Source organism: Corapipo altera, unplaced genomic scaffold (genome assembly GCF_003945725.1).
Source record: "Corapipo altera isolate COAL_440 unplaced genomic scaffold, ASM394572v1 0, whole genome shotgun sequence".
NCBI lineage: Eukaryota > Metazoa > Chordata > Aves > Passeriformes > Pipridae > Corapipo > Corapipo altera.
Window position 1 is genome coordinate 22,219,368 of NW_020884872.1, and position 72,089 is coordinate 22,291,456.

The window sequence follows — 72,089 nt, forward strand, 5'->3', positions numbered from 1 at the left end:
CTGACAGCTATTTTGACACCTGAGAGATCTCCATCTACCTGAGAGATGTCAAGTCCTCCTTTATGATCAGCAGCATAAAGAAATATTATATTTATTGATGAGACATTTCTAAAAATCATGGGAAAATTTCTTCATTTTGGTAGTACTACTGAGGTCTGGCTGTCCCTCAGGAGGGAGTGAGGAGCAGAGCATGGCCATGGGGCCAGGTAGGCCATGCCCTCCTTTGAGCAGAACACTGTCCTGCAACACTCAGCAAAGGAGCAGGACTGGGATGGAGATGATGACCAGGGTTATGCCAGAGACCTGTAATTGCCTAGTAAAGCCCTAGTGGAGGGATGGTTGAGATCTGATGTGTCTGCAGGGTCAAAACACCCTCAGAGACTGACACATAGGGCTGAAGGAGACTTGGAGCAGTCATTCCTGGTGACAAAGCTCTAGCAGCCTTTTTTTTTATTACTGATGACTGATTTCTGTCTAACCTGCCCTCCAGGAGAAAATATGTTTTTGCAGGCAATTCGCTTTACACAGAAAAGAAACTATTACCTATCAGTATGAAGCAGCTGAAGCATATTAGAAGATGAGAGTCTCTTCAAAATAGATAAGCCCATGTATTTCACTGGTTTTTTAAGGCATGGTTAATGACATTGTTATCTTTTTTTTTCTTATTCTTGTTTTTGGTACCAAACACTAACCTCCATCAAAACCCGTGTAGGGTTGAGCAAAGTGAAAGAACCACTCGATACGTCTTGCAAACCTGACTGCAATTTTTATACATTAATGTAGTGTTGGGGTTTTTTTATTTATTTCTTTGACATTTCTACATATATATTCATCTTGACATCCAGTATGCAATTAATTACATAATTGCTTTGTACCTGCTCCACACCCTGTCTTGCACAGCAAGAATGAAATTACACAGTCAGATTGAGGTCTGATCTGATCAAACACCTTCCCACCTCCACAGAAGGTTATTGCATTTGATAGAATAAAACAAAAAAAAAATAGAAATATGTCAAAGATGTAAAAATGTACGCTTGTACAAGAATAAAATGTTTAAATGTTCCATAAAGAAAATAAATATCAATGGTTATTAGAAAAAGTGATGAAAAGTAGCAAAATTACAAGTGAGATTCAGAAACAAACAAAAAAACCAATATTTTTTTTAACTTGAACTGATGGAAAAGGAATTACCACAGTTTGGAAATAAATCCCTACGTTTGTTTGTTTGTTTGTTTATCATTTTACTTCAAGAAGTGAACTTTTTTTCAAACACATTTAAATATTAACTAATGAAATCTAATAAAATTTGAATCTCACTTTCCTGGTGACAAACACCTCATATTGCTTGTACCGAAGTTTTCTACTGAGAATTGGCTTTGATTTTCAATTATGGCAGAATATCTGAGATGAAAACATTACGTTTTATGTCAGTAATATTGTTTTTATTAAAATTTTAGGTCATAGATCAATAGGAGGTTTGGTAATGCAGATTTTTCCTAATAAAAGGAAATAAAACCTCTCATTAGCTATACTACTATTATGTAGAATAATTTTCCTAAATAATGTCAGTATTGTTCTTTGTGTTTTGTCAAATGCATATTTCACAATGCTAACTATATATCATACAGTTATCTATATGCATTTCAATTACTGTTCATATATGACTACTATATATTCTCATTTAAACAGAAGTTTATTTCTACTTCCATATATTACAGTATATTAATCTCACAATAGAAGAAAAAAATCCACTGAATTCTCCCTTTAAGTAACCCCCAACTAGTGCACATTTGGTACGATGAGATAGCATCCTGTGCACATATTCTGTATGGTCCAAGCAGTCTTCACAAATTATTTTGCTTTTTGTGGATTTCACTACTTTGGATTTTTTCTTACTTGTTTTATTGGCATTAAACTTCAAATTGGAGATCCAAATTATATTTCTTTGCTACTTTAAATTTCCAGATTGATTACATACAGAATGTTTATCCTTATTTACAGTAGAACTTCCAGAACATCGTGGAGAAGGAGAGTTGGCCAACATCTATGTGTGGTTAGGCAGAGGATGGAAAGTTGTTACTTCTGGCTAAATGAGAATGACTTTTTCACTGCAGATGTGCTCTTACATAAAGGGCAAAATGCCCTGGTGACAGCTGGGAAAGAACAGCATCCAAAAAGACATGATGATAGCGCTTAAATAACTGAAGCACTGCCATGGATGGATACAGGTAGCAGAAAAGCTGAGAAGTGGGAGTTATTTCTTACACAGGAAAGAAATCTGAATTCATGGATCTTTGTTCTAGGAAACAAAGGTTGTGAACTGATCAAAGGTTTATGGCTTGAAAACTAGAGAACGTACTACTATCAGTGAAATATTGGCAAGTCCCTCCAAAAAGAAGAGGAAGTTGTTTTTCAATAACCATTCTCATGGTTATGGGAAGTCTCTGTCCCTTGCATAACCATTATTATATTTACTGGGTACAAGTAAAGTGGTAAATATCTGGATTGTGCTTATCACAGTTTATTGATACACAAACTAAGTGAGATGGCTAAGAAGATACTTCTGTTAATTAGGAATAATCACTAGCAGCCTCAGCTACATCAATGTCTGCTACTGGAAGGTGGATAATTTAAGATCATAAGAGAAATGAGATGGGCAAGTAGAATTTCAATCCCTAATTTCAGAAGAGCTGAAGTTTTTCCAGGGAACCAGTTGTTGTAATTCCATGGGAGGCTACCTGAAAGGGTGAAAGGGCATAGAAAACCTGCCTGATCTTGCTGGGCATTCTCATCAGAGCACAGAAAGGGACCATTCTGCTACGTAGAAGTTGAGCAGGAGTAGCAGAAGGGTAGGTTGTACAGGTAAATACTGACAGGGTTGAGATGTGAAAAAGAAATTCATAGAAGGTGAATTCTGGGATTTGTCGCATAAGAGGAACACAGAGACTTTACTCAGGTTTGAGGGGATGGAGTTAGATTTGATATGGAACATGAGAGACTGCAAGAAAAGCACCTGTAAATACAGAAAAGGAAAACAAAAGAAAGTAGACCAAAGCTCAGGAGGATGAAGACTGCTATGATAAAAGATACAGGAAATTACTCTTTTCGTACAACCAGAGAAAAATTCAGGGAAGTCCTAATCTGGAAGGATCTATGGAAATCTTGCAATATAAGTCTTGAATGGACAGGACCTCGAGTACTCTGTTCTAACACTGAATTTGACTGTATATTGAACAAGGTTGGATAGGTGATCTGCAGAGATTCTTTCCAGTCTATATCTCCTTTCTACTTTTACTCCTTAAATTATGTTCTTTTGTTCTTTTTCCAGTAAAACGGACTTTTTGTTAAGCAAACAAAGTTTCTGAGGGTCCTGCATCTGTAGCTGGCCACCTCCTTGGTGTCTTTTCCAAACTTTTCTTTGTTAGAATCAGTGCTTTTCCACACTTGCTTTCTTTTTTATTTCTGGCTATAACATGTAAGTAACAGCAAGGTATCTTTTAACATTCCACTAAGACATTGTTTTCTTTTTACACAGTCTAAAGGAGTTGAATGAAAAGCTTGCTAGAGCCTAACAGACATTTATTTTGTGAAAAAATAAATTAGCCCATATGTTGTCTCACAATTATATAAAATTTTTTATCCTTGTTGTCCTTTCTCAGATTTTTAGTAACCTTAATGCCAGGTTCTCATCACAGCAAGGTCAAATCTTTCTAAATAAAGAGTGTGGGTGAAGGTAGCTGTATTCCCTAAGCTACTTGAATAGTCTCTCTTCTATGCGTGGTATTTTGAAAGCAAAAGCAATTTATAAATTAATGCCAAGGTTACTGAACCATTCAATGATCTAAGTGTCCCTGTGAATTCCAATTACTTCTCTTTCACAAACTTATTTCATAGTTGCTAGTATGAGGTCAGTACAGTGAAGTTCACTGCAATCAAGGTAGGACAAGGTTTACCTTTGTTTATCATTCATAGGTTGTGTAGATTCATTTGACTCTAATCCATTATGTTTGTTGGAAGGGAGTGCTGTAACATTACTTGAAATATGTGCCAACTCTCAGGTTAAGACAGATATATCTCAATAAGTGGAAGCAGAACCCTTATTTATACACCAAAGCCTACTAAGTCAAATGGATTTAGCAATGTTTTATTTCATAATAATTTTGGCAAATATTTTGCTGTAAATGACCTCAACCTCTTTTCAGCAACATGACCTCAGCTGTTGGGAGTAAGCATTCTGTTCTTTTCGTCTATACTCTGCGTTTCTATTGTAAGATCTCAGAAGCTGGAGGAAAAAAATAATTAACACCCCCCCCCCCCAAATCAAACAACTAACCAAACAACTCACCCACACTTAGTGGTTGATTTCTTCTAAGGAGTCCTATTTGGCGTAATTTCTCAGTGTAGATCCTCACATGAAACACTGTATCTAGATGCATGATTTAAGGGGTAGGTACATTGAACTGAATTTGTTCCATGTTTGGTTGGAATCAGACTTCTGAGAGCAGGTTTTTGAGAGATGAATTAGACTCTCCCTAGAAAAGCATAGAACTGTCAGGTAAAGAAGGAAGACACCATGTTTCACCCAAAGACTGGAATAATTCCTGAGTTCTCACAGTATATATCAAATATAAGAGAAGTTTGCTGTTCTACAAGATGAGAGAATATGTTTTGCCCTAAGCTATCCATATCTTCTGTTAATTTTTTTTTTCATAAACTAATAAGCATAATGAGAAGAGCAAGCCATTAAATTTAATGTTAACTTATTGGGCACTTCAAAATAAAACAGTTCTGTGCTGCTGAGAACAGTATAACATGCCATTCACAGTGCACAAGTCCCACAATTAAAATGCTAATTAACACTTCTATTTATAAGGAACAAGGTTATTTGATTATAATCCCATTTCCCTGCTCTCTTCAGTAATATGGATTGATCAGTCAATGCAACAACAAACCATCCCAGTTACCTGAGGAATGATTTTATTTTACTCTCTCCATACAGATGTGATATACATCATGAGGAAGATATTAGCCAAATTAGGCAGAAACAGCTTAGAAGTTTCTTTCTCTTTTCTTTTTTAATTTTTTTTTTAAATCTTTATAGAGAAACTGCAGTTGAATTTGGCTTTTGCTCATCATAGCTATGGAGAGCTTAGCTGGAGTCAGATCCCTTGGTTAGTTACTGAATCAGAGTATATCTTTCCAGACTAAGAGTCATGGCTAGGCTTCGCGAACGAAGATTTGGGAAGGTACTATCCACATATCTTTCCAGACTAAGAGTAAGTACATAGTAATTCAGAATGTTCAGTTATACAGCAATTAAACAGAACATGTGTATTTCCTTATCTGCCTAGAGACTTAAAAAAACAAGAAAATGAAAGAGTGAAAATGCATATGTATGTGCATGCATATAGAAATATATAAATTATAAATATCCATTATATACACAAATATGCATGTATAGTTGTATAAACGTGAGAGTGTAATGTATTCTAATATTTGTGTCTCAGATTCTTATAAGATGTGGAATTATTTCTAGATCAATTTATATCTGAAGTTAGCAAACTATGGGATGGGATTCCTCACAGAGTTTTCTCATTCTTGTTTCAAAACATAGCAAGAGAAAAAAAATATGTATATGCATATGCACAGTAACCACATCGGAGTATATATCTTTCATACAGAAACTCAGTAACATTCATGAGTTTCCAACAATCAGGGACTTGTTCTAACCATTAGAATACAAAGCATGTTTGTCCAGAGAAAAAAAGAAGCATCACAGACAGAAGAGGAAGAGCTGTCCACACAGCTAAGCTTGGGAGTGTTTGGAATAGTTGTGTTTGTAAACTACTGAACCTGAAAACACTGAAAAGACAGCTCTCTTTTTTTTCTAATCCAAGATGGCTTATGCACTACCAGCTCTTTTGTCATTATAGCATTTGATATTTAAAGCTTGATGTAAATGAATCCAACACCTGTGTGCCTGCACCAAGTATTTGATACACATTTATACAAACCTCTTTATACTGAGCCCCTGAGAACAAGGAAAGTATGATTTTCTCTACATTCTTATCTTTCATCATAGGTCCTTAGAATATCTAGTACAGCTTCATGATCTCTATATGCTACTTATATAATGGCATATTTTACACTCTTTCATACTCTTGATGTCTTGCAGAGATACCTTGTAAAAACAGAGTTTTCCCCTCTTCAGGACAGGACTACTCCTACATTTTAAAATGTTCGGGAAAATAGAATCTTTGTTTGATTGTTAATACAATGAATACAACAATAATGAAATAATCAACATTTACCATAATTTTCCTTTTACGTGACCATTTTTCTTAGCTTGATTATGGAGAAATGAGTACTGCGTCCATGGAACTTCAGATTGGGATCTCCTTCTTTATTTAGTTCCGTGTGAGAAGATGATAAATTTCCAATGAAAAAACAGAGAAATGAGAGAAATTGCAATGAAGCAGCTGAGTGAACTTCCTTCAGAATAATATACACATATGTGTATATCAAAAAGGATAAACCTGAAGTTGCAGAGTGTGCTGGCTGCCATCATTGAAAGTTTGGGTTTTTTAATGTCTTTGAAAGGTCACAGCTTTCAGGCTGTATTCCTAGTGACTTCAGGTAGACAAATGTTCTATTCATCTTCAGACAAGGGCAAGAAGGTCAGGCTGAGGAAATAGGAAATACAAACTGGTCATTCTCACTTCAGTCCCTGAGAAAATTATGGAGAAAATACTCTTGGAACACATTTCTGAACACATGAGGGAGTAGGTGACTGGAAGAGCTAGCGTGGAGGTACCAAGGTTAAATCACACCTAATCAATCTCACTGACTTCCACGATGAAATGACCTGAAATGACCGCATCTGGACATGAAGAGAGAGCCATGGATGTCATTTACCTTTACCTTATCAATACTTGAAAGTCTCTATTTCCAAGTGGAGTTCCTCAGAAATCTATTACGTGGTTTCTGTTATCTTTATAAGATATCCAGAGGAAGAATTGAGGAGGGATTAATTCCTTGTAGTGAAACAGACTGAAGAGTGACTGACTAGGAAGGAGCTCTGCTGAAAAGGGCCTTGGGGTTGAGATGGCAGCATCATGGCCTGGCAGTAAAGACAACAGCACTCCGGGTGTTATGAACAGGGAGACAGTACAATTTCTCTTTTACATTGTTACTCCCCTTTACATATCACATGTTAGACTGCACTGGAAATGCAATATCCAGTCCAGAGCCCACCAGTTCAAGATGGATGCTGATAAATTTTAATTAGCTCAGCTGGGAACCATCAAGCAACTCCAGCACATGACTCATAAAGAGAGGCTGAGGGAGCTGGACTGCTTCACCTGGAGAAAAGATGGCCTTGGGAGCACCAAACAGCAGCTCCTTATCATCTATAAAGTTATAATTAAGATGGATTTGTCTTTTTACTGAGGCTCATAGTGAAAGAATGAGAGGCAAGCAATGCATTAAAGAGATTACTTGCCTAGATATAAGGGTGAAAAAACACCACCATAAACATAATGGAGCACTGGAACATCCCAGCCCTCAAAAGGTTATGCGTTCTCCATCCTGTCCATCCATCATCATTCTCCATCTCTTGTCCCTGAAATCCGCCAATCTTGGAGGTTTTCAAGACTCAGATGGACAAAGCCCTGAGCAACTTGATCTGCCCCTACAGCTGGTCCTGCTTTAGGTGAAGTAGGGCTTTCTGAGGTCCCTTCCAAACTGAATTATCCTATGCTACTACATAAGAGAGAAAATGTAGCATGTTGTGAGAATTTTTCTCAGCACTTATGTTACAATAGGTTGTTTAGGAAAAAAAAATTTAATAGATTTTCTAGGAAAAAATAAAGTTTTCTATTAAACAATTTGTGCTACATGTTCATTATGAACAATAAGTCCATTATGACTTCCTTTGCAGTATTTAATCAATTTGACCTTTGAGTACTCATGCTGGCATCATAGTAAAGAACTTACACTACCATTAAAACATATTAACAAAAAATATGATGAAAGACTGCCTTTACTACCTTAGTCAAATTTTCAGAATTTTTAGTCCTTACTGCTTACAGGACTTGTAATCCTTCTTAGTTCTGGATTAATAGCCAACAGCTATGTGAAGTGAATGTTGAAAGACAATTCATCTTCTTGACACCTGGATGCAAAAACAAAGGGATTTCTCTTGACTGTAAAAGATGCAGATGGACAGTAAATGTAACAGCTACAAAGTATGTGCATAGATGGAAAAAGATTACTACTCCTTATTGGAGAAGCTCTCCTAACCAGAGAATCAGAATCTGGAGTCAGGAGCCATGTTAGTCCCCTGGAAGAATCTGCAGAACTTCTCTTCACCTTGCACTCAAATAGACCTCTTATAAGTATTTTTCACCTCATCAATCCCATAGGTTATCTGAAAAATACTGGGAAGAAGAATAACCAACAGGATACTTGGTAGCATATTTGACATCTAGGAAAATTTTGTTTTATGGTACCTAAAGGCTTTGTGTGCTTTTGTGAAGGGAAGTGGTAATTTATTAATAGGTTAATTTATGCTTTTTTGTCTTATGTACAATATCTGTGCAAAAGAGATGTCTTTGAATGTGATTTGTACTTTATTATTATCCTAGGTTTTTAGTTTTAACACAGAGAAAAAAAGGAAACACCTTTCCTTTCACATTCTTTTAAGTATAAAATGAACTTCAGCATATTCTTTACTATAAAATCTAAATACCTATGCTTTTAAAAGTCTTTAATAAGCATAAACTGATGTTAAATTGCTTATACTACATACAACTATAGCATTGCTAATATCCTAGTATCTCCCGTGCATTGCTGGATTTATTTTGTTTCCTTGAAGATATGAATCAGAAGAGGAGAGTCTTCCTGCCAGAAGTTTTCCTGCAAATATCTTTCCTCTTTTTGCAATTTTTTATCACTGTCATCTAGCATGGCTGAGGAATTTTGTTTCTACTGGGGAGAAAGACAGTTCATCTTTGCAGCTTCCCTCTGTAAAAACACATTTAAAATAACTTTGAAAGCACGCAGTTCCTTGCTTCAGGTTTAATGTCTCTGCCCCTACAGAAGATGCCATAAATCTAATGAGACACAAGTAGAGGTGAAAAACAATGAGGAAGAGTGAGATAACAAAAAAGAGGGGGAAAGAGGGAAGGAAAAAAAGAAAACATTATCTCAGTGAAAAGTAAGTAAATTACCAACTGCCGACAAAACCGTAAAATATTGATGATCAGATAAGATGAAAAGCTAAGCTGAATGATTTAAATCTCATAGGCTTTGGATTGATAGCAATTAGATTATGTTACTTCAAGCAGCAAAAGCAATATTTCTCAACATATGTATGAATTTCACCCAAATTAGTTGTTATGAGTGATTTAAAACTTCGGATGCAATTAAATTTTTTTTAGTAGGAAATTTAGGATAGAGATTGACTATCAAAAGGAGGTTTAAGAGACTGCTGACTCGTTTTATAGGAAAAGTGTGTGTGTTGACAGATAACATTGATTTTTCTCAGTATGAACTGATTATAAAACTGTGAGATACAGGTAATAACAGCAATAATAACATAACAACTTATAGTCTGAGCTTAGCTGAACATCTGTATCACTGCTAAAATTGCAGTGCGGAGTTATCCCTCCACTTCTTTCAAACATATGGTAGATTGGGAACACTTTCTTGAATAAATTTGCTAAATATTCTCCCTGAATCCTTCATTTGTTAGTTGCTTTATAATATATTTTTGAAAATGTTTTAGGACAAAACTTAGTAAATAGTGTAAGTAATATTTACCTAATATATTCAAACATATATCAATCGCATTTCATATTTACTACTCTTCTTTAGAAAAATGTTGGTATCTATTTTTAAAAATAAACCTCACTGTATTCCCTTAACCTGCCACTGCCAAGTGTTGTATATTCTTAGAGAATTCTGATTAAAAACAAAAAAAGAAAAAACACAAGACTTTTCCCTGCTGTGAATTATTGTACATCTCTTTAGTCAGTGGACCTCTAGTGAACTTTCTAAAGTTTTCTCCACAATCACAAGAATCTTTTAAAAGAAGCAATTTTCTTTTAAACAGACCATCTGCTTATGACCAGTTCCATAACAAAAATAAATAATTAATGAATAGGTAAATAGTAAGTTGCTGACCAAGAGAACATGATAATAACTGACAAGAATTTGAATCATCCTTTAAGGATGACTTCATTATCAGAATTTTGTTTTCTTTCCTTTTTTTTTTTGATCTAAAGACCAAACTGATTTTGCAATGTATGATTCAGCATCTTTGATATGTTTACTTTATTGTAGGCTACGAGTAATGTAATTGGAGATCTTTTTGGTATATTAAGTAATGGAAATCCAAGCTTTACTCTGCCTTAATGTCTGTTGGATAGCTACATCATGTGGATGACAAATCATAATTTTACTCTAGCAAGTTAAAACAGTGTGTCATTTAGACCAGAAAATTCAGTCTCCTGGTAGGGGTTAAATCCTCTACTCCTTCTTCAAAGCTTAAAAATATTTTTAGAAGAAGTATTACAGCTTATTACAGGAAACATGATAAAGCAACAGTAAAGTAATGAAAACAATGTGCGCGTTCAGCATTCGTTGACATAAGAATTAGTATTTTTACAGTGCTTTGAAAATTTGAGCATTTTACCAAGATTAGTAAATTACTTTGCTACCTTTGCTTTTTTCCTGACCTTGAGGTAATAATTATATTCTGGTTTGTTGTTTCAATTTACTTCTGTACAACATAAGAAAGTATTTCCCATATTTTTTTTCAGTTATTCCAAACTGATCCATGTGTAAAGTTCAAGAACAAACCATGTTTCTCGGAGTTTTCCACAAAGAGTGAACTCTGTATTTTAGCTGGGCTTCCAGATTTGACTAGATTTGACTTCTAGATCTTCCTAGATTTGACTAACCTGCCTGGATTTTACAGATTCTTATTTCATATGATTTGGATGCTAAATTGAGCCTGCATTCCTTAACCATATAGTGTAATCAGACTTATCTTTTTTGGTGATAAATGGAGATTGCTTACTGAAATTTATTGATGCATTTTAGAAGACAGACTGCCTAGTATTTCTTGGTGGCAATTATGTATGAGAACCTTCTTTGGTCCTTGTGCCACTTTCAGAATTTCAGTGAGAAAACTGAAGTTTGGTGGCCCTCTAAAAGCTATTAATAACCAAACAAAAATTGATCTGCATTAAAACAAAACAAATGCACAAAATTATTTATTCACTGCTACTAAACCCAGAATTAAGCTTTTATATAACTAGAAAATGTGTTTTCTGAGTGTTTATATAGTTGGAAGCAGCAAAAACAGTATAAAAGAGTTACTTTTATATTATTCTTGTTCTATTGTGAGACTTCATGGAAGAAAGATTGCTCAGAAGCACTGCTGAGACAAGTAAGACCTTGACTACCTAAGCCCAGGTATAACCTACAAGGTGATTCTGATATGTGTTGGGAAAAAAAACAAAACACAGATAATGATTATAGGTGAGATGTGGCTTACACCAATGGTTTAACTTACAAAGCAATATATAGTTAAAGCAACAGTCCCCTGGGGAAATATATCCACAAAAGTCTGCCACTGCTCTGTGTAAAGGTCAGGTGGGCACACAGGACACAGATACTTGGCCATGCTGGAATCCTCTGCCCCAACAGAGTTCCTGCACCTGGTCACAACTCGTTTGGATGTTGTGATCAGTGCCAACATGTTTTCTACAGGACAAGTGTGTGCATGTTTGTGTGTATGTTTATGGCAGAACAGAAATCACTATGTACCTACTATGCCCATCCTGTTTAGCAAGTGAATCTGAGATTTTATGTTATTGATTAGCATGTTTCTGTCCTTGTGGCTACCTCACCTCTATGTTCCTCTGTGACAGATGTTGAAAGAAACTGGCATCTTATTTCAGTTTTTGTATGTGAGTGGATTCTAGTGACTGAATCTGTGGTACCAGAATCTGCATCAATTCTTATTTATAGAAAGTTTATGTACCCATTCAATTCTGCATGCTCACCTGATGTCTCACATATATGCAAATCCACATATAATTAGTGAAGTTACGATCTATTGTATTCATCCTACTTAATACACCATATTTATAGGTATATCAGTGTAAAAATATATCTAGTGTTAATCTAGTGAGACTGTTAACTCTGTTAACTTACATTTAGCTTAGAGAGCAATAACTGCTGAGAGTAAGAATCCCTTGAAGAAACATATCCACACGTCTGCAACAGCTCTGTGTAAAAGCCAGATCAGAAGACAGGATATAAACACTTGGACCTGCTGGAGTCCTCTACCCGTACAGAGTTCTTGCAATTGGTCACACCAGCCTGGAAGCTGGTCAGTTGAATAGACCACCTATGTTTAAATAATAGTTTTTATTTAAATAAAAGGGGGAAAATATGGTAATAGAGTTAGAAATTATATCTATTTTTAGATAGTTTGTTATCAACATACAAGGTTATCCCTCTGATTATGTATATCAGATCTGCTCGTTCTTTCATTAAAGTAAAAATAGAAATACAGTTTATCATGAATTTATATTGGTAATCATCTCGTCTTCTAACTTACTTTATGAACTATGATTTTTGAATCAGTGAACACCTGTCAGAACCCAGCACAGACGCATTCTTGTTTTATTTTTCTTTAAAAGAAGGAAACATATGTAAAATGCAGCAATAGATTTATTAGTTATAAATATAAACTCCCTTATATATACTTATAAACTCTCTTTTCTCAATCACCTTTTGTAAACACCTTAGAAATATTGTGGAGGTACCTAGATGTCGCTAAATCCCTGGAAGAAAGAAACAGTAGGTATGCTATCCTATCGTCTTGTGAAACAAGGTACCCTCAGCTCTTCTACTAAAGGGATATGTAGATAGAAAATTTTAGGTTCTTAAGAAAAAAAATCAAGTGTGAATGTGACATTTCACCTCGTGTTTAAAGCACTCATTTATGAGAAAAACTAGGATTTCCATTAATTCTTTCATTTTGGGATGATTTATCTACAGAAAGTATCCTTTTATAGAATATAATCTGAATTACAAAATATTAAAATACAGAACTATTTTAGGACATGAAATAACTGAAATTAAGAGTCCTTTAGGCCCTAGTTGGTGCTCCCAACACTTACTACAGAGAACTGCCTGCTGTTTTATGACATGGTATAAAATAAAATAGCTCCACAAGGAAGCCGTGAATGTTTCCTTTGATGTTTTTGGAAGGTCAGAGTGTTTTGCACACACAGAAGTGTCTGAGCTACATTTCTGTTTGGGTATGCTGTCCTAACCTTGCTCTTAAAATTCATATGCTGAGGGATCGCTTGTGCCTATACAGATTTAGGAGAGTTTGATTCTGCAGGTATGTGATACTGAGTTGCAAAATGGACTTAAAGTATCTGGCATGAGACCTCCTGAGGATTAATGTATGGTCTCTTTCAGAATGTATTTTGGTTTACACCTTAGGATGACTCTACCTTCCATTCTTTCTCCCCCCCAATGAATGTCATTCATTTGGGACGAGAGGTCTGTATGCATTTGTCTCCATCCAGACAAGAAAACTGAGCCGAGACCTGAATAAACAGGGTACAGTATTAAATGAATGTAGCAGTACTCACAGCTGCAATTGACTTTGTCAGAAATTGATCTGCTAGTTTGGCTGGAAGCAGTTTGATCAACTTAAGGAAGATAAGCTGAATGATTCTGGCAAACACTGTAGGAACAAAGTAGTTGTTAGCATTCAGATGTTTATTATAAACTTTTGTTTGAAACTAAGGAGGTTTTTATGCGACATCTAGGGAAGGTTTTTGAGGTTTATGGTTCTAGAGATAGTAATTCTTTCCTTAGGTCCCACTTTTTGTAGACATGCCTTTCAGTCAATGGATGTAGCTGTCTTTTTCTTCCTGTTGAGTAGTGTTTTCTGTTTGATGCATATTGTTTAGCATCGTAAATAATAAGAACATTTTCTTTACATTTAAAATAGTTATTGCTGATTTATGAAAAATACTAAGTTGCCCTACAACCATGTAACTTGCTTTTTGACATCACTGTATCTTGTACTCCCTAACATCTCTCCCTTGTTTTCTCCGATACAACTTCAACTCCCCTTTCACTAGGATATATCCTTTGGATGAGACTGAATTAGATCAGTAGATGATCATTATTCATGTGCTTCTATTCCTTAGACTAGAAAGGAAGTGGCATTATGTTGATTCAATGAAGACATGTATTTATCACTCAGTGAAGATAATACTTTGGGTTTATCTAATGAGAAGCCATATCTAACTGGTTTGTTGGGACTTTTTGAGGAGTTTGGGTATTTTTTGTTTTGTTGTTTTGGTGGGGTCTGTTTTGTTTTTTGTTTTGTTTTTGTGTGTGTTTTTTTGTTGTTGTTGTTGTTGTTTGGTTGGTTTTTGTTTTGTTTTTTTTCTTTGTTTGGGGTTTTTTGGGGTTATTTTGGTTAAAGCTTTCTGAAATAGACCCTGTTATCGGCAAAAAAAATTGTTCTAGAAACATATGAGAAAAAAGTGAAAATTTTGCCAGAAATTTCACATTTCTTGTAGGAAAGAATAAATTTCCATTGTTGCTCATACACAAATAGCAATATAGTAGATGAAATATCTAGAACATACTGTGAATTTAGGTGCTGAAATCTACTGTTTTGAAGAAAAATCGGCCAGAAATATCCTGATAGTGAATTTTGAGGAACCTAATGCCTTGCACACAGAGTGAAATGTTATTGAAGTTTTCTGAAACAGATGCATCTGTAGTCTTTTTAAATCCACGAATTATTAAAACTTGAGTAGTCAGCCAGCACAAATGTCAGCAAATTTGCAGGTATAAACAAGGAAAGAAGAAATGTTGTCTTGCTTCTCTATTCCTGTAACTTTCAATTGCTTTAAAACGTGGATTTCAAATGAACAGGGCATGAATATAGGGCAGGCTTTTCATTGCCACTTCCAAGCCTACAACAAATTATGATGTGTTGCCTACAGGGTACTCTTTTTTTATTCACAGATGCATTAAAAATTGGTTGCTGTCTGTGTGACCTGTGAATAAATGATGTTTCTTAAAGAAGATTCACCACAGGTTTTGACATCATTATTTTCTCTGATAAAATGCAGGCAGATCAGAGTGTTTGCAGCCAGCCCATTCACTTCAAAAGCTGCTTTGTATGTTTTTTAGTTTGAGAATGATCTATTGGTTCAATTAGGAGTTCATTATAACCCCTATACAATGTGACAAAATCTTCAATTTGATAAGCTAGTCAGAACAGCACAGAAGTCACAGAGACTTCTATAATTTTCAGAACTCTCCAGAAGATAGTGGAAAAATGTATCAGAAAATTTTATTATCTCTCCTCATCTGCTGGAAAAAGCAGTTACTATATGGCTATAAAAACAACCTACAGAGTTTCCATGTACTTACTGAAGTGGGGTTTGTCTGGTTTTTTTAGCTGTAACAAATGTGGGACAGAACATGTGTAGGTACTTACAGATAGAGATCATGAAGTAATCTTACCTTACATTAATCTTACATTAAAAGTCTATAGTTGATTTCTACATCTTAGTTCATCACTGCTTTACAGTCAGTGAAGAAATACGCACCTCTGTGGAGTCTCATAAAGCAGATATCCAAAATAGTTCACATGACTCATGCCCTAAAATGCCCATTTTCTCTTTGTTTCCTCTAACGAAATACTCAGTTAACTTTCTCAGAGGTAAGTGTGGACTAACTACAGACTTCTGGGCATAAATAATTTATCAAAGTATAAGAATCCAAGGCCATTTTTGTAAAATTGTAAAAATTACAAAAATTTTTCTTTCTTTTGTTTCTTTTGTTTTCTTTTGTTTTCCAGTGGCTTGACACTTTTTCCATGTAGCAATTTGGGTGGTATTTATTCTTGACTTTTTTGTTCTTCCAGATTGTTATTTAAGCAAGGGCCGAGGGAGTTCAGTCACAGGATTGATATTTCTTTTTTTAACATCCCACTCCCATGCTTGTCTCTCTGTTTGTAGGGTTTGTTTGTTTATTTATTCACTTACCTACTTGTTTCTTTTTATTTTTTTCCCCTAAATCATGATTTCTGTTTGCAGTTGCCACTGGAAGCTCCTTAGGGTCTCTGTAACCCACATTTTTTGTCAGTTCTTCCCTCCTAGGAGAATGATTCTTGACTGAAAAGGGTAGGTACCCATACACTATAGCTGACTTTCACACTGAGCATATCAGGCCCCTGCCCATCTCTAGGGGTGACAGGGTTTCACCGGTATACAAGAGCGCATGTAACACAAGGTCTGGCAGCTGGTGGTGGCGGTGAAGGGGCCCAGAAGTTCCCTTCCAGGCAGCTGACAAGATCCCTGGCACATAAAAGGCCTTGACTCACATTGTGCTTGAGAGACAGATGATGTCCCCAGGTCAGGATGACAGAAGATGAGGTCTGGGTCAGGCACTGAGTTAAAAAGGAGTTGTAGGTGATCTTGTGACAGTGGGTGCAGATAAGGCTGAGGTGCTCATGGCGTTCTTTACCTCAGCCTTTATTAAAAGGTTTTCCAGGTGTTTGTGCCTCGAGATAGGGTTTGAGAAGGAGAACTTCCGTATGGTGGTAGATCAGTTAATCTTGAGCAATTTTGATCCTTACAAGTCCACAGAGCCTAATGGGATACATCTCATTCAAAAGGGTAAACTCTTCTCAGTCAAAATAGGGTCCTCTAAAGTGATAGGAAATGAAGAACTGGCCCCGAAATAAAAGGCTGGGGAAGCTGGGCTGGAGAAGAGGTGATTTGGGTGGGGAACCTGACAATCATCGCCCACTGATTTCAAGAGTAGAAGGCTGGATATTGCTTTTACTAAAATGTTTTAGGAGTAGTATCACTTAATGGGCATTTAGCTTTCCAATTAATAGCTTGTGTCATATAGTTCTCTCTGCAGAGTACCTGAAATTATAAAGTATTTATTGTGGAGTACCTGAAAATTACATATTATTATGTCTTCAAACTTATTTCTAGACCTTGTTAATTTGGATGTTCTCTGGGACTGGTAGGATCACATTGGTACAAAGGAGAACAAAGCTGATATGGTTCAAGATTCCTTTTACACATTCTTGTGAAAGCTGAAGGAAAAGAACTGAAATGTTATTTTCCAATCGTACTGTTTATTGGTTCTTTCCTAAACACTACTTCATCCTTTAGTAATAACAAATTGACGTGTCCTCACTGAATCCATTTCATCGTCTAAATTGCACACCAGACTTAATGAATGTGGTGTCTACATAAAAGTAAATCAGAACTGCTGTTTGTTCAACACAAAACATAATGATTTCTCCTGTTTCTTTCAACACAAAATATAATGATTCTAGGCTTGGCACAAGTGAGGAGAGACAGTAAATATCTCTTATGCATTTTATTTGATTGTTTGTTCTCTATTTTATTTTCTGTCCCACCCCAAATTAAGCTGCATCATAACTGTGGACTGGAGAAAACTCAAAACCACAGATTTCCAAGATGTCAAGGTTTTCTCAATCACAAATTTTGTAAGATTTCCCTATCCCTACTTCTTTATTCCAAGACCATTCCTGCAAGCATTTTTAAATCCAGGAATTATTTCTGTGTTTGGTATCACAAAATTTGGAGTTGTTAATAAATTGGACATTTTACACAGATGATTGCACCCTGATGCTGTCGCTTGTAGTGAAGAAATAGTTACTCATCCTATTATGCATTCATCTTGTTATTCTTCATTTTGTTTTTCTGAATTCATATGAAATATTAAACAATCTTTATTCCTAAACATTTTCCAGTTAAATTTAATGTTCTATTTATCTGTGCTTTGGAATAAAGAGATAGGTGGTGGAACTACAGAAAAATTTACTTCTGAAAACCATGTTAGGAATTTTTAAGTGCTATTAATTCTATAATACATACAAGAAAAATCTTTTTCTTCATATCTTTTTTACACTCTATTACTTTTCAGCACTGGTATTCATAATCATTGGTCATTGAGCCACATTCTAAAAAAAAACAAAACCTGTAAAAAGTCCTAATGAGAAAGTTGAAGTAGACAGGTACTATAGTAGAGACAGATATTTTTGTGTGGTTAGCTGATTTTAAAGATAGATGAAAAATAATGTACAAAATATATGATTGTATGTACTTTTTTATTTCCCAAGGATCCACTGTAGATTTTGGATGGCCAAGTGAATTAATAGAACATGTACTAGCAGGAAAATGTCTTGTAGACTAAACAATAATAGATTTAACTGGTTTTGTTCAATGAGATAGAGGTGTGACTGTGTAGACTGGAAGTCTTGAAAAAGGTTTGTTTCCTAAATTTTAATTCAATGTAGGTAGGAGTGGATTACTCTTCTTCAAACAACCAATGGATTCATATTCATTCAATGTTTGCCCAGTTATAAAAATATAGACCTGTGGTAAAAGGCAAATACAGAATTACTGGAAACAGCTGTTCCAGTCCACCTTGTTATTAGTAAAACTGGTGAAAATGTCTTACTGTTTAAAGAATTATATTTAGGATTATACAACCCAGAATTTTGATATGTAGCTTTTTTTCTTTTTTTTTGTAGAATTATCGAAGTGTATTTCTCAAATGATTTTGCAGATATATTTGCACTGAATTGTTAGGAGTGCTAAGTAGACTTCATATTTTACAGCACTGAGTATAATTAAAAAAGTAAAACCACAGAATTAATATGATCAGTATGAAATATTTCATAACATAACACTGATGTATTTATGTTTAAATGTTTTTTGTAATTTTATTCTAGAATACACTGACCTTCATGACAATAAAGCAATAAGGACAGCAAATGCATACTGAGAAAGAAACTCATTAATCTTTTTTTTAAAAACTTTTTTTGTTGTTATATTTCAGAGCTTAACTAGAAAATATAATATAGGTAAAAATGAAAAAAAAATACAAGTGATTTAGAATTAAAAAAGAAAAGATAACATAGAACACAGTGTTTCTTACTTTTAATGTACTTCTAATCTCTGATAGAAGCTCAAATGTCAGCATTTCAGAGAATTAAAAAAAATGAATATTTATTTGAGAACCAGATTTCAAATCCTTTCAAAAGAAATCAAAACTGACTGACTATCCATCATTTTGTGATAAATTGTGGAGGGAAGACTAAGAAGCATTCAGTTTAGCTAGAAATTAATATTATTAGAAGTACATGTTACTGTTGTATCCTCATCATACTTGCTACCAAACAATCTCCTCTGTGGAAGGATGGAATAGAAACCTATATGGGACAAATCTGGTGGTCCTCCTCAGAATATGAGAAAACAACCTCAGCTCTGAACTCAAGTGGGTTGCTGGTTGTCATTGGTATCACTGAACTCTGAATAAAGTCAGTTAAGATGTACCTGGGAAACACAATGAGAACTCAATAACTAGTGTTCTCATTCCCACAGCACACAGCAGTAATCCCTTTCTATGCCTGTATCTTGATGTTGGTGATAAGGAAGTATTTAAGCTTTCACCTATGAGATTTTCTGTCCCTGTCTTGCATTCAGTTTTGTTGGACAGCTAAATACTTGCATGAATATCACTTATTTGTTTTAGTACAGAGGGTAAAGCATCTAAGAACATTTTATAGTTTTTGATATTCAAATATACTAAACTGAAGTCCACAGAAAAAATGTACTGCATTTTATAAGGTTGCACCAAATTCAGAATCATTCTTTTCTTCTACTTTCCTTCTTACAAGCACAGAAAACCTGAATCGTACTAAAACAAGTATTTTCCTGCCTTCCTTTAAAACACTGAAAATTGACCATAGATCAATCAGGACAGAATCAGAATTTCACGGATTTTTTAAAATAAGTATTTCTTATAATTATTTTATATTTAGTAATATTAATATTAATAATAGTAATTCCCTATGTCAACCTGGTTTTTTTTAAAGGAACACATAATAAATGCAGCTTTTTATGTTTTACTTTGGTACCTATATTTCATATGAAGTGGGGAGAATTTTATTGTGTTCATAAATACTGTGTTTGTAAATACTGTATGGTTTCTTCCAATATATATTTATTTTTCATTGCCTGTTATTCAAGAAGGTAGGGAGTAGACTTAATAAGAGAATCCAACCCCTCACCAGTTGAGTCCCATGTGGTTTCATTGCTAAAAAATTGTCTAGTTGAAAAAGAAAAATGTATCTGGTACATGATAATGAATTCTCACAAAGGAATGTAAGAATAAAAAGTTTCTCATAATAATACTACAAAAACTAAAATTGCAAACAACATTTTCTTCATTTTTTCCTTCTGGATGCTTGAATTTTAGTGATTAAGACAATGATAGTAGATACTGTTTATAGTCCTTCTGCCTACCCAAGCTATATATCCTCAAAGACTTATTCAGGAAAAATAAAATCAAGATCTTTAAATCATGAGCGTTCTTACTGAGTAAACAACCAAAGAGAACCACAACAACTCTCAGTAGAAAAGGAAAGTGAAAAGAATAATGAGAATGAATCATAATCAAGCTTATTTACCACGAGCAGCAAGCATGATATCTATAAAAATGCAAAAGGTTTGAGCAAGCAATGGTGCAAATCAATATTTTGGCTACATGAACTCAGTGAGGTTTCTGAAGTGTTTCAAATATTTCTTGGCTCTCTAATATAAAGAAGTGTTGAGAGATAAAATAAATATATCTACTGTATTGTATTAAGTAGAAATGAAGTAACAGACATTTTGCTTTACTGATGCCTTAGTTTCCATGAAAAAGAACACTTGCTCTTGGAGATGATTTTATAGAAGGATACAGACTCTAAAGATAATGACAAACTATTGATGACACTCATACAGTTGTGTTACACAGATATATGCCTGAAACACTAATGGCAATACCTCTTACATTTTAATAAGTTAAGTGTCTAACACATAGCAGCAGGATGATGCTTTAAAAAAATATTGTGTAAACCAGCTCAGGAGTAGAAATATCTATGTAACTCGGAGCAACAGATAATGCAATGTCATGTCCTTGAAATAAGAGGAATTTTGAAATTGCTATGTCATATCTGTATTAGAAAACAAAACATGGTGTTTTCTTTTCATTCGTAGATACAACCTAACTTAGCCTACTCAGCACATGAAAGTTTTCTTCAAGTTTAATGGTAAATTAACCAGATGTCTCAAAAATTCAGTAGCTGGTCGTTGACACATTTGGAATCTATTTTAATATTCCTAATTCAATAGCTTCTTAAACAATTTAATCTTCTGTTTATTAACTGTGCTTTCACTGATATTTTCTGTAAAACTTATTTTCATTGTCTTTGCTTGAGTTTTTTTTCAAGTAAAATCAATAACACTGAAAGAGAAACCCAATATTTTTAGAATTTGAGTGAGATCAATTCTACCAAAATCATATTTCATTTGAATGATACTAAACCTTCTTCAAACATCTCAGAATATGCTGTAGTTGCTTTGAAAGTCTGTGAAAGAGAGTTATTTCTTGAGTATGTCTTCCTTCACAAACACTTTGCTTAATAAAGAACGTACTAAATATGTGTATTGTAGGGATTAATTTTTTATCCATAAAACTCCTTTAGTCAACTAAAAATAAAGAAGATTTATACTAAAATATGAATATTTTAGTATTCATATTTCTTAAAATAATACAGAGCATATAAGGGAGCAAATCATATTGTTTTAATACTGTGGAGTATCTTTCTTTCTGTATAGATAAACATAATTTCATCAGTTTATCTTTCTATGAGAATGGAAGTAATGCTTTAGAATGGGTTTTTGAAATCATAGGTGTAATACAATATGCATAGAATTATCATGATTCTCAATGTTTTCATTGTATTCATTCCTGTTTAGTATATTTTTTTCTATGCAATTTTTATTTTCATCAACAAAACACTCACACACATGTATTTGCATATGATCTTGTTCTTAGTTATTGCTGTAGCATGCAAATCCATGATGATTACAAATTTGTTCTACCTTATCATGATAGTCTCTTACAAACCTCCAAACACACACACACACACACACACCAGTGAATATGTTATTGAATATACTTCTTGAATATGCTTAATAAATTTGACTTGAATGCTGCAAGCCAAATGCATAGAACTCCGCAATTTACGAAACATAGGTCTTGGAATGCATTCAGGGCAGGATGGTAAAGCTGGTAAAAGGGCTGGAAGGAGTGTCGTATGAGGAGAGCTGAGGACTCTGTGTTTGTCTACTTCAGAGAGAAGGAGGTTGAGGGGTGACCTCATTGTTTCCTGAGGAGGAGAAGTGGTGAAAGGGATGTGATTTCTTCTCCCTAGAAGCCAGGGACAGGAAGAGTGGGAATGGCTCAAAGTTGAACTAGAGAAGGTTTAGACTGGACATGTGGAAGAATTTCTTTACAGAGATGGTGGCCAAACCCTGGAACAGGCCTCCTAGAGAGACAGTTGATGCCCTTCCCTTCCATTCCCTTCCCAAACCTTCCCAAACCTTCCTTTCCCTTTCCAAACCTTCCCTTCCCAAACCTTCCCTTTCCTCTCTTTTATCTTTTAGTTTTAAGATGTTATACTAATTTCTACTTTTTTTCTTTATTTATTCATCTTTTTTTCTTATTATTCCTCTTTTTTTCTTCTTATTCCTCTCTAAATGTCCATATCTTAAGATTTCTTAGGACAATAAATTGCTAGATATTGATCATTAGTCTCTATGATTCTTTGTTTCCTTTAAATGAATTAACTTCTCAGAAAATAATGAAGGATGGCATCACTAATTAACACAGGTAGGTTGTTTTCCTACCCACCCTCCCAAAATCTCTTCTATTTTCATTCTTCAATATCAGATTCAGGAATCGAAAACATTCACAGACAAAAAAGGTAGGATTCAACTGATATCTGCACTTAAATGTGTAATTCTACTCTACGAAATGGGGAAAACATGAAATTCAAAAGAGAATTAATTGTTTTACTTCATTAATTTGTTTCCAGATAAGAAGTACCAATATCTGAAAGACCAGTTATTTTTATTAACTCCAAATATAATTTAATATGGCCAACTGAGGTCTGGACACCATAACTGTCTCCACAGGGTGCATCCCAAGATAAATAAGATCTTTCAAAAGCCATGATTCTGTTACCCAACAGTTATTAAGAAGAATTTAAAAAATGTGATAGCTGTTCATCCTGTGAAAGCTGCATTCAGATGAACATCCAGCTAGATTCACTACAAGTTTTTGAACCTTCTGTCTAATATAGAAGACACACCTATAGGTCTACTATTTGTTATATATATGGTTACTGAGAAGAATAGTACACATGGTTTTAGTACCTTCTACTGACAGTTGAAGTATTTCTGTTGCACACTGGGTTTTGCAATGAACCATTTCTCAAAAGATTGATTTTTCACCACTAGCTATAGACAAGGTAGGCATCTTGCTCTGCATTATGTATTCCAATCCAGAACAAGGAATCTAGTTTTTAGTCAAGTGATATTGGGTATCACAGTGAGAAATGTTCTTTACAGAATCACAGAATATGTTGAGTTGGAAGGGACCCACAAAGATAATTGAGTCCAACTCCTGGCCCTGCACAGAACCATCTGCAAGAGTCTCACCGTGTACCCGAGAGCATCATCCAAATACTTCTTGAACTCTGACAGGTTTAGTTCTGTGACCACTTTCCTTGGGAGCCTATTCCAGTGCCCAACCACCCCCTGGGTGAATAATCTTTTTCTAATATCCAACCTAAGTCTCACCTGATACAACTTCAGTCCATTCCCTTGGGTCCTGTCACTGGTCACTAAAGAGAAGAGATCAGTGCCTGCCCCTTCTCTTCCCCTTATGAGGAAGCTGTAGACTGCAATAAGGTCTCTCCTTAGTCTCTTCTTCTCCAGGTTGAACAGACTAAGTGACCTCAGCCACTTCTCGCATGGTTTTCCCTGAAGGTCCTTCACCATCTTCCTTGCACTTTTTTGGACACTCTCTAATAGCTTGGTATCTTTCTCATATTGTGGTGCCAGGTCACCAGTTCAATTTTATCCCATTCACTATTACTCTCTGTCCTTGACCTGTGAAGCAATTGCTCACCCACCACATGATGTGTTTCTCCAGTTGTGTGCTGGACATTTTGTCCAGAAGGATCCTATGACAGATAGTATCAAAATCTTTACTGAAATCCAAAAAGATTATATCAACTGGCTTCTCTCGGTCAACTAAGGGAGTTACTTTGTCATAAAAGGAAACAGGTTTAATAAACAGGACTTTCCTCTCATGAGGTCGTGCTGACCGATGACTGCATTGTCATTCAGGTGTTTTTCAATACCTGCCAGAATAATCCTCTGCACAACTTTACCAAGCACTGAAGCGAGACAGACAGGTCTGTAGTTTCTGGGTCTTCCTTCTTGCCCTTCTTGAAAATCAGGACAACGTTCACCAACTTCCAGTCATCTGGGACCTCTTCAGATTCCCAAGACTGCTCAAAAATCACCAAGAGAGGTTTTACAATGACAACTGCCAGCTCTGAGGATTCTGGGGTGAACCCCATCAGGCTTCATAGGTTTGTAGGGATCCAGCTGCACCAACAGATCCTACACAATTTCAGGGTTGACTGGTAGCTGATCATTCTCGCAGTCATGGTCCTCCAGCTCAGGGCACTGACACCGCCTTGGTCTGTCATCTCTGTTGAAGGCAGAGGCAAAGAAAAAATTAACCACCTCTGCCTTGTCTCTGTGTCTGTTTGTGAGGTGACCATCCTCATTCTCTAACAGGTTAATGATATTTCTATACTGTCTATTTCCATTAATATATTTGAGAAAACACTTTTTTATTGTCCCACACATTTCTGGCCAACTTCAATTCCAGTTGAGCTTTGGCCTCATGAATTTTCTCTATACGGTACCAAGCAGAATCTCTGTATTCTTCCCATGTCACCTGACTTTGTTTCCATTGGGCATACCCCTTCTTTTTTTGCCTTATTTCCAAGAAAAGATCCCTGCTCAGTCAAGCCTGCCTTCTGCCTTGCCTGCTTGATTTCACCCTTGTGAGTTGCCTCCTTCTGTGCCCTTAGGAGGTGAGGTTTGAAAAGTGACCTGCACTGATGGACCCCAGCACCTGCAAAAACATTTTCCCAGGGGATCTTACATACTAATTCCCTGAGCAGCCTGAATTCTTCTCTTGTCATGTCCAGAGTCGAGGTTTTACTGGCACTTTTCCTCCTGTCAACTGAGATTTTAAATTCAATCACCAAGACGGTCACTGATCTCCACTTTGCTCATGAGATCTGCTCTGTTGACAAGTGGTAGATCAAGCATGGTATCGTTCCAAGTCAGTTTCCTTAGGACCTCTTCCATAAAGTTGTCATCCAGGTTTCCTAGGAATTTTCTGGCCCAGGCTGTACAAGCTGTGTTATGCTCCCAGTTAATTTCTGGCAAGCTGAAGTCCCCCATAAAGACAATGACATTTGATTTGGAAGTGTGCCTTAGTTCCTCAAAGAAAAATTTATCAGTATCATCATTCTGGCTGGGAGGTCTATAGTAGACTCCCATGATGACATCTGCATTATTTGTTTGCCCCTTGATTTTTACCCAGAGGGTCTCAACTTATTTTTATTTACCTCTAGGTAAATATAGTGCATTAGAATTACAGCAACTTTGTCACATGAACCATGTGTTAGCAAAGCAAGAGTGGTATTAGTATAACAGAAGCAAATCTCTCCAATTTTTACTTAAATAACTAGCAACTTTTAGGAGAAAAGGAAAAAAAAATATCAAGGAAATAAGAAGAAAAAAATTAAGGCAAAGGTATTCAATGAATGAAAAAAAAAAAAGAAAGTATTGAGTGGAAGGCATTTAACTTTAGAAGAAGGCATACTGGCAAAGCTAAGATTCTCTGAAACTATTCATGCCAAACTGACTTGTCAGTAGAAAGAGAACTATCTACAGGCACAAGAAATCTAAGCATAATGAGGCAAATGTTAATAGGAAGTGACTTTACCTGCCGGTATTGATCATACTAATGACTGAATATTGTTCTTCAGGCAGATGTACAATGTGTGAAAAGGGGATGGTAAGTCCTAATGCAGCCAGAAGATGAGACATCTCCCATTCCTTGAGGTGCTTTAGTATGTACTTTCTGATTCTACAATAAAATTCAGCTTTCACAGGGACTAAAATGAATAAGAAAATTTTAATATTTGTATCCACTTCTCTGTCATTGTCTCATAGATTAAATCAAACCTACTGCCTACTCAACAAGGTCATTTTTTGCCGGTTTAGTGCCACATTACATTAAATTCAACAGACATATTACAACAATTTTATGATGTAGTACTAGCTGTGTCAGAGGTTCACAGACAAACTTTCAGTTTTAACAGCAAGTTCAAAGGCTATTGGTCAAATATTGCTTCTAGTCATAACTTGGCACTAGAAAGACACCATCTGGCTGCATTGTTCCCAGGCATTAAAATAATAATTTATATAGGTATAGATACCGCTCCAAGGATGATTAAAATTTACTGCTTCCATGTTCCTTTTTCTTCTAAATTTATTTTTACTCACAGTAATTAGATTTTAATGTAAGTATCAGGTTTGGGGCAAACTATACATAGTGATGTATCAGGTTTTGAGGTACTGGTGCTTTCCAAACAAGGGCAACAAAGCTACCTAAAAGAAGGCAGTAGCAAGGTGGATGTGAGCCTCTTCTCCCAAGAGTGATGAGAAGACATAACCTCAAGTTGAACCAGGAGAGGTTTAGGTTGGACATTAGGAAAATTTTCTGTGTAGAAAGGGCTGTCAAGCATTGCAAAAGGCTGCCCAGAAACTGGTAGGTGTAGTCACCCTTTCTGGAGGTATTTAAAAGATGGATGAATGTGGCGCTTAGGGACATGGTTTAGTGGTGGCCTTGGCAGTGCTGGGTTAATGGTTGGACTTAATGACCTTAAACATTTTTTACAATCTAAATGATTCTGCAGTTCTATTTGAACACCAGTCATGGTCTTCACATGGAGAAAGAAAATTGACAGAAAATTACATTGACAGGTGTCATATACTTATGCTATTTAACTTGTGTTGAAACTTTTATGCTGCTTGGATTATTAATTTCATACCATTCTACAGTTAGTATTTGTTTCAAGAGCTTAGTAAACAAGAAGAGAAAGAATAAAAAATATCCAACTAAACTGAAATTTCACAAGACCTTTTCAGCATACTTAATGAATTTTCTTCATATTCAGAATGTTTTTCACATTCATAATCTTCTACTGGCATGTTTCTAATATTTATTGTCCAGTTCACGCAGAAAAATGTCCATCTAAAAATTATTTGAACTCCTGTTTTTCACTATTCTAATGTGAAATCACAATAAATTGTTACTAATGATGTGTTTTATGATTCTTTTTAGAGTAGTACATGGAGGTAGTTTTGGTAATTGTAATGGTTCGGTTTTTAGGTCTCTTCCTGGCAACCAGATCGAAACTAAGGAAGTATCCATATCCCAATATTCCATCCTATTCTTTACATAAGCAGAAATATAAATAGAAGGGGAGAGGAGGTTGAGTCCTTCTTCTCTTCCAGCAGACTTGGAGAAAGCAGCCTCCCTGTGCCTCCTCTGCCTGTGGGGATCCGGGCTTGTGGTTTGTCGAGAGGCCACTACCTTCTTCCCGAGTTCGAGAGGAGAGATGCGGTGATTGTGGGCTGGGACATTTCTGCTTTCTCAAGGAAAGTATTGAGATTTCATTTACTAGCTCTTTATTGACTGTGTATATCTGGACTGTGTATATTTGTTTGGTTTTGTTTTTTTTTCTTTTTGGGGCTGTTTGGGATTCTCTTTTTACACATTTATAGTATTGTAACTGTATATAAACGTAATTTATGTGTGTATGTATGTATATATATATATGTATATATATATTATATATATATATACATATATATATATATACATATACTGCTTTGGTTTTGTCATTTCAGTTTTTTGGTAGCTTTTCCTTTCCAATTCCTTCCACTGTGTTCATAAGAAAAGAGGGGGAAGGGCTTTTGCTGTGGTGTTGGACCCTTGGTGGGGGGCCAAGTCCAAACTGCCATAGTAATGCACAAATACCCAATGATCATGCAATTAAAAAAAATACAATTTCAGCACTGGTTCAGGTCCCTAAGCTCTAGAAAGCATTTTGAATGCTTGAAGGGAATATGAATATATATGTGTGTATATATATATATATACCTCAAATTTTCCTATTGGCTAGCTCTAGTTTTTTGAGTTGTCTAAAGTGGAAACATTTATTGATCAATACAGAACTTAAATTCTTCTTTCTCTCTGTTTACAGATACGCACCCATAACACTATTCCAGTTTGTACATTAACTTCATTTTATAATAAAATTATAAGAAACTGAGTTTCTCGTTTCTAGTTGATCTCAGCACATACTGAGTGAGTATGCACTAGTATGAACCTGTTGATACAGTTGGGTACTTGGGTTTGACTTTGCACTTAGTTTCTTCAATCCTGAATTCATCTGGTGTAAAACAAAGGCAATGGGATTGTCTGATCTACACCTGAGGATTATTTCAGAAGTTAATATACCCCTGTAATGGTAATCTACACTAACATCTAGACAGGTGTTGTGAATTAGTGGTTTAGGTCATTTAAAGAATCGTTGCCAAAAGTATCAGCAAAAGCAGGTTTGACATAAATTTATGAAAGTGTGATAAAGTCATACAAGACTATAAACAAGCTTAACATAACAGTTTGAAAAGCTGAATGAAATGAGAAAGGAAAATGGCTTTTGGTTTTTGTGTTTGGTGGTTGTTGTTGTTGTTGGTTGGTTGTTAGGTTTTGGTTTTGTTTTGGTTTTTGTTGTCACTTCTTTTTTTACATACAGAAATAAGTGATTTCATTGCAAAAATTCAATGTTGGGAGTGGTTCCTATAGGTATCTAATAGAAAACTAACTTTAAATTTTCTTAAATGATTCCTATAGAGACCAAAACAAAAATGTTTTTAATGACTTAAAGGGAAAAGAAAGAATTAAGAAGAGCAAATGTAATGAGGCATCAAACATATTAACACTGAAGAAATATTTTTGTACTGTTCTACCTCTTTTACAGAGAGTATGCTTCTGTGTCCATGAGTCTACTTGGATTAAAAAATTTGAAGCACTTGTTAATTGCACGTAAAATGAATCTGAGGCATCTGATCCAGAGATCATTTTTGCTGATAGGAGCAAAACAGCATCACACACTGATGTGTCCTTTCAAGAGGACACGGAAGTTATAAACTTTGATATGGGAAAGATGCCTTTGAAAGTCTGATTATATTTGTTTCTGCATTATGACTGACACAAATTATTTTACCACTAATAAATAATTCTCTGTAGTTTTTACTCTTCCTCTTCTACATATTTTAACATAGAGAGTTTGAACTCTGATTACAACTAGATAAGCATAAAAAAAGAAAAATAATATTTACCTGATCGCACAAATCCATTCCTTAGCTGTTTTTACTTTCATTGATACCTTTGAAACACTGTGGATTTTGGTGAAGTCTCCTGCTTAATATCTGTATATCTGTGCACTCAAATTAACTTATGCAAATATATACGTTCCTATGTACATCATTTTATATAGTAATGCTATATACATTCATGATTGTGTATCTGTAGAGATATTTTAATTTTTTAAATAATTTAATAAATTAGTAAAAAAGTTATTAATTGCATCCATATTTCAATTCAAATAGATAATGCAATGCAAAACCATATATTTCCTTAAGTAGGGTTGAATATGTCTTGGAAATAGACATCAGGATAATGAACTTTACATTTGTTTTTTCATTGTGCCATTTTTTAAGTTTTTTTATCTTTGTCTGTCTTTCTATCTGAGTGTGACATGATGGAGTACAGGAAAAACAAATAAATATTTTTTATTTTACCTATTTTATTTTTTTTGTGAAATAGGAGGGGTTTTTTACTTTACTCTCATATTATTTATTTTGGAAAGAAAAATGTGATGGTTTATATACATTTTGTTCATAATCAATTAAAAAGATATATGACAGTCCTAACTAGAAATACCTAAAAGGAAAACAAGAAAAAGGTTTTTCTCCACTATTATTTTCCAAATATTTTCGAACTTCCAATCAACACACATCTAAATTATTTGCAATATCGAACTATAGTAGTATCAGAGAAATGGATCCCTAGGAATACACAGACCAAATAAAATGAGAATTCTATCCCAGAAGCTGATTTTGGTCATAGTACTGTTGTTTGAAATGAGTATCACACTGACTCAACTTCATCGTATTTAACCTCACATGAAACAAAGCTGTTCTTCTATTCGCTTTTTGAGATTCTATTAGCTCCCCTGACTTCAGTGGGAGCTGTCCCAGTGAAGTAATTATCCTCACTCAGCTAAAAGAACTGACTGGGGAGAGACACTGTAGGTGATGCTCAGTATTTCTCTCACAGCAGGAGTGGGGATGAAAGGCACCACACAACATCATAGAAGCCACTCAGCCACCAGGTCAAGATAAGAAAAGAAAAACTGTTGGTAGTAATTCCACCTTTCCCTCAGGAATAAAAAGCAGCCCTAGATAGCTCTCTGGAAGAATGACAAAAATTTGGTGAAGACTGTAGAATACCTGCACTTGAACTACAAAGAAAAGGAAAAGCTCAATATGTGTTCAAACTAAGTGATGATATACTGCCTCAGGGTACCAGGCTTGTAAAATGCTCAGTAATACTGTTAGGTATGTATATATGTTATTCAAAAGACAGTATGAAAGAAAGGTTAAAAATGAGAAAACCATGCTGTATATTTTAAGGGATGACCATAATCCAGTGAAATATCCCTTAAAATGTGTGTAAAACATAGTGTATAATCTCTAGAAGTTTCTACAGAGAAAAAAAACATGCTTTGTTTTCATACTTAAAGTACTTTTTGTACATATTCAAAAAAAATTGTTGTGATGTTATCATATAGGAAATTTACTGATAAATCAATAGGTATTGATAATTTCTATTTAGGAAACATCAATCTAAGAACCTACACTGAATAATCAGTATGGTAAATTTTATCATTTGCAGCATTATGAGTGAATAAAGCCTCTGTAATGTAGAAAAGAGTAAAACAAAGAGTAGAACAAAGTAAAGAAACCTAATACTGGCTGGTATAAAAATTATTTTAAAACATCACTAGTTACACAGAATTTTACACACAGAGTGCAAATGATGATGCAACAATGATTGCAAAAGAAAATGACATATCCTGCCTCTGGGGGTAATGACCTCTTGCTTCAGCAAAGGCTGGAGACTGAGTGGTTGGAAAGGAGCTCTAAGGAAAGGAACCTGTGTGTCTTGATGAACAAATTGAACATGAGCCAGCAGTGTACCTTCCTGGCAAAGGTAGACCTTCCTGGGCTACCATAGGCACAGTGTTCCCAGAAGATCAAGGCAAGTGATCCTTCACCTCTGCTTGGTCCCAAGGAGGCTCATCTAGACTGCTGTGTTCAGTGCTGGGCTCCTCAGTACAAGAAGGACATGGAAAAACTGAAGTGTGTGCAGCTAAGGGCTACAAGGATGATAAAGGGACTGGAGCATCTGACAGGAAGAGCAAGGCTGAATCAGCTGGGGCTGTTCAGCATCGAGATGAGAAGAATCAGGGTGATCTTATCAATATATACAACTGACTGACAGGAGGAAATAAAAATACATATACCCTTATTAGGGATTAGACTACCTTTGGGATACAACTGAAAAAGAATCATGTTTAGTTTCCTCTATAAAGTAATACACTTGTACCAAAAATACTCTGCAAATTGAGCCTATGGAAATCTTAGATGGATTTATGCCAAAATCAAACTACAGTTCCAAATTTTAAAAAATACTCTAAATGCAATTTTATCTTGTTCAGATTATATTGTGATCCAGGGTGAACATAAACATTTAATAGTCATAAGAAAATACAGAAAACAAAACTCATTTGTCACAGAAAACTTGTTACTTCCAGAAAATATATCAGTATAGAGCAATCCAAAATTGTCTGAAATTCTTGAGAAAATTCTTAGATAAAAACAGCTAATTTAACACTTTTATCAAGGAACACCAGTAAAATTTCACTCCTCATATGAGAAGACAGAACTTGAGCATATGTGTACACTGTTTCATGAAGTGCGATACAAAGACAACTAAGTTGTCAGTAACATAAGACTAAATACACAAAGCATGGTTTCAAGCTGGGAATGATATAACTTTCAGTCAAAACCAATCACCAATCACTGCAGTATTACTAACCCTTTATTACCTGCAAGAATAACAATGAGAAACCATGTAGTTTGCAGAATTAAACCTAGTCCACAGCCAAACAGCAAGGAAACCTGTTCCTTCCTCATACTTAGCCCTTCTCAGTCCATGGCTCTGTCTGACAACAGTAGCACATTCCCTGACTCCACAAAGGAGAAGGGATGGGAGGTCCACCTGCTGCTCCCACATATCATCTTGCTGCCTGTCTACCCCACCCTCCTGATGTACACGGTACTGGAGCATATACATTTACCTAGAAGATGAAGGTGATGGCAGGTGCAAAACTGGGCTAGGGACAATGGTCAGATAAAAAACAGAGAAGTAATTCTGCTACCACAGTGAGTTCACCACCATCATAAATCTGCTACCAAAGGTAATGCAGTATAGACATACCAGTGATGATGTTGAAAGCCTTCTGGATTTTTGAGTGCAGTGTGTGCTGAACAATGCTGATGGTTCATCGCACCCAGGCACTGTGGACAAAGCAACTTACCTTAAAATGAGTTCATACACCTTTGCCCATTCCCAGCCTATTATGTCTTATAGTTGAGACTATAAATGTCCTTGTGGCAGCAAGTATCTTTTATCATATTTCTGTGTAATACTTAGCACAATGGAGTCCTCGGCACTTAGGAGTCCCGACAATGACAAGTAGAAGTTAATACACACTCCTTTATTTCACCATTGCTTCCAACAGCCTTTTTGAACATACAATAAAATTAAAATCTATAAAAAGAAAGATCTGTCAAGTGCTTAAAACAACCTTATGTGACCAAAGCTGAAGCAACACCCTTTGATACTGAAGGTCTCAAAGACCTGTGTGGTCAATGTAATAGCACGTTATTTCTAGTTGCTACCAACTCTGTCTCCCTGTCCCAACCACTCCTGTAGTCTATAAAATGAGAGAAACTGCAGTTACAACAGTAGCTGGAGAGGTCAAAAGACGTTTATGATGTTTCATTTACACTCTTATTACAAAGAATTACTCTGGAGGGTTGACCTTGACTGGATTCTAGGTGGCTACCAAGCTGCTCTATTCATATCTCTCCTTAGCAGGATGGGATGAGAAGAAGAAAAGAAGATGGAAAAAACTCATGGGTCAAGGTAAAGGCAGTTTAATAAGGAAAAAGCAAAGCTTGCACATGTGGAAGCAAAAGGAAACAATAGATTTTTTTTCTACTTCCCATCAACAGGTGATGTCCATCTTCTTCTCAAGATGTAAGGCTTCAGTATCCATAGTGGTTTCTCTGAAAGATGAAGATAAATCATGAGCACCCAAGCTCCCACCCCTTCCTCCTATTTTCTCTTAGCTTTTATATCTCAGCAGTCATCATATGGAGTGGAACATCCCTTTGGTCAGTTTGAGTTGACTGTATTGGCTACGTACACTCCCAAAATTTTACCCACCCCCAGCCCACTGGTGAGGGGAAAAAGTTGGAGAGATAACCCTGATGCTGTTGAGCACTGCTCAAGAGTTGCAAAAACACTGGTGTCTTACTATCTCCTTTCTAGATACCGATGCAAAGCAGAGCACTATGAGGGATGGTACAAAGAAAATTATCCCAGCCAGACCAAATATAACTGCTTATTCAATGGTGTCCCTTTTAAACTATCTCCCCAATTTAAATTCAAAAATTTTGAAATGCTACAAAGTGTGGGGTAATGACCTCATAATACTTTTTGATCACATTTAAGAGAGATTCAAGTCAAATTTATGTGCTGTCTGATTTGAATAGGCAAGGGAGGAGGGAGAGGAGCAAAAAAATTGTATTTCTCTTTTTTTTTTTTTTTTTTTTGCCTAGTTTTTCTCCCCTATGGAGAATTCTGGTCAGAACACAGTATCCTGGCCAGCAAGAAGTTACAGATATGCTGCCAGTATTAAATAACAGTGATCTAATCTAGTCTGGTCCCAGAAACCAACAAATTGCAAACATCTGAACTATTTCCAGAAGCCAGGAAAACCAAGTGCCAAATTTTGCTTGTTCTTTTCACTGCCAAGAACAAGGTGTCCAACATAGCCAAAATACCAGCCCACAGCAAAGACATATTCAGTTTCTTCTGCAAGTCTAAGGAACTACAGTCCAAACAGTGCTTTTGACATGCAAGTCTGGTATCAAAAGCAGTGTGGTACAGTTGCGCACAGCGCCAAGGAACTTAAAGAAACATCCCAATACTGCTGATGTTAAATAGTCAGGAACAGTTAAATAGGGAACAGTTATTCCTACACTCCTTAGGATCTATCAGGCTTGCCTTCAGGTAATCCCAAATTTTATTGCCATTTATTTAAATTAGACAAAATTAGCTGCATACATTTTTATATTGATTTTTTTCCTATTATTGTTTCACAACCCTCATCATTCTGACACTGTGAATATTTATTTCTAAAGGTCGTTTTCCTGACACAGGGTATTCAATTCACCAAATGACAGTGGTAGAGGCATTCATGATGTGAGCCAGATGCTACAAAATCAAGATGATGTTGTGGATTTTTTCAGGATTCTGTATTCTTGGGCAGCAGCTGATCTCTATCTTAATAACCTTCCAGGGTTTCTGCTAAGCCTCAAATCCCTTCTCAATAAGGATGTTTATACAAAACCTCAGTAGACACTTTAGAGTTTCAGCTTGAAGTGTACAAAACCTGATGTGCAAATCCATGTACAGTTTTTATTGCCATTCATTGACTTACTTTCCTTGGCAACATTATCACTAAAAAAAAAAGTGTCTGAACTGTTTTCTGCTTCCATCTCCCATACCAAAACAGTCTGTTTCAAACACAAATCTGGCTGAATAGAACAGGAGTCAGCAGGAACAGAATGGCCTGATTTGGATCTCTGCCTGCCTTAAGACGCTTAATTTAATTTCACTGTTTGCATTTACCAGGCAGTATTGTAAGGAATGGCCATTCAAAAGGAATGTTACTGTGCTGAAATTAGAGAATGCAAAATTAGTGTTGAAGTTGTTGATTTTTTAATATAGATGTTAGGATTTGCACTGAATGCATGTTATAAGAATCGTTTGTACCTATCATATATTTAAAGAGAGAAAATGAGATGTTATTCTGCTTTTCAGCTTATTTATATACCTATGTAAACTATTTTATTTGCATAATTTTAACATTGATTTGTTTCTTTGACTTTATGCAGTCATTGTTACAATTATACTTTTTTCATTTATAGCAGCCTTTTGTAGTTTAGCTCTACAGAAATGAACATCAATACTAAAAAGTATCTTTAAAGAAGATTCTACGCTGTTTTGTAAGATACCATGCTGAGAAACCACTGTGTATTGACCTATGGTTAAAGTTAGAATTGAAAACTCTGGTTTAGGTTTACTGATTCATTTACCTCCACTCCATAAACCTGTCAACTGTACTCGAAGGTTGATGTGAATTGGCATCTATGTCTTGTGGAGTACCAAAGGTCTGAAAGAAATTTTTCTTTCTATGGGACTCAAGATTTGGTAGGGGATCTTTAAAAAAGCCAAATTGCAAGGCAAGTAGTCTCTCCTAAGTGATTTCAGTATCTTTAAATCATCTTCTTGCTCAGCAGGACAATTGTGAAAGCCTATTATTCTTCCTGTGAAAACCTGTTCCCTTTAACTGTGTGCTCTCAACCTGAACTGTTGTTATACATTTTTATTTTACACTGTACACCTGTCTGGTGCACAAAATTATCATCCACCCTGACATTATCTATATCCTTCAAACATTTTATATTTCCATTAAAGCATAACATCTTACCTTTTGTCCCTTGGGCAGTATCAGTACAGGCTATGTTGAGTTTGTAATTGGAAAATATTCTTGAAGAAATGCAGAATAGGAAAATGTTTTGGGCATGGTCTAATGTCATGGAAAAATTTAGTAAGGGGAGACCTTCTTGCTTTCTGGGTTATCTGAAGATGTAGCTGGCCTGGGGGCCACTAGGCTTTCCCTTTCTTTGTCGATATATTATCCATCTGTCTGAGTCCCTGGGAGACCTTCACAGATAATATTTAAGAGTAATTTGACAGTGTAAGGCTGGTAAGTTACCAGATGAACAAACAGAATGTCTACACTGTAAGTCTGGTCACAATCCCAATCCCAGATGCACAAATAGCATGAGTTACACTATTAATCTGGGAGCATTCAGTAAACTGCCAGATGCACAAATAGTGCAATTTGTTGGTTGTTGTGACAGAGAAAGATTCAGAAATTGCTGTTGATAAATACATTGGTATCGGAAAGCATAGGTAATAGTTTACCACAGAATAAGGATGGGTTATTTGCCCACTGGCATATTGGTTCATTGCCCACTGGTTAATTTGGTTCATACCATTCCTCAAACCCCTCTCCCCACAGAATCCTACAAATAAAATGAAAAAATAAAATAAAACTTGTCAAACAGGAGACGTGAGAAGAGGCAACAAGTAGAGGAAAAAGAAGAAATACCATATAACATTACTTTTTTTAAAATATCCTAAATACCATGAAATGCTGTATTTATGCTGGTGTCAGTTACCTAATAGATCAATATTTTTCAGAGTGCTTTAAATTGATTAGAATCTTTTGCATAGCTGATTATTTCATTAATTCAATTAATAACCATCTTTGTTGTATATTATTAAAGCTAACTTGCTAAGCTTTAATGGATCGAAATCAAAAATCAGCAACTTTCTAACTACAGAATATAAGAAAGGTAAAATAATAAAACATGTAAAACCAGCATTTATATGTCTGTAAGGTATATGCCATGTGTCAGATAACTGTGTAATCTCTTACTGTTGATGGTGACTATGTAGTTCACACAGACAATAGATCTGGGAAATAGCTCATGTCTTCAAAAACTACCCATATAGGGCTCATTAATTTGACAAAGGTGAACTATAGTGCCAGTTGAGACAGAAGTCAGATATGTGGCAACATAATCAAGTTTAAGGTAACCTGGAAAAAGAAATATTTATATGGTAAATGTGAATGGGACTTATAAGAAAGATGCTGTCAGTCTTAGCTGTTTAACGTGGTCATGTAATAGGTGATCCTGCTAGTATTTATCATGCTTCTTTGGGAACATAAACTCAGATGCCTACAAGAATCTCAGGACATGAGCTTCTGAGGATTGAGATGTTGAAAGTAAGTACCTAATATGAACACTAGGTACTTTATTGTCATGTAAACTTTTTGATCTCTGTCGATCAAAACCTTCAATTCTTCTAAACTTAGACATTATGCACTCAGAAAAACTGAACGTCCCAAACTGATTGATGAAAGAACATGGCAGAAAAGCAACAAAAACTACTTTATAGGTTGCACTGAAGTAATAGAAGAGTAATCGAGCAAGATGAAAAATAACACCACTACTGTATAATATAATATGCACCAATTGAACGAAAACAGAAATCATGTTGGGTTTTTTTTTAATGATTCCTTGATAGAGAAGAGGAATGGAAAAATAATTATCTTCCCTGGAAAAAGCAAAGGTTTTTATTGGACTGATGACTAACTGCCAGTGTCAATATTTGCTTAAAATTTCAGAAATAAATTAACCAGATAACTGTTTTGATGCAATTTAGCTCTTATATGACTTATGGTACATAAACCAGGAGCAATAAAAGCACTAGAATTCAATATAAATAAGAAAACTGAAACAATTTTAATTGCAATTCTTGTCAATATATTTTATAATATTTTACTTTTCTCCTCTGCATATTGCTTACTATCCACTTATGATCATAAAGTTAAGTCAAAGTGGGCACCCATAAAATATATTTAATAAAACAGCAAATAAAATATAATTTATTTTTAAAGTATTACCTCAAATATGTATTAAACTTATATAGTACAATAAAGAATTCTAAACACTGTAATCCTATTTATGTTAATATTATCTAAATAAAAAAGTGCCTAAGAACCAAGAAAAATTTTTACTCATTGTGAAGAAGATTTTTTACTGATGTGAGAAACTTATAAATCAAATAGATGAAGTAAAAGAGGGACAACAAGACACAACTGGACAACAGACCATAATATGCTATTTTTTTCTGAGTTTTCTGTCTTCTAGGCTTAAGTAAGAAGAAAAAACTATATATCAGAAAATAAGGCAAAAAAAATGGTAGTCACACTAAATAGGAAATGAAAAAAAGAAGGGAAGGACACTTCTCATGAAAAAGAAGGAACTAATGTATAAATTTAAAAGTATTAAAGAATATAGTAAAAGAACAGTATTTTATGCAATTTCAGAAATTAATCATAGAATACCTCACTGTAATAGTGGTTTCATTCACTGATCCAGCTTATATTCATTGCTACCACTGCCAATTTTTTAATTGGTATTTATCTTGAGACTGAGATACTTAAGTTTATGTTTACAACACAGGTGTCTTCACCCACACATCACAGTATTATTCAGCTGTGTAATCACAGATGTCTGGTACCATTTCCCATGCCCAGAGTTATCCAAGGCTTCAAAATGTGACATATAGGTTTCAGATTTTATGAGTTAAGTTTCTGATTATTTGTATTTGTTCTGGGTGTTTTTCAGTGTGCACTTTGTCATATAGGTCATAGAATTGTAGAAACATAGAATTATGGAATCAAAGAATGGTTTAAACTGGAAGGGAACTTTGGGGAACTTTAAGATGTCAGTTCCAACCCCAGTGCCATGCTCAGGGACATCTTTCTCTAGATCAGGCTGCTAAGAACACCATTGACCACTTACAATGACAAGGCAATTACAATTTCTCTGGGTGACCTGTTCCAGTATCTCACCACACTCATTGTGAAACATTAGATCAGTTGATTAGAGCACAGTGTTAATGACACCAAGGTTGTGGATTTGATCCCTGTATGGGTCATTCTTTTAAGAGTTGGACTTGCCGATTCTTGCGGGTTCCTTCCAACTCAGAATATTCTATGATTAAGTCCAATCTAAACCTACTTTCAGTTTCAAATTGTTGCTTCTTTTCCTAGCACTACAGGCCTTTGTAAAAAGTCTCTCTCTGTCATTCTTCTAAGCCCCCTTTATATACTGGAAGGCCACACTAAGGTCTCCCTGGAGCCTTCTCTTCTCCAGACTGAACAACCCCATCTCAGCCTTTCTTCATAATAGAACTGTTCCAGTCCTCTGATAATTTTCATGGCCCCCCCTCTGGACCCACTTTGACAGGTCCATGACTTTCTTTTACTGGGGGGTTCCAGAGCTGGATGGAGCGCTACAGATGCAGACTTGCAAGAGCGAAGCAAGAAGAGGAGAATTACAATTAGAGATTGCCCATATGCTTCTGCAGGACGACATACTTGGTCTTGTTGAACTTCCTGAGATTCACATGGTCCCAGTCCTCAAGGTTACCAAGACCCTTCTGTGTGGTGTCCCTTCCTCCAAGCGAAACAACTGCTCTGATCACCTTGGTGCCATCTGCAAACTTGCTGAGGGTGACTCAATTCCACTGTCTGTGTCACTCCACTAAATGGGCTGAATTCATTAAGAGCATCCAGTCATTTTGACTATGTCTCTATTACCTGGATACAAAACTTTAGCTTAGCTGAATTAGCGCAGCTGTAATCTTTTGTAAGTAATGAAGAATTGAATTAGGTGTAGATTGTTGGGTTTTGGTTGTGTTTTTTAAAGTTGTTAAAGATGATATTTTACAAGTGATGTGAACAAATAGTGAAGCATCTTTAACCATTATTTAATCAAAACACATTGTATTATGTCCAATCTTTTTTATTCTTCAAAGTTCATCATAATTTTAATAGTAAATTTGAATTAAGAATCCACTATCTATTGGTTATGTAACCATGACTTTCCTGAAATCTACGAGTTTATACTTTCTAAAAGGCTTTACAACATATATTCTACTAAATAACTGAATTGATCCAGAAATAAGACATCTTTTTGCTTGCTTTTGTATTTTAACATCAGCCTCCATTAATCTGCTGACTGGCTTTTTCGAGTAACATGAAAAAACACTGAAATATATCTGTCTGGTCATTCATATAAATTTAATGGTGAAAGACATAATTCATGCTCTTACTAAGGACTGCTTAGTTCAAAAAGTAAAGAACTTCTAAAAGAAAGATTTAACATTTAAAGAAAACCCAACTCTAAAGCACAACTGAAAACACAACCCCTGTCATTAACAATACTTTTGTCAATTACTAACATGTAATTAGCCTGGCTATGCTGTACTGTAATTAGTATAATGATCTGCACTACTAAACTTGTCAAACAAACACCCTCTTCATCATCTAAAATCCTCCAATTATTTCCTTAAAGTTTACATGGAATATTAGTAGGCACATTTTTAATAGCTGAAACCACTTTTTTATACTTTTCTTCTTTACTGAGTAGTATTTTACATGAAGACCATTCAATACCAGATAGAAACACAGACTGATTAAAAATGTTTAAACAATTTGCCTGGTTCTGTTGTACAAAGAAATATAGTTGAGCAATACTGTTTTGCTTTTTAAAAGTCTGCTGACACTAAGGTTAACGAGATTTCTTGGCTAAGACTAGAAGAAAATGGATAGATAAAGATTGCAGGACAGCACTGAACTGTTACGTATTTCAAAAGCTTTTTATTGTGGCATATAAATGCGGCGCATTTTTAGAAATAAGCAGGTCCACAACTTCTTAGGTGAAACTGGCAAGACTGCTTTGCTGTGGTGAAATGGAAAGGAACACAACTGAGCTGGTCAAAGGTGATCAGAAAAAGACCTCAATATGAAATGGATTCTGCCTTATATAAGGTAGGGTAGGGAAGGTGCTAGAACAAAAGGTGGAGTTAAGGTGGAGTGTGTAAATTATAACCATAAAGGGAGAACATAACCAAACATGGATTACTGCTGCAATGCATAAAATAATGACCAACAAGAAAATGGGGTTTACATACATAAGAAATAAGAGACAGTACATGAAATGATAATATAATAAAATGCAAAATACAACATAATACCACATAAAGCTTAAATGTATATCTACAAAATCCGTATCTGCTTATCTTTGTGAGGAGGAGTGTTGAGTTAGGGATTCTTTCTCCGATATCTATAATTCCACTTCCAACATATAAATGTGGTGATGCATCCACAAACATTCCCACACATGTAGTTTAATACCAAAAAACCCAATATCATCTATTGCATTCTCATATAAAACTTTACTGATGAAATCTGGAAGGGTTTTGCATATATTTAAAAGCTTAGACACTGCAGTTAAATTTATAAAAAGGGGGTTGGTTTTGTTTTAGGTTTATTTGTTTTCTCCTTTGGAGTCAACAACACTAAAAGAATTCACACAAATTTTAGAATCAGTATCACAGAATCATTGAGGTTTGAAAAGATCCCTAAGATCATCAAATCCAGTTGCAAATCTGACACTGACAAATCCACCACTAAACTATGTTCCTAAGCACCACATCTACACCTCTTTTAAATACTTCCAGGGATGATGATTTAATTACTTCCACGAGCAGGTTGGTGCATCTTGAGGCCATTTCCTCTGGTCCTGTAAGTTGTTACCTGGGAGAAGAGACTGACATCCACCTCCCTACAGATTCCTTCTACGTAGTTGTAGAGAGTGATAAGGTCTCCCCTGAGCCTTCTTTTCTCCAAGCTAAACAACGCCAGCTCCCTGACTTGCTCCTCATCAGACTTGTGATCCAAACCCTGAGCCCTGAGGAACACCACTAGTGACTGACTGCCAATTGGATTTAGCTCCATTGTCCAAAGTTGTCTGGGCCCAGCAATCCAGACAGTTTTTTAACCAGTGAAGAGTGCACCTGTCCAAGCCAGGGACAGCAGTTTCTTCTGGAGAATGCTGTGGGAAGTGGTGTCAAAGAGTTTTCTAGAGTCTAGGTAGACAACATCCACAGACTTTCCTTTATTCAGTAATGTGGTGGGTTGACCTTGGCTGGACACCAGGTACCCACCCAACCGCTCTATCACTTCCCTTCCCAGTTGGACAGGGGAGAGAGTAAGGTGGAAAACAACTCGTGGGTTGGGATAAGGTAGTTTATTTAAAGCAAAAGTAAAGCAGAAGCTTGCACACACTAAAGCAAAGCAAATGATAGCAGGGTTTATTCTCTACTTCCCATGAGCAGTGATGGTCAGCCACCTCTGAGAAGCAGGGCTTCAGTACATGTGACGGTTCCTCAGCAGGCAGCAATTGGACACAATGAATGCCCACCTTCCTGCTCCTTGCCTTAGTTTTTATGTCTGAGCTGACGTCATATGGTATGGAATATCCCCTCGGTAAGTTTGGGTCAGCTGGCCTACTTGGGTCCCCTCACAGGATCTTACCCTCAACTGAGGAAGGAATGTTACAGCGCTGATGCTGTGCCTGCCCTGCTCAGCAGTAGCCAAAACACTGGTGTGTTATCAACACCCTTCTAGCTGCCAATGTAAAGCACAGCACTGTGAGGGCTACTGTGGGGAAATGAACTCCAGCACTGTGAGGGCTACTGTGGGGAAATGAACTCCAACTCATCCAGACCCAGTACAAGTGAGTAGGTCATCTTGCCACAGAAGATGATCAGTTTGGACAAGCAGGATGTGCATTTCATAAACCCATGTTGGCTGGAAGTGTTCTCCTGGTTGTCCTGTGCGTACCACAGGATGACACTCAAGATGATCTACTCCATAACCTTCCCCAGAACTGAGGTCATACTGACAGGCCAGTTGTTCCCTGGATCCTCCTCCCAGAACTTGTTGTACATGGGTCTCAAATTGATCTTCCTGGTTAGCCAGAACTGCTGGGAAATGGTAGAAAGTGACTTGGTGAGCTTTTCAGACAACTCTATTAGTACTCTTGGGTGGATCTCATTCCATCTGGTCCCCTAGGGTTGTGTATGTCTAAAAGGTGTAGCAGGTCACTGACCATTTCCCCTTGAATTATGGGGGCTTCATTTTGGTCCCCAACTCTGTCATCCAGCTCAGGGCACTGGGTAACTCAAGAACAGTTGATCTTTCTTCTAAAGACAAAGATCTTTCTTCTTCTGAGGCAAAGAAGACATTAGAAAACTCTGTGTTTTCCACATCCTCTGTCTCACAGCATTCAATAAATGATGGAGATTCTCCTTAACCATCCTCTTGTTGGTAATATAGCTAGAGAAATATGTATTTATATTGTCTTTTACATTGGTATCTCAAGTTCTAGTTGGGCTTTGGATCTTCTAATTCTCCCATCTTCCAAAGTTCATAAACTCTCTTTTTTTCCTGAGTTCTAACTAAATTTGTCTGTTGAGCCAGGATAATCTTCTCCACCAGCTCATTTTGGCACATAACAACTGCTACACTTAGGATCATTTTTATTCTCAGTGATAGATGTAGGAGTAATGTGTATTTATATGAAATTGTTTTTAGAAACTGTTGAGCAAGTGATTTTACTTGGGGATAAGACCGCAGAAGAATGTAGAAATTATACCACTTTCTGATGTACTTGTGACTTTTTAACCTTTCTTCAGTTATCTATCTCAACATTAAGAAGTCTGATATGAGTTGCTATTTTTTATTGTTTAGTTGGTTGTGGTTTGGTTTGGTTTGGTTTTGGGAGGGGTTTTGTTTGGTTGGTTTTGGTTTTTGTTTTGGTTTTCAGTTTTTTTACGTAGTATTACTCTCAAACTCTTCAGTTTACTGTAATTTGACCTGTACCTTTACTGAACAGATGGAAAGTTAGATTTTTTAGTTCATGAATAATATTCTAGACACATGCTATATCTGCGGATCAGTAGTAAATTGAGGAAAACATTTTTTACCTTTAAGGTACAATGAAAAAGCAATGGAGTTGTCTGAACATAATTGACTATTGCTATTTTAGATGATGCAAGACATCCAAGAAAATCTTGGGGTTGGAGGACACTGGAATCTTTCTGGAGTAGCAGCTTGGTGCCAGGTAGGTTACTCCAGAGTATCTTAACTGCCTCTGTATAGTTAGTCTCTGAATTCCTTTCCTAGACTGTTTGCCTCTGCTTTAGAGGCAGCAAATTTCTTGCTTCGTTTGAACATCGAGAGTCAGAGGTGACTTGAAAAAATTATGGGTATATTATATTTCTGCTTCCCAGCTGGTGGGCCTTTGATAGCAGCTAGGGATAAACAGGTATAAATGACTTTTTAACGCTCCAGTTGACAACACCTGACCCTTCGGATGGTTGTATAATATGCTTTCAAATAATCTCTGTACAGTTATGGTTTGAAAGGGAGGATTACTGTGGCCTCATAGCAACTTGTGATTTATGAATTTCTCTGAACAGGATTTACAAGGAAATTGGATATCATTAAGAAGCAGCTGTTTTTACCAGGTCTGACCTAGGTCAGAGTGGCTTCAGAGTGTTAATGATTATGGTTGCCTATCTCAAATAAATTGCTTGTGAATGACTTTGCAAGGTAAAATTGCTTTAAAATAGACACCGTTGATATGCTGTAAGTTGTTAGTATGTTTGCTGACCACAGAATCATTGAAGGTGTTTAGTGTAATTCCTGACTGAACACAAAAATGCAACTGATAAAGTCATGAAATACACAAATCTATCTTTTTACGTGGATTTTTTTAGGGAAAAATACACTATCAGTAGTCATGAGACTACCTTTGAGTATTAGAACATTTTATAGTCCAATGTCTAAATGGAGAAATTAATATATGATAGCCTCATCTAATGCAGTAGTCAAAAGAAATATAATAAAGGTATTTTTCTGTATGTCAAAGCTTTGGTTTCAGACAAGAATTTCATATTTTCCAATATGTAACTTCTATCAGAAAACAATTTTAAATATGAAAATTCTACATTTATAAAAAACAAATGGGATTATTTTAGTTTAACATGAATAAACATTTCTTTTCTATTTCTTACACAATGACATCTAAAATCCCTCTCAATATTTCATGTGTGTATAACCACAGATTTATACAGTTCACAGAAATCTGTAAAAATTACAGTATTCTAATATTCAAGTCATTGTTGCTCTTATGAGAGGGGTGGACCTTGAGATCACCAGGGGATCTCAGTACAGACAATGGATTTTCATGGGGAACCACTGCTCTGTAGCATTATTTCTTCAGTTCTTTCTGAATTCTTGAACTTCAGTTACGCACTGAATGCTTCCTTGAATTAACACTTGGAAACTAAAATTCCTGCAGGATACCATGAAAATACTGTATATTATGTATTTTATAATCATAATGCAGTTTTTACTAAGTCTGGACATTCAACTGCAAATTTTTCAGCATTTACTTTCTCAGCTAGAATCTAAATTAAACTGAAACAATACTGTAATTTGAATTTAATCTGTTCTCTATTCTATTATCTAATCAGAATAAATCCAGCTGAGTGCTGTGTAACAACTGATAAACTTTTTAGCAAGAAAATTTATGGAATTCTCTGTTTTCCATACTGGGCCAGAGTCTTGTGTGCCTGCTATGATTAACATGATTTCCATCAAATCCTGCTGAAACCTTCTGCCATAAAAACATATGTTACTTATCCTGAATAATAGGCTCCAAATTACTTATTTCATTTTTATGCCTGCAAATCATAGTAGGTAACAATAAGTGAATGACCCTTGACTAATAAAAGTAGTCTCAACTGTATGATGGGATAAATTGCTTTAGCTGACCTAGCTACAGTTGTTGTTAGTTTAACAGGTGGGCAAAGATTCACACAGACAACCTATGGACCTAATCTAAATCTCTTAAAAAAAAAAAAAAGTTTTCATCAGGTCCCCAGAAGGTTTTGGTTGAGGTATTTTCTAAAGGATTTAAGGTAAATTCATGCTCAGCTAAACGTTTCTGCCTAAACCAATTGCTACTTTTTTTATCATATATTCTTTTCTTTACTTACCTTTCCCTCAATCACAGTTATACAATGTTATTATACCTTTTCTCTCTTGAGGTATGTTGGCCTCTCTTTACTAATATTTTCATTTCTAAATAAACACTCAGAATAATAATTTCAATCAGCTTCTTTGGTAATTATGCTCCTTCTGACAATACGTGTGTCATAAGACTCAAAAGGAAAGGTAAACAACCATCACATGCAGACTCTCATGTTTATCTCCAACAGTGTTTGTCTCCATCTCCGATTCCAACAGCTAGTAGGAAGCAGTGCTTCACACAAACTGGTTACCCCTTTCCCTTGAGAAGGGTTTCCTTTATTCTTCATTAATGAAGATTTCAAGCCAAAGGTTGTTTTGATTTTAATAGCATTTATTCTGTCATGGGGGAATAAAAAATAGTTTCATATTATTTTGATTTTTATTCTTGTTTTCTCATACTTTGCAGTTGCTGCAAAGAGGCAAGAGAATGTTACTGTATATGCTATGCTTCTTTTCTACCTTTGCTTCAGTAGGAGTGCAGTACAGAGTTTAAAAACTAATTGAATATAACTAAGTTTTCAAATAACTTACAGAGATATAGTACAAAGAGAATGTAAAAGTATGTTCTTCTTTGTCTCTATTTTTGTGCTTTCCTAAAAAACATTCTGGCCCTATAAAATCTCCTTTATATCACAAGGAGATCATGCATTGTTAGCCTAACATCACAAATAAACTGTGATCATATTATTCTTTTATTTTTCAAAATTGTAGTGTTTCCAGCAATCTAATCTAAAATAACACATCATCATTGAAGTGGGTCAATTTTTTTTTTAAGCAATTGCATTTTTAAAAGACTGTGTGTTTGTACAGTTTCCATGTTATTTCCCATACTACTGAAAAAGGATGGTTCACATTCTGTCTATGTTCTAAACTATGGGGAATAAAATACTATATTGTTCCAGAAGAATAATTCACACATGCAAATTTTGTCACTACTGTTAATGGAATTGTTCTCTAAAGAAGCCATTGTTGGCCTTTAGCGACAAAGAAACACCCACTTGTGACAAACCTCCTTGAAGGACATTAGAAAACCCTCCATCCAGTGCATCAATGACAACCAGCCAAGGTAGAGGCTCTGATCTGTCCATCTCTCAATCACAGGTCTGCTCTGAAGGCACAGTATCAGCAAGTCTTGTCCAGAGGTTAATAATTACACTCTGTCTCTTCCTATTTGTTCTTGACTGTGAGTTGTTAGAAATGTAAGAAAGCTTATTGGTGAATGTGAAGTCCAAATAATTTATGCAAAGTTCAGTCCCTCATTTTTCTTGTATTTTGTCTGTCTTCAAGTGTGATTTTAAAATACCTCCAGCCTAGAATTTGATTGTTTGGTTGGTTGGTTTCAGGGAAATTGAGCAGAGTAAAGGTAATCTGTTTAAAGAAACAATGCTTTGATTACTTGTAAATTCTTAAACTTCCATATCATGCATAAAATCATGTGCAATACTCAGTAGCTATGGATAAAATAATTTTGTCTATCTTCAGATATGAATGCAGAATGATATGAGTGATTCAATTTTGGGACAGTAGTTTTCATTCTTTGTTACTGAAATTTTTTTTAGGCATTCAGCTATTAGATCATGCAGATAATAATAGTATATTTGTTAAAAATAGGTTTATGATTGGGACAGCTCTTCAAGACTTAGTCTTTATGCTATTTTATCTAAGTCAGGGATTTCCATCAACAAAATTAATGCAAGGGATATTTTTTATAAAGACAATATTTCAAGTTAATTAAATAATCTCATATCAATTGGATTCAAAAGGAAAAAGATGCTCTTGAAAAATAGATAGTCTTCTTTCAAATTGGCATTTGACAAGACATTTATTATCAAAGAACAAGTCAAGAATATACACATTCTTTTGTATATTCTTTGCTTTAAACCTCAAAATGAACAAAATTCAGCAGAATAAGCAGTACAGAAATTTTCAGTGTAATAATGTATGCAAAAACCTCAGCTTAGATCCACAATACAAATCTAAACATTCAATTAAACAAATTTGTAATTAACCTAAAGCCGATTTTGATCAGAGATAATGAATGCAATTGTTTCTTATGAAAAAAAAGCAACAAAACTAAATCACTGCTTAGATGTTCAAAGTATTGATGAGGTCTCATGAAATAAAAATATTTAAATGTTGTCAGTCTTTCTGCCTGTCTTATTAGTCTTTTATTATTTGTGACTCTTTAAATATATTTATATGTTAAAATATAAGACAAAACAAAATTCACTACTACACAATGTCCATTGCTGTCCATTGCTGTCCATTTTTGAAGGCAGGATATTTGACATATGACTACTGCTGTCGCATAAATGCATACAATTAGGATGTAAATGTACAAAGCATTTAGTTGTGGGTTTGTTTGTTCATTTGGGTTTTACTTCTTAACTAACTGTGCATAATTTAGCTGGGTCATAGACAACTAAGAGACACCTTCTATGAACTTTCATTTTAGGAATGCAAGATTGTCAAGAAATGTCTTTTTTATCAAAAAGCAGTTTTCTGCCTCCTGAGCCAACTTCTCCATCTGCTTACACCTTGAATTAATTCAAAATCCTCTGTTTATGAAAGCAGAAGCTGTTGCTATTGGAAGTGTGGCATTGTAACATACTAATAATTTCAATTTCACAGAAGATTTAAGCAGGAGGAAAAGGTGGGCGAATATGGCAAAGCTTCTTCATCATTATCACCATCACATCTTTATAAACTGCAAATGTGGAAGGGTAAATTATACAGGGCAATATAAAGGATGCATGCGAGATCTTGCTTCCCATGGGATATAGTAGCTAAAAATTGGAAAGGTACTGGTGGTGAAGCAACAGATTCCTTCTTCTATTGCCATTGTAGACATTAATACTCCAATTTTTACTTACAGTGTTATTTTAAATGCAATTTGATGAATGCCATAAAAACAAGAATTTCCTCTTTTGTGTGTACCAAAATCTTGTTTGGATTTTCAGAGTGGAGGTTGGTCTAATGATACCTTGCATACAACATACAGTCTTTAATTGTTCTTTCTATCATGGTCCTGTCATTTATGGCACTTCAGTCTCAGTGTCTCTACCCATAGATTTTAATATCTCACAACCATTAACATTTCTTTTATTCAAGATCTACTATTTGTATAATTAAGAAGAAAGGTTGACTGAATACAATGATAAGAGCTTCAGAAGTGATGAAGATATTTTTCTTTTGTGTATCTTAGCTTCAGAAATTTTGCTGTGTCTTCTAAAGATTTAATTCAAACTTAGCATTAGACTGTGTAAGATTTTTCACTGCACTGCATATTTGTCACAGCTTTCCTTTATTGCATCCCAATTCTGTGCCAATTTTTGGTGCTGCTACCACCCTGTTTGTCATATGATTCATCCTCAATCAGCCCAGAGAGTTATGAAAAACAGAAGACAGAGAGGCTTTATGAATAATATTAATCTTCATTTGTTTGTGCAGTTCACTCTGTCTCTTAATAAAATCTTGATTATTTCAAGCTTCTGCAGCATTTGGATCCAGAGAGCAATTAATGGTTTCAGCGGCTCCTAATGTCTGTACTCTGCAACACAAAACTAGAGCTATTACCCTCCAGGAATATCTTATGAAAAGGACTGGCAATGAATTATAGCAGAAGGAAGGTCTTGACAAGACTATAAAATAATGATCTTCAGTTCTGACAATGTTATCCTTACAAAGACCAGAAAGGAAACAGACTAAGAGACACAAGGAACTGGGGTTTGGAAGGGGACTCTAGATTAAACTGTTACCTGTGCTTGTGTGTAAGGAAAACAACAGAGACAGAATTTATCTAACCGAGTTCTAGTTAACTAAAAGTCTAGAGTGGATGTCTACCCCTCCTAGGCCATCAGAGAACACAGGCAAGTTCCTCCAAACTGTACCTCTTCTTATCTATAAGTGTGTTGTGTCCTATTTACCTTAGTTATCTGTCTTAAGGAGGAACCATTTGCCAATGGATGATTCCTTCCCCTTGTTTACACATGGAGCTTAGATCAATAACCCAGTTTAAGCACGTAAGGGACAAAATTTGGCAAAATCAAACAATTTTAGGATAAAAACTGGGGAGTAGGGTATGCATTTTTCATGTTCCTTACTTTTTTGTTCCCTTCCCTTGATTTTTTTTAAAATCAGAAACAAGTACTTTGAGGGCATCTAAATATTAAAACCCAGGATAATCTAAATTAATTAATTAATAATTAATATGTCACTGAGTTTATATCTATTTCCCTGAAATACTTGTTTAAGTATGGGATTGTAATTTTTTGTATCATAGTTTTAAAGACTTCATTTGATTTCAATTTTTTTTAAAATTTTGTCTTCAGCTGAAAATTCATTATATAATGATTCTATTTACACAATGCATTATATTAAAAAAACATAAAAAAAGATAATAAATGGCTGGAAAAGTTATAGGTTTAGGATCTTGAAACTGATTAATTATATAAATGTACTATATATGCAAACTTCATGGCCTTCCAAACCCATGAATAATAACTTCTTGTTTGTTTTATTCTCAGAATTTTTATGTAAACTTGTAATTTCGAATGTTGTCTCTCTCTTTGGCAGATTCGAAAAATAACCAATATCCTACCTCTACATCATTTTACATCTTTAAAAGTTTTTTATAATGAACTATGATCCTGATTAAGGAGTAAGACTTGCCACTGATATTCCTGAACACTGAATCACAACTTTTCCTCATGTTTTTCTAGATGCTGTACCTATGGAGATACCTATAATTATGTTGGTACCACCTGCTTAACTGAACGGTTAAAAAATCAATTTCTGTTTTCTTTCGTTGTGTAAAAATTGCAAGATGGAAACAAAAGAGTAAAAATATAATGCCTTTGAGGGTTTGTATATAACCTGATACAGATTTAAAAGAGAAATTATGCAAAAGAGGTTTTTGTTGTTACTTCTTTTCTTGGAACATAAATTAAGTTCTCCTCAAGAAAAAGATTAACAGCTTCGTAAGTAATCCTGGAAGTTTTGTCACAGAGAAAATGCAAAGATCACAAATTCTTTTTATGACATAGTGATTTATGGAGTCAAATGTAGCTTTTCGTGCTGGAGATGAATCCATATGAGTCAAATGCCTTATATATATCTGTAGTTAATGGAGAGACATGAGGGGTCTCTTCATCCTGATGTACACTTCTAAATAAGTTGCTCTCAACTCTGTGAACTACTAGCTCAGTTTCGGTTGATATAGATAAAATAAAAATAATGCATACTTTGTCTGAAACTTCTAGGATAATGAAAGTAGGTGTGGTAATTTTCTGAGGGCTCTCAACTGAAGAACACTTTCAAGGCTGTCAGATTCTCTTTTAGTGTCCCAGACTTTTAGACTACTCCTATAAAAACTTCCACAAAGGAAATTACTAGTTCATTTTTTCCAGTAAACAGAAGCTATTTTGTAGCTTTAAATGTTTAACAGACATTTAAATTTGTGGAATGTCTTTATATAAATCAGATATTTGGCTAGGTGGGATTTCCATATGCTTGTCATAAACAAAGATTAACGATAACTCCATGGGTACTACATCTGTTACAAGTACATCTCAAACTCAATTCATCTTGATAACATAGAAATTGTAGTAGCACTTTTCACTTTTTATGCATTTAGATGATTTTGGATATATTTTTTAAGAAGAAAAAGTTCAAAACAAATTCTATTTGAAGTGTGAAAGATATGGTCTTTTTGAAAGGAGTGTTGCTATTATTTTTCTGTCAAAGTATAAATTTATGATTATTCATGAATTGCTCACATATTTTATGCCAATGTAAGTATCTTGAGCTTTTACAGTTCATATTTATCCCCCAAAAAGTTTTGTAATTTGATACAGTTGTAAAAATAAATCCATAGTTGTTTTGTCTGGATGCAAACATACATAAATCATTCTTTAGATAAAAAGTTAAGTATGTGAGTAGGCTGGTAAATGTTACAGGTATTAGGAAATTCTGTGAAATGGACTTTGAATTCCACTCCACAGTTTTGTCAGCTAAGTTGACAATGGTTCAACTTGGAAGGTCAAGCCTGTACTCCAAAACCAACTTTATTAATCTTTTTTTCTTTTTTTTTTTTTTATATAGGCTGCTATTGTAAAAATTACCTTGTTGAAGGCCTGAAATTTGATTTATCTTTCTGATTATACTTACACACAAGACAAAAAACTAATTTAAGACTCTCTGAAGACTTCAACCTGAATGCATTTTAATGTCAATATTTACTCTATTTCTATCTAATGTCAATATTGCTCCTATTCTTCATTTGAGAATTAAAAAACAAAAGCAATCTAAACCCAATATCAAATCCTGTTTGCAGAGTCATCTTTTACTTGGGTCAGCCCACAGCACTGTTGAAGGCAAAGAGCCAAAGATAGTTATATCAGAATCTCAAGATTTGAAAATGAGTAACTGTCATATAAGCTCCTTCACCTGTAAACTCATGACTTACGGTTTTATTTCACTACAGAATTAGTCACTGAAGAGTTCAGAAAGGGCCTTCCTCATGCTAAACCTGTTGCCCTACTTTGTTAAAATTTTTATTCTCTTTAACAACAACCAACCTTGTTATGGTATTTACATCTAGTAGCACTGATGGGAGACTTGTCATAATTGTTAGACTTTGTTGCAAAAATCTGATATGTATAGGCTACAAATTCTTAGAGAAATTATCTCATTTTTTTGGTATCACACTGTGAAATAAAACCAAAAAAATTTAAAAATGTCAAAATATTTCATTTCCACATATAAAGTACTTTAAAGACATTTTGTTGGAAGGTAATTTCAATTATAACGGAAAGAAAATGAGATTGAAATACTTCAGTCTTAATTATATTAAACTATTTTAATTGACCTAAAGGAACCTTTTTTTATATACATATACTCATTTGACAGTAACATTTTTCTTCTGGAAGTCTACAATATTTACATTATGACAAAATCATCCTTGTTCTACCAGCAAGAGTTTTGCCAATATGTATGCCTTACAAACACATGTATACACATTATGTACATTCTTTTAACAAATAAAATTACATTCCTCTATATCTTTATGTTCATTTAGTGTTTTACAGGTACTCCTCATGTAGTATTACCCCATAAGACTCCTGAACTCGACCCTTGAAACTTAAACGGTATAAGAAGCAATGCATAACTATGTTTCCCCAGGACAGAAGGAATGGAGAACTTACTGTTTATATGGTGTTCGTGTGGATTTGGTGGAGACAGGTGGCTTTCCCCATACTCCTTAAATAGCATAGTTTTTGTTTTGTTTTGCTTTGCTTTGACATACAAGCTTTTATTCTTCCTGTTTACCTGTGTTGGTAAGCAATGTTTCACCATTTCCATGCTCTATTGTATGCCTTTCCACTTAATGAGCTGGCTGTGACACTCCTGTTATTAGGGACACTCTTCATCGGGCCATTATGGTGCAGATTATATTGTGATACTTTAGGACATAAATTACTGTGATTAAAAAGTCAGAAATTCAAACATAAGCTTACAAGCTTTTCCTTCCTGAAAGGTTCAGAGAACCACTTGACATTTTGCATTTTTTTGGTTGAGTGGTTGGTTTGGTTGTTTCCACAGATGAATTTTTGGTGTGAGGTAGGTCTTTAGTTTAGACTTTTTTTTCCATGACTGTTACAACAATCAACATTAAATCACTTGGATTTTATGTAATTGCTGACAATTTTAGAGGGCAGTTCAAAAAGCTGTCTATGCCAAAAAGATGCAAATGTTGTCTTTAAATACATAAGTTATTTTATAAAAAGTATTTAAATACAGTGGTTGAAAATAACAAAAATAAGGGAATGATTGCATCATTTGGTCTTGTCATGTTGTATAATTTGCTACCAAGTAGCTGCTTATGATCTACTTGTTAATTATAACTGCTTCTTACCACATGCTATGTAAATGTATAATAAATATTTACACACAGGTGGTTTCAGAGTTATCGATGTAAACATGTATAGGTAATGACTTGGAAATTTTAAATCCTTGTGTATTTATTTGGTCCTATTTTTATTTGTTGACAATGTCAGTTTCCCTGTTCAAGACATGGGTTTTCTTACAGTAGAGACGTGGTTGTAGAGATATTACCATGTATACAAGATATAGAAACAATCACAGAACCATAGAAATATAGAATCATAGAATGATTTGGGTTGGAAGGAACCTTAAAGACCATCTAGTTACAACTCTCCTGCCATGGACAGGGACACCTTCCACTAGACCAGATTGCCCAAAGCCCCATCTGTCCTGGCCTTGAGCACTTCCAGGGATTTGGCATCCACAACTTCCCTGGGCAACCTGTTCTACTGCGCCCTGTCCTATCACTGCGTGCCTTCTCTGTCTTTCTTGTGGGCCCCCTTTTGCGTACTGGAAGGCTGATGTAAGGTCTCTCTGGAACCTTCTTTTCTCCAGGCTGAACAACTTAAACTCCCTCAGTTTTTTTTCATAGGAAAGATGCTCCAGCACTCTTATAATCTTCATGGTCCTCCTCTGAACTCACTCCAACAGATCTATAGATATTCTGAAATATGATCTTCTCCTACCACATGTGGTTCTTCATTCTTCCAATCCCTGCCTTTGCCTTCACATACCAAAGAATATGTGTATTTGCAAATGTCACCATATAGAATTACCTCCAATTTTTATTTATGAATAGTAACACCAAATTTTAGCCCCATTTTATATCAGAATGTTAAGTTTAAATATTATTGTCATGAATGAAAAATCTTTGTACGTTATTTCATTGGTGCTTTCTCAGTTGTAAGAGAACTAATCTCGAAATAAATGAATCTGAATCTCTAAAAAGGAGGATGTTTCATCTCTCAATGTATTTTTTAGTGTATTTCTTGATTGAAAACAGCTTGTGAATATGTACTTCATACATTATTAAATACGTTTTCCAGTGAAGAAAAGGGAGAAAATATATTTTTAACATGTTTAAAGTGTTTATGTTCCAGATTATTGAACCATGTGCTGACTTCTATTTTACTAACATGATTTTTAGTTGCATGAGATTTTATATCTCCTCATAAATTTCTGGTGTTAAAGTGGTGTAAACAGCAGACGGGAGAAACAATTAAGAGACAAAAGAAAAGAACTGACAGTCTGAAGCAGAAAAAAACCAGTTTTCATAAACCACACAGGCATACAGGCACACGCGTACACATGTACAGATGTTTTAAAGAAATACATTTTCCTGCTTCATATCATCATTGCTCAAGGATTTAAGTGATTTAGAGCCAGTATGGATTTAAAATAGAGATTCCTGAGGCAACCTAAATTCACAAATAATAAGAAAGTGTTCCTCTTGGTTCTCTAAGAATAAAGGATAAATCCAGATGTCATGGTTTGTACAGATAGCAAATTTCTGTATGAAAAAAGGCGTTTCAAAATAAATTAATAACTACCATCAAAAGCTGAAATGAAGTAGACAAAAATTACTAGTGATCAGGAACATAACAATTTGAGAAATATGCCAAGAAATCAGATTTATGCAATTCTTAATTCATGCTTTAGACATCGTATGACCCATTGAAATATAACTTATATTTATTCTGTCCTTTAGTGAAAAAGAACAAAGTAATTGTCTATGCTAAGAAAAGGAGACTATGACAAAGGGAATGAAACACAGTAAAAAAAAATTATTACTAAGACTTAATTGTTATACTGTTAATTCACCTTTGAGTTGAATTTATTTTTAATATTATTCATAATCAAAGTTTGCATGTAAAAGTAATGCACCTGAAGATTAAGAACCTATACTTTGTGTATTTAACACAGATTTACCACTTCATTTTAACACATTCTTAAGTGGAAATCAGCTCAGCTATGATTCTATTTTCATTCAAAGGCCTCTGTTCTATTGCATACTCCTTGCAGACCACACACAGACATGACACACTGACACTCCTACTGTCTGAGGCTGCAGCCCCTCATTGTAGTTCAGAGGGGAAAGATGACAAGAAAAGGATGACTTTTGACCACTTGCTGTGCCAGGGTCCAGCTGGTGCCCAGCTCTGATGCACAGCAGCTCCCTTGTGGTCTCCACCAGCAGCACAGCCTTGGTCTTCTCTGCAAGGACACTGCTGTACGCACTGTTTATTTCCTCCTGAGATGATGATCATAAGCCACTAAATGGTTCATTGGTCACATCACTCCAGGTCAATACTTTAGACCTTTTCTTCCTGTTTCTAGTGCTAATTAACAGTTGCTACTTGAATTGCTGTTACTTTCTGGCATCTGAATATGTTACAAGTCTGAAAAACTGCAAAGAGTTCAACTGTACTTCTTTGTTTCTTCTCTGCACATATCTAAAGCACTTTTGGGTAGTCCCAGTTATCTATGCTTTGTTTTTCCAGCAGATGACAGAATCACCTAATGGGTTGGAGCTGGGCAGACATGAGCATGGTGCCACTTGTCTGAGAGACACTTTTGGATGGGCTCTACACCACAATATTACCATATCATTCCAAGTTAAATGAAAACATATCTTACTTTCTCTGATCATCCATATTTAAGTCCCTTTGTCTCTTGAGTTTTCTGATAATCTACCAGAAAAACTGAGACCCAAACACTCTTTCCATCTGTAAACTATGTTTACTGCTTTCTTTTCTGGTCTCTGGTTTATATACTCTTTTACTTGTAAGAGAGGTTTAAAAGATTTTTTTGGAAAACTATACACATAATGAATGTATCTTAACTAAGTGCAGTCACACACTTTGTCACATGAAAAGGGGAGATTTGCTCAGACCTTTAGTGTTTGATTAGCCTTTCAGCACCCCAGGAAAGCTGAGACCCTTGTACTCAACCACCCTTGCAGTGTTGCATTATGGGGACCCCTCCCTGAACAGTTCATGAGACCAAAGGGCAGTTTGACTGACTTATTCAGGGACACACGCCAAAGAGAGAGACACTGCCCTGGGTGTCCACACCTTTAGTCACTGCCAGTGACTGCCAGTACCCTTGAAGGTCTCACATTAACAGTTTACAGCATAACACTTTTTAATAAAATTATGACAGATTAAGGTTTGACAATTGTCAATGATAATATCTGACTGCAAAAATGTATTCAAAGAAATATAGTAATTCAAAGCAGTACAGTAATAAGCTGTAACCCCTAACAAAAATTAGCTTAAGATAATCATTCAGCATGCCTAGAGTACCGTTCTTTCCCAATAGGCATTCCTCTGGGGAAGAAGACAGGTTCAGCCCATCAGCTGATCCCAGTCAGTTCCCTGACTTCTCCCTGTTCTGAACTCACTTTTATACTATTTCTTTATGTTTAGGTGAAGCTTGAATTACCTTAGTCACCTATCTTACTCAGTGAGGGGTGTTTGTACCTTGGGAGTGGATATCTCAGTATAGTACCAGAGATAACCTTGTGATGGGTACACGTGTCAGTCCAAGGAGAGTGATTTTACCACAGTTGCTGATTCAACAGCAGGACATCTTCCTTTATCTTGCTTTTCAGCTACTGTGTGGCTTATCTGCTAGAAAGTAGCCCCAAGTTCCCTTCTCTGCAAGAAGTTCAACAGAGCCTGACTGTGATGTATCCACTCCACTCCACTCTCTGTTTAGTCCCCCTTAGATTGTGAGTGGGAGGTCAGGCGTACTGATCACATTCCATCCAGGGAATAACAACTGTATTTTCCACTACAGTTTCTGTACTGTAATCTTTTTACCCACAGTTATTCCCCCACACACTTTCATGACTTCAGTAAGGTAGTTATAGCAACAGGTGTCATTAACAACAATATATTTTTTAAATGGTGTAGAAGCCTTTGGAGAAAACCATTACATGAAAACACAAGCAGAGCATATGTATTTAGCCACACCTTATTAGTGTAGTTACTGTTGGCTAGATTTGACAGTGCTACATTTTAAACCTGCAACATCTGATCCTGATAACTGAAAAATATAAAAAATTCTTTAAAGAACACCATTGTTTCTAAAGAAGTAGGTGTATTAACAGGTATGTTCAGACAACTTATCAAAATTAAATAAATAAGACAAAAATAGATATTGCTGGTTTTTTACAAGACAAGATAGAGTAATAGACATACCCAAACAGCAACATGTACTCATTTGCCTGTCTACAGTAATTCAACTGCATTCTAGACATGTAGGTCTATATGGTATATGTTGAAAAATGTGTACCAGTTTGAGTCATGTACAGAGCCTTATATGCAAATTCCACTGTAGGTATCTTTTGGGGCTAAATCACAACTAATACAACTATGCTTTTGCTTATTAGGTAGGGCTTATTAGGTAGACTCTGATAAGGTGCCACTTACATGTACTTACATGAATTTTTGTTGCCCTGGAATACAAATGGATGCAGTTTGTGCTTATCCACAACATGACTTAAACATACTAAATTTTTTTCATTTGTTAATTTCTTATTCCAAATATATACCATAACGTATTGTTAAAAAACTTTCAGTATCCCTGTAGTCTGTGTCCTTAAGAGCTGCTAAGAAACAGATTCTACGATATCTTGTTGATATATTTTCTTTATCTAGCCCTTTTACTCCATCACACTGGCCCAAGAAAGGCAGTCTACGTATCTTGTGGTGCTATTCTGCCTTTAAGGACTAGTGGAGCATGAAGTTTCTCTTCTTTTTGCCTGGAGAATATTTGAAACTTTTGTCAAATAAAATACAGTGTGCAAGCATTTTGAAGCATAGGCAAAATTGAGCTCATTGACCTCATTTCAAATACATTAAGATAGAGCAGTAATGAGCAAGGAAGTTGCTACCTGCACTGATTTGTAAATTTTTTGCTATTCAGAGAGGTAAATATGGACTATAGAATATGAAATAAAGCTTTTAATTATTTTTTGTATTAATTCAGCCAGTGCAAACGAACATGCACAAAAATACTGCATTTGCTTTGTGGGGAAAAGAAAACCCCAACCTTTTACCTGTGAAATGTTAGATTGAAATTCTATCTCTAGGATTCAACTTTTAATAGAGGAGACAGCACTGATTCATGTACAAATATTCTGGTAATTGCAGTGTTAATAGATGCATTAAAAAGGCAAGAAATGATAATGTAATGGGCTTGTTAGTAGTCTCACTGCATTTTAATGGAAAAATAGTATTTGTGAAAACAGAACGAAATTTAACATGTTTTTTAAATACTTCCAATAATTTAAACTTGTACTTAATATATGAATTTGAAAAATTCATTTAGGGAAAAATCCAAATAATACCACAAGAATCTATAAATTATTTATTCGTCTTTTATGGTGAAATTAAGAATTTTCTGCCAGTATCCAGAATGTACCATAAAATGGATATCCTAAGCAGAAACCCTCCAAGTGCCGTTTCCCCTTTTCACTAAACTAAATGGAAACCATAGGATTCGTCTGACCAAATTGATATCTACAATACAGGTTCTTATATTTGGGTTTGTCACCCAAGTAACTTAAGACAGTTTTTCAGCAGATAATTCCGAACTGTATGAATGTAAATTCTGAATGTTCACTACTTGAGACATCTATAGTCCTGATAGCCTGTGCACTCACTAAAGCAGTGATACCGAAAATTATTTATTGTAATTAAAGAGTATTTTTTTTACATGTTTCATCCAGCCTTCTTCGGACATTGTCATAGTGTGTTACTTAAATATCAAAAGGGTTTATGGATATTTTGTTGGTATAATGATTTTGTCTCTACTACTGGCTTTTTGCTATTTATAAGACAGCCTGCATTGCAGGTCTTCCTTCAGGAAACAAACCCTAAGAGTTGACCATCTCCCTTTGAAGTAAATAAATGAGCAAAACTAGGCAAGTCAAATAGAAACATATTAGGACAATAGTGTGCATTACAACAGAAAATGTTAGAATGTCTCTTTACTCTTCTTCATAAGAGCTGCTTCTTACACTTAAGTGAAAAAGTAAATCATTAAGGACATTCATATACCAAGATGTTTAGAAACTTTAAAAGTACAACAAATTACAATAAAATGTAATTTAAAAATACAGTTTTTGTATATATCATTACATTTTAAATGTATCTCTATTTTTAAAAAAGTTTAATATAACTAAACTTTATATATATGTTGTAGACTATTCATATATTTATAAATAAAATGGTGTGAAAGGAGTTTGCCTGGGGATGTACTAGTTTGTCTTGGCTTTGTTTTAATTTGGTGATTTTTAGTTCAGCAATTTTTTTCCTTATTAAACTCTCTTTATTTCAACCTATGCATGACTTTTCAGTCTTTTACCCTTCCAATTCTCTTCTCCATTTCATGGGATTGCAGGCAAGCAAACAGCTATGTGGTGCTTGGCTGATGACCAAGTTTAAACCACACCCCCACCTCTCTCTCTCTCTCTGTCTCTCTCTCTCTGAATATCTATCTCTATATAAAATGATATATATAAGGATATATATAAAATAATATATCCTTAAGGCACTTTCATCTGAAAACATTACCAGAAAGAAGTGACTAAGTAGGTTTTGAACAGTAAAAAACAGAAAACTTTCCTCCAGGGGAAAAATTAAATAATCAGCACATGAAATGCCTATTACCATATGTGCTATCTTATGGTTTCCACAAGACAGGTTGTTTGTGAGGTTGCATATCTCAAGTTGCTAAACCTTTTTTACAATATTTTGCCTTCAGATCACTGACTTAAGTGCAGTCCAAAACGGTACTAAATAGAAGTAGTCATCATCTGACACCTCTTCAATAATGTATGAGGAACAACATAAGCCTAATCACCACCACCTCTTTCACTGGACCTCATTGTCTATAAATTTCCATCAAATAATACATAATAAAAAATATGTAATAAACTAGAAAAATGTCCACCTTGCTTACCTTGTAGAAATATTTAGGATTTTTCATTCTGATTTTTAGATGGAAGGATAGCAACTTACTTCGTCTTACCAATTCATATAATTTTGATTTAATGATGAGGGAAAAAACATGGAAAGCTGAATAAAAAAATGTCAATGAGTCTTAGAAAATTTTTGTTCAGTAAAACGTATGTTTGTGATTAGAAATGCTTTTTGATTCTTCAGCATTTCTTAAGAAAAGTCAACCTTACAGATTTAATATTCGGGTTTATGCAGAAAATAAATTACTTTTAACTTTTCTATTGGAAAATTAAATTACCCTGCTTGGTAGCTCCTTTGTAGACTATTATACTTCTCCCTTTGCCTATAGAACAACCTTTTGCACATGCTAAATAATAGATATCCTTTACATAGTATATAAATACCATAAGGTCTTCACCGTAGACAGGATGGATACAGTTACAGTGCTAGATATACAGGAAATGTAATCTCTTCATTGAACTACATTGCTTCAAGACTCTTCACACACACGTATGTTTGGTCATCAAAGACATTCTCTGCCAGGTGAGACATAAAACCCACATCATCGGTACTAATCATCTATTTTTAGGCAAATGAAATGAGCTCCAAATATTTCAGTTCCCATAAGTTTAGGGGAAATTAATTCAATAGCACTGAAGAAAATTAGAGAGAAATGCTTGTCAGTGGTTTGAGCCAGCATGGGTGCCACCCACAGGTCATCTGTTGGGATGGTTGTAGGGAGTGTGATTTCTTCACTGTTGCCGTAGCAGAGACGGTAGTAGAACCCAACCGTAATGGAACTCCATGAGTGAGAAATGTCTAAGTGCTATTGATAGGTACTGATTTGGTATTATTGCTTTATTAAGTAATAAAATACATAGTTTGCATCATACAAGGGTTTATTAAGTCCTTAGCATAGGTTTTTCATTCTACACCTATACTAACTGATCAACTGTCCCAAAATGTTGTGATAACATGAGAACTGTAATATATATATGGGCAGAAGGCATTAAAGGACTTCAGAGACATTATATAACTGTTAAATTTCAGTGCCACGGCTGCTTCTGTGACAGACTGGTGTCACATAAGGCTCCTCCACTGGCAAGGTTTCCCTCACCTTTTAGTCTCTAAAGGTTAAATGTTTCATATTTTTTTTTAACTATGTGAAGATTTTGACACACAAATTATCCAAAGAAAAAAAATAGTCAATTTATCAGATGTATCCCTAGTATAGGACTGAATTTAGGACTGAGGACTATTATTTTACAAAACATAATCTTCTAACATGGTTTTGGATGCCACAAGGTATCTGAAGTATCCTACGGGCCTGGCAGGTATGACACGGGACTTCAAGGAGACTTGCAGAGCTACAAAGTGACAGTTGAAGAGAAATAATACAGATTATTAGAAATGCTGATTTGAAGGGACTTCTGGAGGTCATCAAGTCCAACACTATCCACAAAGTATAACTATTGTGAAAATTGGATGAGAGCAGACACAGCTTCTTTGGGTATTCTACAGTAGTTTGTTGTGTTTTTTTCCCCTCAGGTCCAGTTTGAACCTCTCTAGACATAGTTTGTCACTATTATCATTTGTGTCTTATCTGCTGGAAGATAGATAATTCTTTCTCATGTAGGAAGAAGGCAACAGTCATTGAAACTCGTTGCACACTATTCACAGTGCCAACTCCATTTACTTGACACTGAACTTCTTTTCCAAGTGAACAGCTGCAGGTACTTTAGCCTTTCTCCTAATGTCAACAACTTTCATTTTCTCTTTTCTTGGGAGCTTTTGTCTTCTTATTGTCGCTGGATAGCCTTGGTCATGCCACCTATGGGCAGTGGATGAAAGGTCTTCCTTCTGCAGGTTCTCTGTGAAGATCCTTCCAAACTCTTGCTGATCATTCCTTGTGAAGCGAAGTCCATGTATGCCTTTTGCATTCCACCTCATCTAACTTGAATGAATTATATTCCGAGATTTTTTGAAGATATTAATCTAAAATTACCAGTATTATATTCAGAATAGGGTATTATACTTTTTCAAAGATTTTCAGTATCTTTTTTCTATTGAGATTCCCAAATGCAAACTTTTTCTTTCAATCATTGTTGTGGTTTGAAGCTGGCTCCCTGCCAAGTCTACAAACCTCACCAACAAAACTCCCCCCCCCAAACCAAGGGAGAAGAGGGAAAAAAACCCCAAGAGAGTCAAAACGAGAGAGAGGCAGATAAAGCAATATAAATAAATATATTTACACTTATATTACATTTATATACAATTGAAATACATGTACAATTTCAAAAGGAGAAGGGAAAGGGAAGGGGGAAGGAAAAAAAGGAACAAAACCAAAATAAAATATACATGGTCAATAGCCCAAGATCTAGCAACTAAAAGAATTAGCAAAAGACTATCTTACTACTCTCCTTGGGACAACAGAAAGTCATACTGGAACGACCGCTGGCAACCTTCATCTCCCAAGGTTGGCAAGGCCTTACCAGGCCTCACTCCCCAATGTCAGACTCAACAGCAAAGAAACCCGCACCTCCAAAGCCGCCGGAAGGAAAGAGGGGCGAAGGCCTCTCCTTTCTTTTTATATCCCGGCTTACGTAAAAATCGTAGGGAATACCGGGTAAATCTGGGCACTTCCTTGGTTACAAACTGGTCACCAAGGAAGGTCTAGACTAAACTACCACAATCATGCACTAAAATTGTGTAGCACTTTAGGTAGATGTTTGTCTCCAAAAATTAAGGATATTTATAGTTAATAATGAAAGTACTATGCTGAGGTCTAAGACTTCAAGTTAAGAATTACAAGAATCTGAGACTCATTTCCCAACTACTATAAGGAGGTTACAAAGCAGTTATAACCCCCAATAAAACTTTGCATTGTTTTGTGTATGTGATAACATTTTGTGTCATTGATCAGTATTTTCTTCTGGTCCATTTTTCCTGTGTAGCAGGGGATGCCAAATAAGGTTTTCCATGAGCAAGGTAAGGCACTGCAACAACTATTCTGAAATTTGAAAATATTAGCTTGATGTCTCGGGGACTTCATGTTGAGCTAGGTCTCAGTAGTTGCGGGACTCTACCAGCAATCTAGCAGGTTTGTGAATGCTAACCCACAACTACATCGAATGCTACCAGGTGATGCGACAAGTCAAGTTATACTTCTGTAAATAGGCCTGGTTCCTAACTAATACACATAGGAACCCTACACTTTCCTATCAACCTACATAAAACATTATGAAACTGTGACTTTGATAGAATTACTCTGAAATATGAGGGGTGTTTTTTTGATTGTGATTGGGTTGGTTTACTTGTTTGTTTTTATTGTTTTTAGGTAGTGGGGTTTTTTTTCAATATATGTTCCATTATTTTGCTTTATAACATTTTTCTGAAAAAGAAAACATAATAACCCCCTCTGTGCTGTTTCTATGTCCTATTTACACTGTCCTAGATTATCTCTATGACACTTGGATTCTTTCCAGCTTGAAGGAAGAGAGAAGAGCACTGGGTATTCCTGTATTCTGAAAGAGAATTGTTATCTCTCATTATATTCACAGTCAAATAAATCAGTGGTTGAGAAATTTCTTTTCAAAAATGTTGAACTACAAAGTATTATGTCCTAACACAGATAATCGATATCTTTGGTTATTTCTAGACAACAGTTTGCAGGAAACATTAAGTCTTTTTATATGTCTGTCCAATTAAAAGGCATTATATGTATTTTACTGAAAAGGAAGTTGATGCACCCTTCAGGACTGATGAACTGATGTTTTTGTTCCCCTTGTCAGCATGAATGAAGATTTATGTAGACATGTGACTACCTTGTGCCACTTTTTTACTGTGACAAGGTAGAAAATGACTTTTGCTATATTGAGTTCAGTTTTCATGCTTGATGGATTGGGCTTCTCCAGTGGAAGAGATATCTGTCTTTGATCTTCTCAAGGCAAAAGAGTCAGACTTTTTTGCCCTTGAGAATGACTTTCAGTATTAAAAAAACCTTTTTATACTAACTAGAAGCAGAAACACAGCTTTGCAGAAAGCAATCAAGCCATTTATTAGTTGATTCAAAGGTGGGTAAGAGAAATAAAAACTACTCCATTAAGCAGAAAACCAATAATGATTTAAATGTCAGGGCTGAACTTTCAGAATAAAAGAATGATACTAAATAAAAATAGTTTTCTAATTTGTGTGTAATATGAGAAATAAGAACAGAAGAAAAATATATTCTGAAATCAACAGGAAAGAAATACACACAAAATTAAGCCAAATATTGAGGCAGTAGAAAAGAGAATATCCTCTACAAAAATAATGAAAACATACATTTGATAAATGCAGATTGAAAAAAAAATGCAAATCCAATCAAATGCATTTACAAATAAATTAAAAGGTGGTTCATTGGTTTGCATTCCAAAGTAATTTTCAACTAATCTTACATAAAAAAATAACTAGGGGACCTAGGGAACTACAAATTAGTTAATTTTGCAGTCACTAATTACTGTTTTCTGCATAAATAGGTGGATGAGAAAGAGCAAGGATAGGACACCTTATTAAATATTTACCTCTTGTATCCTCTCTGTTACAGCGGTATTTGAATGCAGTCTCTGGTTCATACCTAATCTGTAAAGAAGCAGACCATATGCTATTGGTTTCTTTTTCTTTTCTGCCTTGACATTCACTGAAGTCCCTGATGAAAAACTAAGGAAGAAAAATGAGTATCTAAAGAGAAAGAAGTTTACTAAACTAGTTGACAGAAAAACTCCAAAATACTATTAAAAACAGCAATGATTGGAAAAGCCCCATGAGAAATATGCTCCTCCTTAGAGATAAGTGATAGCATTATCAAAGTGCCTTACTGAAATAAATGAATTAGAAAAGGTGTGAATCTATTCCATTTAAGATTGCTAATAACAATGAAAATTAATGATCTTATTACTTGTGATAGCAATAATCAAAAAAGATTAGGAAAATGCAAAAGTTATTCTGTTTGTTTTGATAGAAAATTTGATTCTAAGGAGACCATATCATTACTTGCTTTTTATCTTTCCTTAAAAAGGAACAAAAAATTCACTGAAACTGATAGTATCAGAATGGGTAACTAGAATGCAGTGATCCCATAGAGATGCTTTGTTGACGCCCTAGTTGATGTCAGTAAGATTTAGTGCTGTATTATGAATAGAAATGAGATCTCCGTATTGGAGTTCAGCATGACTTGTAATCATCCTTTAGTGCTACTTTAATCTTCCCATTGTTAATTGTGTAATTACTGTCTGTTGAGAAAGCACTGTCTGTATAATTCTGGGCTTCGTTTCTCCAACACATTTCCTACTGCTTACCTCGAGAATACTAATGCTTATTTCTTAAGTTTAATAATACTTTGTTTTTCTCTGTACCAGAAGGATCATTTTCACCTTTTTAATGCCTAAAATAACTAAATATTTTAAGTCAATTGCTACCCAGTATGTAAATGTTGTTATTTTGTACCTGATGTTCTATGCCATTCTCTTGGGGGTTTCAATTTTTTTTTTTTAAGGTAATTTTAATGAAAATAGTTGCATCAGGACAATAATTGTGCTGGAAGGAAAACTTGCCTTAGAGTGATGCTATATTTTTAGTATTATTATTTTGGTAGTAGGCTGTATCCTCTTCATTTAGACTGATGTTGAATTTTTAATGAAATCATGACAGTGGTGTAAACTAGGTGTAAAGAAAAACCCACTTAATTCATAATAATTTAAAAGTAAAAATGCATATGTTAGGTAGTAGGTAGCTGAACTTTATGATTATTCCAAAAGGAAATACAAAACATCTTTTTTTCTATCTTTATTCCAAAATCTTCCAGCAAAGGTGAAACTAATGTCCAAGAATTAATTCTGTGTCTCTGCTCCAACATTATATACACAGTACAAATCTGAGTTCATATTTTTTGAAATTAAAAGCTGTAGGCTTACACTTAAAATATTATATGTTTTGAACATGCATGTCATCTTGTGTGTTAGTGTCTGCATGTATATGTGTGGCTTTCATAGGTATTCGTTGAGATTGCTTTTATGAAAAATAAATCTTTCTTTCCTGATCATCATCATCATCAACAACAAAAAAATACTATGACATTACAATAGTGATATGCATTCTAACTGAGATTTTTCTAGTACAGCACTACTAGTCTTCAACTTCTTCCTGAATCCCACAAAATGCAAGGTGACAAAATGGTTTTTTTCAGAGCTGTGAACATATCCAGGCAGAGTCATGAGTTCTCTAGGGGGAAACATCCATCATTTCATGGATGTTTTTGTACAATCTTTTTAATTAAATGCTGTCTAAGCACTTCTTAAACCTCCCAGAGTACAAAGATTTTCTTCTCCTTTACATGTAACAAATGTACTGTGGATGATTAGTCACAACTATCTAGTAGAAACTATCTATGTAGAATTATTTCCTTTTTTCTTTTTTCCTTTTTCCTTGTTTATGTTTTCTCATGTTATAAATGTCATGTCAAGAATGACTTACCGTTGAGAAGAATTGCACACTGAATGAATTCTGAACCACATGCCACTCACACAACAGCAAAACATCAGCAGTCATCTTTGCTTAGGAGGATTTTTGGCACACAAAGTAAGCTAAATTCTTTGTGAAAAAAAAATATTTTTTGCAGCTATTAATGATTCTTTTTTTTTTTTATTTCAAGTTTGGAAAAAGATCTACTTATATATTATTTTAATTTACTTATCCAGTTTAGGATCATAGGCAAACCTACTTAGGACATCTTCAAGTCCTGCGTCAAAGTCATTTATGAAGATGTTGAAGAGCACAGGGCCTAAGATGGAACTCTACAGAATCTTGCTAGTGTCTGGTCTCCAGCCTGATGTTACCCTGTTTACTATAACCCTTTACACCTGACCTGTGGGCCAATTTCTCATTTATTCCACTCATAGAGGGTTCTCGCTGATGGCAAGTTGAATATGAGGCAACAGTGTATCCTGCCAGATGGGAGGGACAATCATGTCCTGGGATATGTCAGGCATAGCAGTGTTAGCTGGTCGAGGGAGGTGATTGTCATGCTCACGTGCTGGTGCAGCCTCGCCTTGAGTGTTGTGTGCAGTTTTGGGCACCGCAGTACAAGAATGATATTAAGCTATTAGAGAGCATCCGATGGAAGGCTAAGAAGATGGTGAAGGGTCTGGAGGGGAAGCTGTATGAGGAGTTCCTGAGGTTGTTTGTTTTGTACAGCCTGAAGAAGAGGAGACTGAGGGGAGATCTCATAGCAGTGCAAGTCTGCATCTGCCTCATGAGGGGAAGTGGAGGGGCAGGCACTGATCTCTTGTCTTTGGTGACCTGTGACAGGGCCTGAGGGAATGGCATCGAACCATATCAGGGGAGGTTTATGTTAGATATTGGGAAGAAGTTCTTCACCCAGAGGTTGGCTGGGCACTGGAACAGGCTCTCCAGGGAAGTGGTCGCAGCACTAAGACTACCAGAATTCAAGAAACACTTGAAAAATGGTCTCATGGTGAGATTTGTGGCATTGTCCCATGAAGGGACAGGAGTTGACTTCAGTGATCCTTGTGCGTACCTTCCAGCTCTGGATACTCTATGATTCTATGATCATTCCCTGTCCTCTCTCCCTATTCTTATATTCTTATATTTTCTCCCCCCTGTCCAGTTGAGGAGGGGAGTGGTAGAGCAGCTTTTCTGGATACCTGGCATCAAGTCACAGTTAACCCGCCACATATGCTCAGTTAGTTTTTAACTTTTGATACATTTCGGAATGTTTTCCAGATTTAGAGGATTTAGAGGCCATCCTAACTTGTTGCTAATACAGGAATCAATATCAGAAGCAGGTATCTTCTTATTAGAAATTATTTCATTTATATTCATGATTATCTTTCCCCCTAGAAAAATCTGTTGCAAGTATGAGTATTTTAATGCTACCATTATTCTGTCTTTCCTTGTGAATATGGAGGTTACTACTATTGAACTTTCTATTTGTTGGCATGTATTCTCTACCTATCTTGAATTCCTCTACCATCTGTTGTTTTTTCTTCCAGTGATATGCCTGATTTATTTCCATTTATTTTTCTTTTACTTTTCTCATAATTTATTTCATGCTTGAGGTACTCATTACTTTATTTATATCCTTCCCAACCAGTTACATCCATGGAAATTACAGAATTTTTTTCTCATATACAGCATTATTTTGTTGACTCTTTTTTTCTTGACATTTACATTGTCTCTTGACAACCCAGCTTTGAATTTCATATACATTTCAGCACCACAAGTATTAGGAAGTCTTCATAAACATGAACTACTTTTCATTATTACTGTTTTATCTTGGCTTCTACACAGATGTTTGACTAATTTTTGTTGAATGAACCATGCATTTTAAGTCAAAATTAAGTTTAAATGATAAAGTATGTAAAGTTTGACTTTTTGCTTCAAATTTTAGAATTTAGGCCTATAAAGACTGAATTTTATTTAAAGTCATCTATCAATAATGGAATGTCAGAATACCTGACTGTTTTTCAGGTTATATTTACTAAATTGATAGATTTAGATTTGCTTTAATAGAAGCAGTCATACTTCTTAGGATTAATTTACTGAAAGTTGTTGGAAGGATATTACCCTTTCAAGTCATTACAGTTATTTACCTAGGAGATTATTTACTCTGCAACTAAATAAAGTCTTTGGGCTTGTAAATTTAAATCCTTCTCCACCTCCCTAATTTTAGTTAATCTATCCACATTATATTCCAGTTTGCACCTGGATTTTTATCCTTGGCATGGGCTTTAACCCATCCTATCTTGAATAGTGTTTTTTTCTGGCTATATTTAATAATAATTGCCAATCTTGAGATCTCCAAATCAGAGATCTACTTGCTTGTCAATTTACGATTCCTATTGGCAGAGCCACTGTGCAGTGCCAGCCCAAACAGCATAGAAGTCCGCATAAATCACTTCTTCTCCACTCTGAGCCACCAGAGCAACTGCCCTTAACTCTCCTACTTGTGCACTATGTCCACCTTCTTCTGTTATTTGTTTTTCCATATTGATGAACCAAATGCCTTTAGTTGACACTCCCTCGATAAGGGAAGGTGATCTAAAATTGGTGAGGGTTTAAAATGTTGCTGGAATGCTAATGGGTTTGCATTTATAGTAATTTTTATTTCGAAAACTGCAGTAGACCTTTCAGGTAATTTCAATCCTTCTACAACTGCCTTTAAGTCAGCAAAACATTTCCTGGCTCCAGATTTCTGTGCAACTCCTTCTGGGGGAGTTCTCCTCTTTAAAATAGTTTCCATCAAATTAAATGGACCTCTGGTTGGTACAGGCTGCCCTTGATGCAATCTCTTAGCTTGTTTCACTGCTCAGATTAAATATAAATGACCCTTTTCCCACTTAGAAAATTTCTGTTCCGTCTCTTTAAATGCAGTTGAACTAAATACTAAAGGTCTCTTCAGTCCATCAGGTCCAGTTTGAAACAGGTTACAGTAAGTATCATGCTCTGCTAAATGCCATTCTCCTATCATAGGATCATGTGGGTGAACAGATCCCAGCGTTTTATGTGGTCTTTTTCCCATATTAGTGTTTTGACTGGTTCCTCATATTCTGAGATCTACTTCTGCTGTTTTCCCTGTTAAAGATTTAGTACAGTGGGCAAGCAATGATAGAAAGTCCAGGTACATATTTTTTTCCCATATACTAAAGTTCCCACTAACAGCTGCAATTCTTTCTTGGATTGGGATATTTGTATTTGTTCTGTTTTTCTTAAAGCATCTAGAGGAACTACTATGCTTCTTGCTATCCTCCAAACACTCCAATATTTTACTTCTTTTCTTGTTCCTTGACATATTTCAGTTGGAATTTCAACTTCTGCTTCATTTAATACTTCCCATACTGCTGCTGCTGCTTCCCCTACCTTTTTACAGGAATTTCCTCCATTTAGAATATCATCATATATATTGGTAGTTTCACATCTGGGGTGAGTGAGACTGTCTGTAAAAATTAAGTAAGTGCAGCATGAGCATTCATGGGTGAAAGTTTACACCTCTGAGGGAGCCTATTAAAAGTATATCAAATTCCTCACTGTGTAAAGACAAACTGTGCTGTTCAAGTAGAGCATAGCCTGAGTACAAGCTGATTTCTGCACAGAAGCCATGAGATCAAAGAATCCGGTAGTTTCAATAACCGGTAGATCTCCCTGCATCCTGCAGATCTATTCCTCCTGCTCAATATACAACCCATGCAGTTAAAGAATAATCATGATCTCCATGAGTTGTGGCTAAAAACATACCAGGACCCCAATAACTTTACGCTTCTTCTTCACTCCATAGAATCCAATCTCCCATAGTCAGAGAAACTCGACATACATATTCCATCTTCAATTCTCCCAGATGCCTGGAAAACTTCTCTTGCAATTTAGCCAATTCTACAGGAGACCCGGGAATTGTATGCCCTGCCTTAAGAATTTCCTTCTACCCCTTGTCAATAATTTCAGTCTTAATTAATGGTCATAAAAGGAAAGGGTCAGGGAGAGGGTCATATGTGGCAATAAAATTCTCTCCACTGCCATCCTAAAAGTTCCTGTGCCAAGTTTCAGAGTCCTCATAACTGGTTAAGTTAAAAATTTGACTAGCCATTCCTGGAGAGGGTAATTGGTTTATTAGGAGATCTACTGATTCTTGCAGATGTTTCAAAGTTTTTCTGCACAACTGATGTTTTAAAATTCCAGTTTCCTTATAGGGAAATGTATAGAGATTTCCAATTTTTCTGCAATTCCCTTTTCAAAAGGTGTTGATGCTTTTAGCACATAGTTTTGGGATTGAATCACTGCATTTTTTTCTGGACATGGAGGTTCTTTAGCCTCTCATTCTGAATAAGATAGACAAACATCTAATACAGCACAGATAATTCCTTTCCCTTTTCCAGCTTTTAGCTTCTGATTTGTTAAATACCGCTCAATAGGCTTTATGATCCCGAGACTTTATATGGCCCCTAGCTGCTTTTCAGTGTTACTTCACAGCATTCCAGTCATGTCAGTTATCCCAGTCCCTT